The sequence below is a fragment of the Bos taurus genome, chromosome 10 (assembly GCF_002263795.3).
Source record: "Bos taurus isolate L1 Dominette 01449 registration number 42190680 breed Hereford chromosome 10, ARS-UCD2.0, whole genome shotgun sequence".
NCBI lineage: Eukaryota > Metazoa > Chordata > Mammalia > Artiodactyla > Bovidae > Bos > Bos taurus.
Window position 1 is genome coordinate 31429159 of NC_037337.1, and position 72089 is coordinate 31501247.

Consider the following 72089-nt stretch of genomic DNA (forward strand, 5'->3'; position numbering starts at 1 on the left):
ATTTTAAAAATGGATTCTAACAACTTAAAAATATACAATTTGTGTATGCAAAGAGTCGGACACGACTGAACGACTGAACTGAACTGAACTGAAGATATGGGTAGAAGGAAATGGCAACCCACTCCAGTGTTCTTGCCTAGAGAATCCCAGGGACAAAGGAGCCTGGTGGGCTGCCGTCTATGGGGTCGCACAGAGTCGGACACGACTGAAGCGACTTAGCAGCAACAGCAGCATGATATAGATAGTAACTCTACTATTTAGAGTAATTGAATAACTCAAATACCCTACCCCATCTCTAGTACAGAACAGGCCAAACTTAAATGAATCTGCATTTATTGGAGTTTTCTAAGGACTTATATCCAGAAATGCCAATTATCAGTCATTTATGAGCTGCTCAATATTATAATCTTCTGAAATTATCTATGAAATAGAATCTGGCCATTCAAACAATAACATCAAAAACAAAGACTGTGTAACTAACATTTCCAATAGTAAAAATTAACTTTATTATTTTATTTTTTAAAATAATTACTTTAAGATTTTTATTAAAAATATGTATATGGAAAAATTTATAAAGCAAATGTGTATCATTCAATGATTTACCATGAAGGAAACACCTGGGTAGCCACCTATAAAATGAAATATCAATTAGCACCTTAGGAACTTCTTTCCAATCACTGCCTTCCCTCTGCCTCCCATCATGGTACTCACCATCCTTACTTTTTTCCCTTTAGTTTTATCACCTAAAGTCAAAGTTTAGTTTTATCTGTTTTTACAACTTACATGGAGAAAATCATACAATGTAGATTCTATTGTGTCTGGCTTCCTTATGAAGTTTCATGTTGCTGTAAGTTTCATGTTGCTATAGTATTTTATTGAATGGATGGATATTGGGTACTTTCCAGTTTGGGATGATTTCAGACAATGCTGCCTTAAACCTTTTGAATGTTTCCTGGAACCCTTGTGCATGCACTCTTGTGGAGTAGGTGTCTATAAGAAGAATTGCTGAGAGATAAGGTATATGCATGCTCAATTTAAGAAGGTAATGTTGATCTGTTTTTCAAAGTGGCTGTACCAATCAATTTACACTTCTATTGGGAGTATTAGAGAGACTTGATTTTTCTACTTCGTTTTCATCATTAGTTATTTTTAAATTTTTAAAATAATAGTCATTCTTGTGATGTCTTATTGTAGTTTTAATTTCCTCTTCCCTTATTAGTAATGGAGTTGAACACTCTGTGTTTGTATTGGCTTACTCTTTGTAAATGGCAGCTTTTTCTTTATTGGTTTGTCACAGTTATCATTTTTTAAAGTTTTGTAAAGGAGTCTTTACTAGTTATGTGCTCTAGATATTCCACTGTATGGTTTGTCTTTTTACCCTTGAATTAGTGTATTTTAATGAACAGGTAATCTATTCAAATTTTTACAAATTTGGTCAATATTTTTAGAGTTAATTTTTCTAGATATTCTATTTAATCTAAATTTTCAAATTTATTTTCATGACATTGTTAATATCTGTAGCATCTATCAGATCGGATCAGATCAGATCAGTCGCTCAGTCGTGTCTGACTCTTTGCAACCCCATGAACTGCAGCACGCCAGGCCTCCCTGTCCATCACCGACTCCCGGAGTTCACTGAGACTCACGTCCATCGAGTCAGCGATGCCATCCAGCCATCTCATCTTCTGTCGTCCCCTTCTCCTCCTGCCCCCAATCCCTCCCAGCATCACAGTCTTTTCCAATGAGTCAACTCTTCGAATGAGGTGGCCAAAGTACAATTTAAAATATTGATATTGGTTATTTATGCCTACCATTCTTTTAATTTTAATCAGTTTTATCAGGGTTTATCAATTTTATTAGTCCTAAAAAACAAATTTGATTTTGTTGGTTTTCTCTATTATATATGTTTAATTTGCAGTTTCTCCTCTTTTCCTTACATACTTTCATCTATTCTCTTTGGCTGCAATTTCTGTTCTTTTTGTAATTTAAAAAGATCAAGTTTTACTTTCTCTTCTTTTCTAATATATGGATTTAAAGCTATAAATTCCATTTACAAATAACTTCAGCAACATTCCATAAGTTTTGAGAGGTCATAGTTTACTATCATTTAGTTTAAAATATTTTCTAATTTCCATTTTTATTTTACTTCATCCATGAGTTATTTAGAGTATATTACTTACTTTCAAACATAGGGATTTTCCAAATTGTTTCCACGTATTTCTACTTTATATGCATTGTTATCAGAGCGCATATTCTATATGTTCTTGTTCTTTTGAAATTTGTTAGAATTGCTTTATGACCCAAGAAATGGTAAGTTTGGGGACAATTTTGTATATGCTTGAAAAGAATATGTATTCTGAAATGATGGCCATGTTTGAAATATGTTTATTATCATATTGTTAAATACATCTATATGATTTCTAATTTTGTCTGTGTGTTTTATCAAGTTACTAAGAAAAATCTTTCATCATGATTGTCCATTTGTCTCTTTAGTTTTATTAGTTTTTACTTTATATACCTAAGGCTATGATAAGGGCATATATATTTAGAATTGCTATAAGTTTCTGCTGAATTATACTTCTGATCATTATAGTGTCCTTCTAGGTCCATCTGTGTTGCTGCAAAGGACAAGATTTCATTCTTTATGGCTGAGTAATATTCCAGTATATTTACCACATCTTCTTAAGCTTGTCATCTGTTGATGGGCCCTTGGGTCCATTGTACACAGGCCCTTGCCTGTTGTAAATAATGCAGCTATGAACATTAGGATCCATATATCTTTTCAAATTAGAGTTTTTGTTTTTTTCCAGATATATAACCAGAAGTAAGGCTGCTGGATAATATGGCAGTTCTATTTTGAATTTATTAAGGAAACTCCATACGGTTTTTCTTAGTGGCTGCACCAATTTACATTCCCATGAAAAGTATACAAAGATATCCTTTTTTCTACATCCTCTCCAGTATTGGTTACTTGTAGACTTTTTGATGATAGCCATTCTAACTGATGGGAATTGATACCTTATTGTGCTTTTGATTTGCATTTGTTTTAATAATTAGCCATATCAAGCATCTTTTCATGTGCCCATTGGCTGTCTGTACATCTTTTGTGGAAAAATGTCTTTTTAGGTCTTCTTCACATTTTTTGATTGGGTTGTTTGATTTTCAATATTGAGGTGTCTGAGCTGTTTGTGTATTTTGGGTATTAACCCCTTGTCAGTTATATTGTTTGCAAATATTTTCTCCCATTCTGTAGGTTATGTTTTTGTTTTGTTGATGGCTTCTTTTGCATTCTTTTTAATCATCTGACAATCTTTGTCTTAATTGAAGCATTTAGTCCACTTACATTTAATGTATTTATTGATATATTTGGCTTAAATATACTATTGTTTCATATGTTTTCTATTTGTGCATATGTGTTCCTTTTTCTCCTTTATATTTTCTTTTTGAGTAATTATTTTTCATAATTTCTCTTTGATTCTGTTGGCATAGAAGTCATAATTCATTTATTATCCTTTTGATGATTATACTAAAAATTACAGCATTTATCCCTGACTTACAAATGTCTAATATTAATTGATGTTCTTAGTCTCTTCTTAAATAATTTAATTTCACTTACTCTCTCCTTCTTTTGTATATAAATACAAGTGAAAAATGTAAATATTTTGTAGTAAATATTTATTAATATTTGCTTTTGTAAGTTTCCAATTTTCCCTTGTTTTCCACCTAAGGTTATTTTCCTTCATATGAAGAAAGCCGTAATGCATTATTTATTGTAGGTCTGCTGGTGACAAATTCTCTGAGTTTGTTTGAGCTGTATTTAGCTCTTCCCTGATAGCTAGTTGGTAAAGAATCCACCTGCAATGCAAGATACCCCAGTTCAATTCCTGGGTCAGGAAGATCTGCTGAAGAAGGGATAGGCCACCCACTCCATCTTGGGCTTCTCTTGTCACTCAGCTGGTAAAGAATCCACCTGCAATACAAGAGACCCCAGTTTGATTCCTGGATTGGGAAAATCCCCTGGAGAAGGGAAAAGCTACCCACTCCCAGTATTCTGGCCTGGAGAATTCCATGGACTGTATAGTCCATAGGATCACAAAGAGTCAGACATGACTGAGTGACTTTCACTTTCACTAGATGAATTATTTTTATTCTAGAAGAAAAATTATAGAAAACTAGGACTCTTAAGTTGACAGCAAATTCTTTCCAATACCTTAAATATATTTTTGCATTATCTTTTATCTTTCATTGTTTCTGTTGATAAATAGCCTATAATCTACACCTTTTCAGGATTTGCTAATATATCTTTTGTGATAGCTTTCTTTGTATTTATTTTTTGGGGTTCATAAGTTTTCTTGAATCTGTGGCTTGATATTTTTCTCTAATTTTAAAATATTCTCAACCATTATGTTTCAAATGTTGCCCTTGATTCATTCTCTTTTTTCTCTTTATCAGACTCTGAACTGTATGTTTGAAACTATAGGTCTTTTAACTGTGTCACCTGTGTCTAATCAGATCTATAGGATTTATACTGAACCCTTGTGAGCCTGTTTAATGTGGTTTTTACTGTCTTTAAGGTTATATTTTTGTGGCTCTGCATCCTTGGTTAGTTTTTTTTTTTATGTGAAAATTTGTTTACAAAAATAATATGAGAACTGGGATGATGTCTTCTTCTAGATAGTATTTGTTTCTTCCAGATGCCTGAGGAATATTCTGTAGAAACTCATTCAGGGAAGTTAATCTGGTGTCTGGCATTGGGATTCTTTAAAGCTGCATGATAGTCATTCTAGGGTCTTATCTGACTTTAGTTTGCCCTTGCTTTTCCAGCACAGTTTTTCTAGATCTTAACCCAAAGCAGTAGGAGTTCATAGCACTTCTTTCCTTGGAGACCCCTCGACTTGATACTGGTCCCTTATACTTAAGAGGCTCCCCCTTCTTAAATTAACAGATGCCCTCAGAGGAAAAGGAGCCCTCAAAATGCACTCATCTCCCTGGGTCTCTATTCTTCCCTAGACCTTCAACTGATAAGTCTTGGCTACTTAGTTAGTTCCTTTGTGCCTTTAAACATATGCTTTTGGATGTGTGTTTTGTTCAGCTCTGGACTTCCTCAGGAGGTGATTTAATCTGAATTACCTAGTCTGCTATTACTGAAAGTGGACTCTCCTTAAATTTGTCCTAATTCTTTCTCAGTCTTTTATGAATTTGAATAGTTTATTGGTTAGAGTTTAGATGAAATTTTAATTGGGAAATTATTGACTGTTTATACAAAGTAAGCTGGAGCATGTACATCTATACTTTTTACCTTGTTGATCTAAGTCTTAACCATGAAGTGTGTCTTGCCTCAAGCTCAGAAGGAGACACTCTGATCAAGACTCTTGTGCATGTATTTTATTGGGGAATATTCCTGGGAAAAACTGATAGGGACCTAGAAGGATCCAAGATCCGAGAATTGTAACTTTGGCTTAATCATACAGAGTGGCCCTGAAGACCATGGTGATCACACCTCAGAAGAATTCAACTTGGGGCCAAAAAAGTTAGAATATTTTGACTCCTGTATATCTCAGTCATTGTTGAAGGGATGTTCCCAAGGTAACAGAAATACCTATACTTCCTGCTTTCCAGTTACAGATGCAGAGCCTGTTTGCAATAAAAGCACACTGGAAGCTGGTATGCATGTAATTAGTAAAGGGATCCAAGAAGATACGGGCAGAGTGGACAGTGACTGTAATAACTTATAAAGCTCTGTCTTAATGTAGGTCCATGGAGTCCACAGACTTCACTGGGAAGAAAATGTGCTTTTATTTTTACTAGCTTCTACTAAAATTTAGCATTTTCTTTAATTATGAAAGTAGTAACATTATCAGTACCTGTAAAGCAGTACTTGTCCCTATAGCACAAGACCTAGCATTGAGTAAGTAAATTGCTCAATATATTTCATTTTTGAAATGTGTGAGATAAACAATACTGGAATTAGGTTAAAATTAGTCTCTGAATAAACCACATTTCTAAAATGAACCTTCTATAATATGATTAGAATACAAACATGTTGCTCTAAACTCTGATCATCCAGTATGGTATTAGGAGAATAATAACAATCTATTTTACTGGTCAAACATATGATTTTAAAAAGAGAGCATATGTCCAGAGATTTGGTTAGTGTTATATAAAATTGTTACTCGTGTGGGGGTATTTTTGTTATAATAATTATGTACAAAGAGTCCTCACATTATTCTTTTATAGTCCCGTTCTGGGATCACTGTATAAAACTGGATTAGAGGGTGGGATGACAGTGACTTTGTATGTGTATGTTGATCACTCAGTCATGTCTGACTCTCTGTGACCCCATGGACTGTAGCCTTCCAGGCTCCTCTGTCCATGGAATTCTTCAGGCAAGAATATTGGAGTGGGTAGCCATTGCATTCTGCAGGGGATCTTCCCAAACCAGGAATCGAATCCAGGTCTCCTGCTTTGCAGGCAGATTCTTTACCATCTGAGCCACCAGGGAAGCCCAAGATTCCTTAGATTTTATAGCAAAATCCATGGCTCCAAATATTTAAGAAGAGAAAGAAAGGAGAATCATTTTAAAAACTTACTTTGACATATAATCAAGGTTAACCTTCATACTGTAGTTTGAAAGAGAAAGCGAAGTTTAGCTAATGGATAGTGGACATTTTTCTAAAATTAATACCTATACAGAGAAAGGATGCCATCTACAGCACTGTAGGACAAAAATGTTGTCCAGAACCAGAAGTTAAAAAAAAAAAATCTAAAATTCCCTTGTCTCTGGTGAGACAGATATCAACCCCAAAGTCAGAGATGATGAATCCTTTTGAGTCTTTTTCCAACATTTCTGGTAGAAAATAGTTTTATATTAGAAAAGCTCCCTTGTACCCCACCTAATGCGATTTCAATACTGACAAGCCCACACATAGTATTGTAGGCCAGATAGGTAGCTGTGATGGTTTGGACCATGAGACAGCACCACAAATAGGCTATTAAGTATATTTGATTTATTATATTTCCTTTCTGATTTGAAATATACCTGTCCCTTTTATAGAAAGTCAATTTTTTTTTAAAGCGGTTTCTTCTAGTTTGATGCTTTTTTGAAAACTATGGAATGATTGTCAGAAACTTGGAAGTTCTGTGAAGACTCACCCCTACTGATTCATCTGTCACCTCAAGTTCATGTCTGCTTGGGGTTAATATGTACCTTCTTAGAAAGACTGTTCGGCTCCAGTCATTTCCTGAATTTAGTAACTAAATCTCAATTACATTCCAAGCAAACTCTCATTTCTTCGTGGGCTTTGTGTATTCTTTTCTGGGCCAAGAGCTTCCTTGTATATCAAAGGCAGTTTTTTGTAGAGAAGGGAGACGTGAAGGAGCAGAGGAGGCTGGAACCTGACCCTGTGTTACTGCTTCTGCTTGAGAAAGCTGAGAAGTTAAAAACACTCACTAAATAATTCCCTTTAAATCAGAAGAAAAATGATTTTTTACAGTTAACAGTTAGATGCATGATGATTAATGTTTTCAACCTTGAGGGCAACTCTGCCTGTTTAGTATGAATTTTTTATTTCTGTGTTTCAAGTGGAAAATATCCTGGGGTCCTTCTGAATTTCAAACAATTAGTCCAAATTCAAAATGTATTAGGTTAATTGTATATTTTTAATCTAATTTTAATATTCTTTGACTGTGAAATTGATATGCTAGCATTTATTTGCTCTTGAAACCTTTCAAAGTTTGTAACAATTTTTATCCCTTTTAAAATTATTTTAATGCTTAGTGATGAAAGCCTGGTCTAAGGAAGAGATAACATTTAAGAACTATACCAATGCATGGGGCCAGGGTATAAACTGTCTATCTAGTCTGCTTTCTGTCCATGAGTATGTAATACATATTATGGAATTTAGTGTGAGGCTTCCTCCTCTAGGGAACAAATGACTCAGAAGGGATAGAGTAGGCAGATGTGAGCGCCATCATTAGTCATAACACTAGATTTCACAGAAAGACAAAGGGACTAATTTAAATGGTGAAAAAGAGAATGAGAGGTAATTGCCTGTTTTTCCTGGTAAGAACATAGAAGACAGAGCTGAGTTAGTATCCCTGCTCATCTGTATTACTCTGAGCAAGTATACATTTCCTCAGCTGTTAAATGTAGAAAGTAAAATCTACCTTAATACATGTGCATTAAAAAAAATCTGGAAGGGTATAAATTAAAGGTTAATAGTAGTTTTATTACGGAGGTGAATTTATTTGTGTTTTACCTTAGATAGAATTAAACATTTTAAACCAGAAAAATACATAACAGTTTTGTAGGACTATTTAAAGGTTTGGTCGGTCACACACAAAAATTTTTTTTATCAATAGAGTCCCTCTTTGAAAAGGCATCTTAGATGAAACTTCATTATATAAATATATGTATGTAGAGCTGCTATGCTGACAAAGCCCCATGCCCTGGCTTTGTCTTCCTTCTTCTGGAAAGCCTTCTGGCATCTCTGTGAAGCTCTGAGCTCCAGGAATAGTGGTAGAAACCCACTTTGATAGGTTTATTGGAGACCATGAAGGTAAAGGATCTTGAATAATGCCAGCCATGTAATATTTACCTGGGTAATGCCATTAATGTTATTATTGTCACCAATTGTTTTGGAACTTCCTTCTAGGAGAAAGCAGTTTAATTTACAAACAGTAAAATGCTCTTTTCTAGAAGAGCATTTACCAATTCCCTGGTGAGTCCATGTTGCATGTCCAGACTTTCTGTGTTGAGCCAACCTGGGGGGTCAGCCAGTGTTGTTGGCTCAGGATTACATAATTGCACCTTTCCCAGTCTAAGCCATGCAGATAAAACAGTAGGGGGGTAGCTGGTGTGTAGCCAGCCAAGGAGTGTGGAGCTTGCTCATATCTCTTCTTTCTACTGGGACTTCCTGATTGCCTCCCTTTAAAGCTTAGCCTTGCTTTCTGTCTCAAGAGCATTCTCAGCCTTTAGCATAAGAATATAGAAGGTCCCATTCTTGCCTGGAGAATCCCATGGATTGAGGAGCCTGGCAGACTACAGTCCATAGTGTCTCAAAGAGTCGGACATGACTGAAGCAACTTAGTAGGCAGGCACACACAGAAGGTCTAGATGATAATCTGGTGATTCAGGATTAATATTCTGACTTATCACTGATATTCTGAAAATCAGACTTCCTACTGTGAGCTGGAGCTGACTTGTATTGGCTCATGGAAATCCATTGTTCATTTTTGAGAAATTATGCAGCTAGTGGATGTTACATAGGTAGCTTGAAATCAGCCATGTTGGGAGTATTTATACTACTGCAGTTTAGACATTGGCAAACTAAAAAAAAAACAGACCTTAACCCTGAGGAGTCAGTTTAACATCTACCAGAATATGACCTGTTTAGGAACTAGCCACCAAATCATTCCTAGTTCTCAAAATGGAATTTGTATTCTTTACTACCTGGAGAAGGAAATGGCAATCCACTCCAGTATTCTTGCCTGGAAAATCCCATGGACGGAGGAATATGGTAAGCTAGACCAATTCCTGCCTTCCTGTTCAGACTTCACTCCAATGGCAGGAGTTTGATCTTATATCCCAGCTCTAAGCTGGGACCCTGCTCCCCATTATCTTCCCACAGATCTCTCCCAAGGTCTGTCTAGCTAAGATTTATGAATATATCACCATTGCAGTCATTTCCCCTCATTTGCAGTTTTAGTTTCTGTGGTTTCAATTACCCACAGTCAACCACAGTCCAAAATTCCAGAAATAAACAATTCAGAAGTTTAAAATTACAGGCCATTCTGAATAGCATGATGAAATCTTGCACTGTCCTACCCTGTCTTGCTGGGAGGTCAATCATCCCTCTTACCCACCATTAGTCACTTAGCCATCTAAGTTATCAGATCAACTATTGCAGTATCCCATGCCTGTGTTCAAGTAACCCTTATTTTTACTTAATAATGGCCCCAGAATACAAGAGTAGTGATGCTGGCAATTCCACCATTCTCTTACTATGCCTTGGAGAAGGAAATGGCAAACCCACTCCAGTATTCTTGCCTAGAGAATCCCAGGGACAGAGGAACCTGGTGGGCTGCTGTGTATGGGGTCACACAGAGTCAGACACACTGAAGTGACTCAGCGGCGGCTGCAGCTTACTAGGCCTAATTTATAAACTAAACTTTATCATAGGTATGTATGCATACTATAAAACATAGCATGAAAGAGGATTTGATACTATCTGCATTTCTGGCAACAATAAGGGGTCTTGGAACATATCCCCATGGAGGGGGAGGAGCTACTCTATCTAGATTTTCTTATCTCATTGGTATGGGTGAGATAAGAATATCTTGAACCCCCACCACCATTCTGCATTCCCTAATATGTGGTAATAGATTCCTTAGTGCTTGTCCTAATGTCCATTTATTAACTTCCTCTTCAACTGATGTGTTTTATCCCATAGTCTGAAATTCCTTCCAATCTGTGGTTTCGGGTCTGCTTTGTCATAGTCTGTCTCAATTAACTGAAATAACTCAATAATCTTTCTGTAGGACTTTTTAAAACTTTTGAATATATTCCTCCTAGAAATCTTTTTCCATATTATTAGACTCTAAATTATTTAAATGTAATTTGTTAGCAGTTTTAATTTTAAAACCTAATTGAGCATTTTAATAAATAATAACATTTAATATCCATAATGAGGGTTCACCACATATAGTATTTAATTTCTTAACACAGCACCTATATTTTCTCATAAAATAGCCAACATTAATTGTTGCTGTCTGTGTCCCAGACACTGTTCTCAGTGCTTTGTATGTACTAACTCAATCCTACAGAATTTCTGTGAGACATGGTTCTGGTATCACCTTCATTTTACAAATGAGGAAATTGAGATAAAGAGAGGCTGTATGGATGATAATCGGCAGGTTGATGGTTTGAATCAGAACCATCTATTTCCAGAACCATGGTGTTAACCATTTTGCGATCCTACCTCTTCCTAAAGTGAAGCACAAAGCTATTGCTTTTGAGAAATTCCATATTCCTTTATTACTAATGTTATCAGCTCAACCCACAAAGAGGAGAAATGAGGAAAGGGTAACCCAAAAAAAGATCATCAAACTGAAAATTCCCTCTTATCTCTCACGAGAGTTGGGGACATTGAACTCTTAATGCATAGACTCAAAAGCTAAGAAATACACTACCTCACTCTCTTTTCCTTCATTTTAGTTTTTTCTCCAGTTATAACAATATTCAATAATGAGGCCAGCTATAGTACATGCAGAAACTTGGGTAAGGAGTGGTATTCTGACTTAAGCAAAACATCTGCCAAAGTTCAATGTAAAATGCATATACATAAATATGTTAAAATTATTTTTTATTTGAGCATAAAATTAAATATATAATATAAAAAATTCTGTGTTCATTATATTGTTCATTTTCCAGTAAAATTGAGTTTCTGGAGTATCATTAAAGCTGGGATAATTTTGAAAGATTTTCTGTAATGATACATTTACCTTTTACCCTCTGAAAAATAACACCAAATTTTATCTATGCAGGCCATGTCATTTAGCATATTGAGAAAGAAATAAGGAAACTGAATTGTAGCAAGACAAGGATGAATAGGCAATAATTTTTAATACTAGAGTACTTTCTGGAAAGTTCACAGCAGAAAGGAAAACCTAGTAGGCGGAGAGTCCTCAGGAATCATCATCACTAAAAAAAAATTCTCCAGTTAATTCTTATGAGTCTCGTAGTTTAAGAACTACTCTTCAGCAGGTCAGGGCTTCCTGGGTGATGCTAGTGGTGAAGAATCAACCTGTCATGCGGGAGAGAGTTCAATCCTTGAGTTGGGAAGATCCTCTGGAGTAGGAAATGGCACACCACTCCAGTATTCTTGCCTGGAGAATTCCATGGACAGAGAAGCCTGGCAGGCTACAGTCCACAGGGTCACAAACAGCTGGACATGACTAAGCAGCAGCAGCAGCTTAAGCAGGCCAAGTCAGTAGTCTAGCAAAGAACTGAGTAGTTCACTGAATATTCCTAATTGCAATTCTCTCGTTTGTTGTTTGTTTTTGGTCATGCTGCATGGCATGTGGAATCAGTTCCGAGACTGTGCCCCAACACTGAAAGCACAGAATCATAAACACCAAGGATGCCCCCTTAATTGCAATTCTTAGTCTCACTCACCTGGAATCTTAGTTCCGAGACCAGGGATGGAATCCGTGCCCCCAACACTGAAAGTGCAGAATCTTAACCACCCAGGAAGCCCCCTTAACTGCAATTCTTAGTCTCACTCACAGGGTGGGCCTCTTAGTGTAAAACCTAGAAAAGCAGAAAAGGGCGGATAGTAAAGGAACCTTTGTAAATGTCAGTCCATGTGTATGAGGTTGTATCCTTTTTTGGGTTCTCACCACAACTGCTTATCAATAGAGTTCATGGAGAAAAATATGTGAAGACCATAAAAACACATTAAATAGGCAACTGGAGTCCCAAAAATATGATTTCCACCTTGGAGTCTAAGCAAGAGACAGACCCAGCAATGAGCCTGGGCTCAGTTTACTATGTTAGCCCATTTTCTTATATCTTATTCCCAGAACAATAGTGGGAAAGAACTTGTTGTTTCTTTTCCTACATATTGTCAGTGGGAGAAATGGTTGATCCTCTTGGGGATATGCTTAGATTTACTCTATGTAGTCCAACAGATACTATTATCATCAATTTCCAGATGAAGAAACTGAGATTCAGATAAAGTAAATGCTATGAATATATAGCTAATATAGCTAATATATGGGCTTCCCTGGTGGCTCAATTGGTAATGAATCTGCCTGCAACGTGAGAGACCTGGGTTTGATCCCTGGGTTGGGAAGATCCCCTGGAGAAGGGTATGTAACCCACTCCAGTATTCTTGCCTGGAGAATCCCCATGGACAGAGGAGCCTGGCAGGCTACAGTCCATAGAGTCACAAAGAGTCGGACACAAGTGAAAGTGAAGTCGCTCAATAGTGTCTGATTCTTTGTGACCCTATGGACTAAGTAACTAAGCCAAGCACACACAGCAGCATGGCTAATATATGCTGGATTTGAACTACAGACCAGACACATAGTTCCTAGTGTTTGAATAGTGCCTTCAGCCCATGTTTGTCAAATTTTACTGAACATATTTTGTAGAAAATATGTCTCTGTGATGAAAGTGAAAGCATTAGTTGCTCAATCATGTCCGACTCTTTGCGACCCCATGAACTGTAGCCCACCAAGCTTTTCTGTCTATGGAATTCTCCAGGCAAGAATACTGGAGTGAGTTGCCATTCCCTTCTCCAGGAGATCTTCCCAACCCAGGGATCCAACCTGGATGTCCTGCGTTCTAGGCAGGTTCTTTACAGTCTGAGGCACAAGGGAAGCCCCATTTGTCTATGATACTCATGCTTAATTAACATCTGTGAATGAGAATGAGGGAAGGACACTGGCCAGCATTTGTAGCAGAGGCAAATGTTTTGTGCTTTTCCTTTCTTTCTTCAGTTGGCACATCCTCTCTTCATTGTTCTCTGATCTGGTACCTGGACCCACCACGCATCTCCTCGATGCACACTGTCTTCTGCTTTGGTTTTCTACCTGTTCCATTCAGTACCCACAACACCTTGTCCCCCATGCGTGCTTTGACTTTCTTCTTCACAAGATAATGTACTCTTCCTCTGTCCTGGACCCTCAAGATACACAATTCTACTGGGTAATGGTAAGGTAAACTGATCCTTGCTTCTCTCTATTTATTAGGTATCAAGTAATATCTAATACAAGTCAAATTAAGCATTTCCTTAAGGAAGTACTTCCAGGGCTAAAGAAAGACTTGATAGGAATTCCATTTTCAGTCAGGGATGGTTTTGGTATATTTAAACCCAACAGGCAGAGGTTTAATCCACTTATACATAAAGCCAGCCCTGAACATTGGCATTTATTTAAATGCCCTCCAGAGACACTCAAGTCTTCAATGCTGCACACAAAGAGATTCAAACCACTCACACACACTGACATTTTCACGCCCCTGCTTCCCTAGATGCCCGTAATATTTAAGGCTGAGCTAATGTTGGGAACCCCCATGAGAATGGAGCTGCTCCTCTGTGAGTTTGCCTAATGGAGCAACTGGCATTTCTTAGTCTGCCAGAGGAGTGCTGAATGCAATGACTTTGCAAAGTCTCCAGGGATTTCAGTTAGCTTGGAGCCCAGTAGAGCAGTTTGTTTGGACCATATCCAAACCACCTAAGAAATCAAGTATATGGGAGACCAGACTTTGTTCTTTCTTTCCTCATCTCTTACCTGCAAATTGCTATCTGCTTTGCAAGGGGCATTAAAAAATGAAGAATTACTGCTGCCACTAACATTTTAGTATCAACAAAACATTTCACATGCACATCCTCCTTTGATCCTCATAAGTATTCTTTTTTTTTAGATCTGAGATTACAGTGAGGTGATAGATTTGGGATTATTCTAGGACTTTTTCAAGGCCACCTAGCTGCAGGTGTGACAGAATTATTTATTAATATTTTAATTTGTGATTTGTTCTCATTTTTTCCAACCTCATCTTGAAATGGCCTTTTTTCCCTCAAGCCCTTTGTGATGGGTCAAAATCAAAGTAACCAGCTTTGTTTTCTAACCTGACCTCTTTGAGGCGGTTATTTCAGGGAAAGGGAAAGCAGTGAAACCCTTGGAGGGGAGGAGGTTATTTACTGTAGTGAGTGTGAAGGAAAAGGGAGATTCTCTTAAAGGAGAAGCCACTGTAACCTGAGATACCTTGAAATTGGTGCTTTCACTTCCTTACAGAGCCTTGGTGCAGAAGCAGGGTATCAAGAGGAAGTGACTGATTCATCTGGGGAAGCTAGACGGTAGGTAACAAGGTTCCTAAGCTCCACAAAGATACCCTGCCCAAGAAGGTGGACGCATGCCTGTCTCTTAGGGACCAACAGGGCTTGGACAAAGACTGTGTCAGGGGTGATCAGGGACCAGAGAGGCCACCATGAATATCCGCTTCACATAATATTCTGAAACACTGATGTCATCCTGGGCTGGAGAGAGGTACACTACAACAAGTGGGAGATTTGATGGGACAGGATTACTGACCTTTGATCAGGTTTAAAGACCTAAATTAAAATTTAAACCTATTAAGTTGGAGAGTTCAGAATAGCAAGTTTCATTGTCTCTGCAGGGGCACTTCTCACACTATTTACATTTAGATGGATCTCAATGGGGAACATTCAGGCATGTCCTTATGGCATTGTGCTTGTGGCAAAAGAGAAATCCAGCCCCTGTCCCTTATTTGATTTTTCAGTATGTAATTCTGTAGCCACGAGCCACATTTTGCTACTGGATAACTTGATCTATCAGTATCAAGGGTCTAGGATGCTCATTTGAGTAAGGCTTAAGAAACAAATGTGTCTCATGAAGTTGATTCCTTTCTTTAGTGGGAATAATGACTAAAGGAGACTAGAGATTGCTTAAAAATCAAATCACCTATTAGATTTTCTAGCTCCTTAAATAACTTCTAATGTTTTGTAGACAGCCATCTACATATACCCTCTGTCTTTTAGTGGTAAAATATAACAATTTTATTGTCATGTTGCTTCATAGCAGAAAAATTTTCATGATTCTCTGTTTCAGTAAAAATCTTTGATCTTCAACTTAAATTAAGCTGAAGCTAAGAACTAGCCTACATATTGTCACATGGTTTTTGGTCAATGGATTTCCATGGTAAAGAATCTTCCTGCAGTGCAGGAGACCCAGGTTCAATCTCTGGGTCAGAAAGACCCCCTGGAGAAGGGAATGGCTACCCACTCTGATATTCTTGCCTGGAGAATTCCACGGACAGAGGTGCTTGGCGAGCTGTAGTCCATACAGTCCAGTTGGTCATTACAGTAAAAAACAAAACAAAAACAAAAGGAGGGAGTTTACACAAAAAATGTCTCTTGTGCGAGTCTCTCATCTCCTCCTTCTCTTCCTCCTTGTCTTCTCTCTTCAATATACAGACCTCAGAGAAACACTGCAGAACCACAAATTACTGTGGGGTGCAACTCCTACTTAATAATGACATCCTGTAAGTTAACAAAAAATCTGCCAACATCTGCAAGCTCCTCTACAGAGTTGTGAGCCAAAGTTAAAAATCATGTGTGACAGTGCTGTGGAAAATACAATTGATTCCAGTCTGATTGTGTCAGTTCCAAACAGAGACAATATTGATGATGCTGAACAGTAATCTTATTGGGCTTGGACCCAACTGAACATTGGTCTTTGTCAACTCATTATTCCACTATCAGAGGGATCTCCGCAGATTGATCTTGCCAGCACTTCTTGATGTGTCTCACAAATCACTGTTCTCCTGTTGGCAGGCAGATTTGAGTATTGCACAGTAATTGCTGGGCTTTCCCCCCCTCTCTCCCCATCTCAATCCCGGCTAGGAGACAGCAACTACACATTGCAAGTAATTGTCATATGAAAGACCAAAAACTGCTAACAAGACAGAGTGGGTAGATGTGCAATCCTGGTGATGCCAAGACCTAATGACCACAGCAGTGATATTTTTTGATTGGCAAAATAAAGTGTTAAATCTTCTTTTTTCCCCTTTAGACAGTTAATTAGGGAGATCCCTGAACTTTTCAGAACACTGAAGCATTGCCTGTAGGAAAGTTCAGCTTTGCAGTCCAAGGGTCTAGTTTGGGTGATTAATGCTGTCGATGCATTTTTAGTGAGTTTGAGAAGTGTATTGTGTCATAAGTAGTGGTGAGTGGGAAGAATAAGGCAATGAGCATATTATTTTGAGCAAGTGATACAATTTGACACTCCTCCCTAGACATTAAAGGCATTCAAAAACCAAAGTTATTAATCTAGTTAATCAATAAAATATCAAAATATGAATGAATTTCTAGTGTTCCCAGGTGGATTGGTCGGGATAAAGTCCGGCCTTGGTAATGGCTGACAGTTTTCTTTTTGGCTCAGAGCTTCCAGCAGGCAACATATATCCATGTATTTGTTGGATTATCTAGCTAACTGGAGGAGAGCACCAACAAGGATGATCCAGGATCATGTGTGTATTTGACATCACATATGTCCTCAATCATAAGGATTTGTCTGGTGTTCTGGGAATTCATAACAGTTTGAATCTGAGTTCCAAACTTGTAAGCATTAAATTGCTCAAAGGGCTCATAACTCCATATCTTTCGTAGCTTAGACAGCAAGGACTGCTTATGTGGTATTTACACAAATGAAAGATTAACCCTGAGACTGCTGGCTGAGATTCTTCTTTTCTTCTGACTCCTTTTAGCTTTTACACTTTCTCCATTCAGACTTGTATCTTATAAACAGCTATCAAAAAGAGATCTTCTATGAGCTTACTGCAGGTTTAAACTGGTTGCACTAAAATTTTTGTATAGTGTATTTTGGAGGTTCCTGATAATGATGCCTATGGAATTAGAAGAATCCAAGACTTCTTCCTTGTTGTCTGTCATTTTTGGAGTCAGTAGTATTATTTTGGCAGGAGCATTCCTATACAACAAACTGTATCACAAACCCGTTTGGTGATGCACTGACTCTAGTTAAAGAAGCTGAAGGCTGTGCTTGAGCCCTAGTCCTTACATAGACTTGTTCTCTGCTTCCTACTTTATGAAAAACTATAGTCAACTGAGAATTTGTATGATGAATCAGCCTAATAAAACTTGAGTTTTCTTTATTGACTTGACTCTACTACTTTTAACACCTCTCCTGTGCTGGAGGAGGTAATTGAACGTTGGGGTTTGAAGTCCTCCTGCTGGGTGGTAAGCCCTGCAAAGGATGAGAAAAATAAGCAACAGATAGTTAATTGGGCTTCCCAGCCGGTGCTAGTGGTAAAGACCCTGTCTGCCAATGCAGGAGACTTATGAGATGCCAGTTCTAGCCCTGGGTTGGGAAGATCCCCTGGAGAAGGGCATGGCAACCCACTCCAGCATTCTTGCCTGGAGAATCCCATGGACAGTGGAACCTGGCAGGCTACAGTCCATAGGGTCACAAAGAGTTACACACGGCTGAAGTGACTTAGCACACATGCACGCATCAAGCTAATTATTCCAGCAGAACATGAAAGCAAGAACTACACCAAAGGATTGACAGTGCAGATAATGGTGTCAACAGAGCTGACCTGTTTAAAATCCATTTGACACTATAGTCGGAGAGTCACCAGAGGTGAGAGTGGGGACCAAGACACACTCTCCCTCCCCCTCTTTCAAGGACATTTTTACGTGAGTGAAAACAGCACAACTTGATCCCTGGTTAGCCTTGAGGATATGCTGAAATGACGGGAATATCTCAAGGGTTTCTCTTTATCTTGGTTTTAAGTGAGAATATTGGTGTTCCTGAGAACATTGATGGGCTTCCCTTATAGCTCAGTCTGTAAAGAATCTGCCTGTAATGCAGGAGACCCAGGTTTGATTTCTGGGTTGGGAAGATTCTCCTGGAGAAGGAAATGGCAATCCACTCCAGTATTCTTGCCTGGAAAATCCCATGGACAGAGGAGCCTGGCAGGCTATAATCCATGGTGTCACAAGAGTTGGACATGACTTAGTGACTAAATCACCACCACCACCATTGATGTTCCTGAGCTGATTGGATATATTAAGGGGCTTCTAATTGAGAAATTGTATCTTACTTTTTATTACTGATGCATCATAAAAGAACAAAATACCTTTTTCTCTCCATCTTCAAAAACTGGAACACTTCACCACATCAAGTAAGCTCAGTCACTGCAAACAACAGTCACTATATTTATTGGAATATACTGATAGTAATGTTTTAGTGGTTTGAACACTCAAGAAATTATCATGTATCATCACTAAAAGAAAATCATAAAGAAGATTTAACCAAATGACAACAACAAAAACTCCATACCTAAAATGCTTTTTTTCTTTTTGCCTATTTTGTCATTTTATTTACATATTTAAGTGAATAAATTTTATTGTTTGCTTCTGGTAATTTCTCATGCCTTCTTTAGGACATCTACCTTAAGTGGATAATAGGAATTTATACAGAATTCTTGACAATGAGAAAATTCAGGATCAGAAGAAATCAGGGGAAGGGTCAGGTCTTGGCATAATTCTATTAGGCACGGTACTGATGCTGTCATGACCACAGATGCACTTGAGGCTGTCAGATGACTTAGAAGTTGCCTGTAGCCTTCAAAGTTCTAAGAAATAAAATACACTAAGTCTCCTAATGCTTAGAAAATGCAGTGCTGGCTTTCATTTTATTCCAAGATGCCATTTTAAAGGGAACCTAAAGGACAGCACAAAGATCTTTAGTTCTCAAAAGACCCAATCTAGAAAGCCTTGCTAAATTGTTTTCTTTAAGCCCTCAAAGTGAGTGAGTCACTCAGTACCCTCCCTCTGGATCAGAGATGTTCTCTTAGCAGTTTGGCCTGAATACCAAAAAGGCATACAATTCTTAATTTGAGGCCTACACTTCTTTTTTAGTTTGGTATGGACCAGTGTTAACGTCTTTATTGAATTTGTTATAATATTCTTTCTGTTTTGTGTTTTTCGGTCACGGTGCATGTGAGATCTTAGCTCCCCAACCAGGGGTGGAACCTGCACTCTGTGCATTGGAAGGTGAAGTGTTAACCACTGACCACCAACGAAGTCCCCTCTATGTCTTATGTTAGGAATCAATATTAACTTCATGAGTATGTGGCCTCTGTATTCAGGCAGGGCTCCATGATTGCTTCATGCCCTGCTGCAACCATCATGAGATTCTTACTAGTATTTGAACAAAAAGCCTCACATTTTCCTTTTGTACTGGTCTCTACTCATTATGTAGTTGGTCTATCAGGAACCTCTGATTTGCTCTCATACTAACTTGCTTTGTTCTTTCTTCCGTCTTGTTTTGAGCAGAAGGAATGCAGAGATCTGTAAGCAGAGATAGGTAATGGAATTGTTAGGCCTTTAAGCATGTCTTCTGTCCAGCTCACCAGACTTTCACCATGAGAGACCCAGCACCATGTTCCAGGTCATACACAGAGCCATCACACAACTCATCAAAATCCCTTCCCAGTGCTCTTGGCAATACTCTTCCAATGGAACCAGTGGATCAACTTTTTATCCTTAACATAATAACAAGTGTATTTCATTTTAAATCAATTTCCCATAAACATTAAAGTGAATTACAAAAAAATAGTACTCCTTCCCATTTGAAAATATAAATCAAATAAATTGGAATGTTCATAATAATATCCCTTAGATAAAGATGAGAACATTGCCAGGGCAAATAGCCACCCTCTGCAAAAAATGCCCATTCTAATTTCTAAATCTTGTCTACCATTGTACCATTTGCAGATGTTTAAGGAAAATTACATCATACTATTTAGCATCATGACTGTCAAAACTTAATTCTTTAAAGAGTATATCTCAGATATTTATAGTAGCATCGTTAGCCCGTGAGATGGGACTTCAGTCCTAGTCATTCTTTGGAGTTCTCTCTAGTATTTCTATCTATGATGTTGTGCCCAGCGTGCTGTAGAGGCTCCCAACAATTACTGTTCCAACTTTGCAAATATTTGCATGAATAATTTTTTCTTATGTGTGTATTTCTAACCATGAGTACAAACAGCTTTTCATTTCAAACAAGTGAGGAGGCACCCTGAGGGGCAAGATCATACATTTTTATGAAGTTGCTGCTATGGAAATTTATAATTTGTGCAGAAATTTTCTCTTTTTTTTCTGTGGCAAAAATGAAAATTTAATACCTGTGAAAACTGCCTTTTTATTTTAATAAAAAAGTGACAGTAAGAATAAAACATACATAGATTCTTAAAATTTTAGGAGAGGATGGCAGTACTGTGCTCTCTTTGCATTTATATAGTATCTATCCCAACAGTAGTAGGTACTTAAAACTTTGAGGATTGTGTGTGCCACTATTCCCACAAGAAAGAACTCCTGGGAAGCTTCACAAGTTATGAGCATAATAAACCAAGGAAATAAAACCTAGGTTATTAAACACTTTGAGAAAAATGCTCTGATGTGAGGAATCAATGCCAGAAATTTCTGTGATTATGGGGAAATCACAGACATGACAAGACATGACAAGCTCTGGGGACAAGAAAAGTTTCCTTTTACAAAGTTCTAGTAAAACAAACGTGTCATTCACGTTGGTATTATACTTTGAGTGATCAAGACAATTTAAGAGTCTGTGACTTTTTAATCCAAGCGTCTTTGACCACTGAATTTATGTTAGGAGTTTTAACCTAGGTGACTAGTCTAAATGTTTATCTGAAGGCCAGGCATGTTTCTGAAGGTTAGTTCTCAGATAACCACCTTCGGGAGGTATAGGAGATGATTTTAGGTGCTACAAGGATGAGCAATTTTTTTTTAACTATGTAAATATTTTAATTAGTAATTGAATATGTATATATACAATTCAGTTCAGTTCAGTCGCTCAGTCGTGTCAGACTCTTTGCGACCCCATGAATCGCAGCACGCCAGGCCTCCCTGTCCATCACCAACTCCCGGAGTTCACTCAAACTCATGTCCATCTAGTCGGTGATGCCATCCAGCCATCTCATCCTCTGTCGTCCCCTTCTCCTCCTGCCCCCAATCCCTCCCAGCATCAGAGTCTTTTCCAAAGAGTCAACTCTTTGCATGAAGTGGCTAAAGTACTGGAATTTCAGCTTTAGCATCAGTCCTTCCAAAGAAATCCCAGGACTGGTCTTCTTTAGAATGGACTGGTCGGATCTCCTTGCAGTCCAAGGGACTCGCAAGTCTTCTCCAATACCACAGTTCAAAAGCATCAGTTCTTCGGCGCTCAGTTTTCTTCACAGTCCAACTCTCACATCCATACATGACCACTGGAAAAACCATAGCCTTGACTAGATGGACTTTGTTGGCAAAGTAATGTCTCTGCTTTTCAATATGCTATCTAGGTTGGTCATAACTTTCCTTCCAAGGAGTAAGCGTCTTTTAATTTCATGGCTGCAGTCACCATCTGCAGTGATTTTGGAGCCCCCCAAAATAAAGTCTGACACTGTTTCCACTGTTTCCCCATCTATTTCCCATGAAGTGATGGGACCGGATGCCATGATCTTCCTTTTCTGAATGTTGAGCTTTAAGCAAACTTTTTCACTCTCCTCTTTCACTTTCATCAAGAGGCTTTTTAGTTCCTCTTCACTTTCTGCCATAAAGGTGGTGTCATCTGCATATCTGAGGTTATTGATATTTCTCCCGGCAATCTTGATTCCAGCTTATGCTTCCTCCAGCCCAGTGTTTCTCATGATGTACTCTGCATATAAGTTGAATAAGCAGGGTGACAATATACAGCCTTGACATAACTCCTTTTCCTATTTGGAATTAGTCTGTTGTTCCATGTCCAGTTTTAATTGTTGCTTCCTGACCCACATACAGGTTTCTCAAGAGGTAGGTCAGGTGGTCTGGTATTCCCATCTCTTTCAGAATTTTCCACAGTTATTGTGACCCACACAGTCAAAGACTTTGGCATAGTCAACAAAGCAGAAATAGATGTTTTTCTTGAACTCTCTTCCTTTTTCCATGATCCAGCAGATGTTGGCAATTTGATCTCTGATTCCTCTGCCTTTTCTAAAACCAGCTTGAACATCTGGAAGTTCATGGTTCACGTGTTGCTGAAGCCTGGCTTGGAGAATTTTGAGCATTATGCTAGTAAAGTAATATGTACAGTATGTATGTATGAAGTTTTTAGCAGTACCTTAGAAATATCCAGTATGCCATCTCACTGTCTTCACACTATATTCATGACCCAGCCACCATGATGTCTCTGATAAATTAAGAGCATAGTCTACTAATTGACCTCTCTACTTCTACCTTGCCTCCCTGTGGTTGATCTCTCTCATGGGAATCAGATAGAAGCTTTAAAAACATAGGTTAGGAACTGATTTTGTCAGCTCAAAATCTTGCAGTGGTTTTTCCTCTCACTCATAATTAAAGCCAATATCCTTGCCATGGTCCACAAGCCAGGCCACATCTTTCCTTTGGCTACTTGATTGATTTTATCTCCTACACTCACCTGCAGCTTCCTTGCTGTTTCTCTGTCATGCTGAATGTAAGTTGGTTTCAGGCCTTTGGAATATTCTTTCCTCTATCTAGAATTCTCTTTTCCAAACTATCCAAATGGCTCTCTTCCTCACTTAATTCAAGACTTTGCTTAAATATCACCTGATTTGGCCCCTTCCCTATTGCCTTAACTCTCTAACTCACCCTGCTTTGGTTTTCTCCATAACTGTTATGCCCAGTTGTAGAACGGAAGAAATGGTCCCTATTTGTCATCCCATCACAATATGCCTTCTTTGACATGTGATTCTATTCTATCACTCTGACATTGGGCTTGGCTATGTAACTTGATTTGGCCAATTGTATGTTAGCAAATATGATGTAGGTTGAAGCTTGAAAGTGTGTGCTTGTTTCTGTTTGACTGTTACTCTCATGCACTTTCTATGAAAACCTTTGGGAGGATAAAGTTACTGGGGTAAGACTGAATAACCCTACTCATCCCAGCCATAGCAGTCTAGATCAGCTCACATCTGGCTGAGTTTTGGCTTTGTGAGCAGATTCTTTGGAGACTAGGAGAGCTGAGCACCCAAGTCCTAAATAAATGGTCCACAAACTCATGAAAGAAATAAATGCTTATTATTTTTAAGCCACTTAGTATTGGTGTGCTTTGTTATGCCACACTAGGCAAATTATAGCTAGTATATAACCCTAATGACATATTACATTTTTAAAATGTATCTACTCCAGAATATAAATTCATAAGAATAAATGTTATGTTAGTTATAGTTAGTTTCAGTAGATTTTTGGCTTAAATAAAATATATATTTAATAAAAGTTTATTGAACTCAGTACATTTTATGGATAATTATGCTTAGGTTAAGTTAAGGCAGGCAGTGCCATGACAATCCACTTAGTCCATTTGAATTGAGTATAAGATACTCTGGAATCTGGGGATTGAGCAATTATGATGTTGGTCCACTAATGATTAAAGTTTGGTAAATACCGTCTTCTGGTACTGGGATGGGTAAGGATTTGCAAATGCTTTCTGTGGAAACTCCAGAGACAATTTCTTCTAATCCAAAAATATATCAGATTAGCAAATAGGTCATGAGGTGCCTAATTAGTCCAGAAGGTGCTATGATGATATTTGCAGAAATGTGCAATCATGAACTCCTACCCCTGCTAATATTAAGGGATGGGTATTCTGAGGTTCCAAATCGGAAAAGGAGTTCATCAAGGCTGTATATTGTCACCCTGTTCATTTAACTTATATGCAGAGTACATCATGAGAAACGCTGGACTGGAAGAAACACAAGCTGGAATCAAGATTGCCGGGAGAAATATCAATAACCTCAGATATGCAGATGACACCACCCTTGTGGCAGAAAGTGAAGAGGAACTAAAAAGCCTCTTGATGAAAGTAAAAGAGGAGAGTGAAAAAGTTTGCTTAAAGCTCAACATTCAGAAAAGGAAGATCATGGCATATGGTCCCATTACTTCATGGGAAATAGATGGGGAAACAGTGGAAACAGTGTCAGACTTTATTTTTGGGGGCTCCAAAATCACTACAGATGGTGACTGCAGCCATGAAATTAAAAGACGCTTACTCCTTGAAAGGAAAGTTATGACCAACCTAGATAGCATATTCAAAAGCAGAGACATTACTTTGCCATCAAAGGTTCATCTAGTCAAGGCTATGGTTTTTCCTGTGGTCATGTATGAATGTGAGAGTTGGACTGTGAAGAAGGCTGAGCGCCGAAGAATTGATACTTTTGAACTGTGGTGTTGGAGAAGACTCTTGCGAGTCCCTTGGACTGCAAGGAGATCCAACCTGTCCATTCTGAAGATCAGCTCTGGGATTTCTTTGGAAGGAATGATGCTAAAGCTGAAACTCCAGTACTTTGGCCACTTCATGCAAAGAGTTGACTCATTGGAAAAGACTGTGATGCTGGGAGGGATTGGGGGCAGGAGGAGAAGGGGACGACAGAGGATGAGATGGCTGGATGGCATCACTGACTCAATGGACGTGAGTCTGAGTGAACTCCGGGAGTTGGTGCTGGACAGGGAGGCCTGGCGTGCTGCGATTCATGGGGTCGCAAAGAGTTGGACACGACTGAGCGACTGATCTGATCTGATCTGATCTGATTCTGAGGTAGCCCTTTGGTTAATTAATGTTCATTGTTAAATACAACAATTTATCAAACACCTAGTATACACATAACCTTGATCTGTACACTGGGGATACAAAATCAAAAAACATAGTTTGTTATATTAACATATCAAAAGAATCACACTATTTAAAAAATTGCTCAGAATAACTAAGGACATGTAGTAGGGTTGGCAATGAAAGCTACAAGAATAGAAATATATATGTCTCTCTAGTCAGGTGCAAATAGATGGGGAACAAATGGACACAGTGGCAGATTTTATTTTCTTGAGCTCCAAAGAAAATGAATGATGACTGCAGCCATGAAATTAAAAGACACTTACTCCTTGAAAGAAAAGCTATGACAAACCTAGACAGCATATTAAAAAGCAGAGACATCACCTTGCTGACAAAGGTCTATCTAGTCAAAGCTTTGGTTTTTCCAGTAGTCATGTATGGATGTGAGAATTACACCATAAAGAAGGCTGAGCACCAAAGAATTGATGCTTTCAAACTCTGGTCCTGGAGAAAACTCTTGAGAATCCCTTGGACAGTAAGGAGATAAAACCAGTCAATCCTGAAGGAAATCAAGCCTGATTATCCACTGGAAGGACTGATGCTGAAGCTGAAGCTCCAAAACTTTGGCCTACCTGATGCAAAGAGCCAACTCAGGAAAAGACCCTGATGCTAGGAAAAATTGAGGGCAGGAGGGGAAGGGAAAGAGAGAGAATGAGATGGTTGGATGACATCATCCACTCAGTGGATATAATTTGAACAAACCCCAGGAGATGGTGAAGGACAGGGAAGCCTGTGTGCTGCAGTCCATGGGGTTGCAAAGAGTTGGGTACAACTTAGCGACTGAACAACAATAGTTACTTCATATAGCCTAAAGCTGAGTCTCTTTCTGTCTCATTCATTGACATATTAAGCCCCATGACCCATAATCCTTTACCACTGGCACTTAAATAATTATTTGTAGTTTGCTTAAATGTTTAACTATAGTTTTCAACCACCATGCATCCAGTTTCCATAATAAAAAAGATAATTGAAAGTATCTAAGTAGTAAACTCAGTTACAACTGCTAAGTCACTTCAGTCGTGTCCGACTCTGCGCGACCCCATAGACGGCAGCCCACCAGGCTCCCCTGTCCCCGGGACTCTCCAGGCAAGAACACTGGAGTGGGCTGCCATTTCCTTCTCCAACGCATGCAAGTGAAAAGTGAAAGTGAAGTCGCTCAGTCGTGTCCGACTCTTAGCGACTGCGTGGACTGCAGCCCACCAGGCTCCTCCATCCATGGGATTTTCCAGGCAAGAGTACTGGAGTGGGGTGCCATTGCCTTCTCTGAGTTTAAATACAAGACTCCCCTTGTGTAATTTATAAAGCAGGAGAAGTGACATTTTTGATGTTTTATTACTGTGATCAGAACTATTCTGTACCTGTTTTGCCGAAAATCATTATTTAAGTTGATATGACTTTGAGTATGGCCCCAAACACTTGTGCTACCTGGTGAATTCGATATTTTTGTTGCATGCATGCTTAATCACTCAGTCGTGTCCAACTCTTGGCGATCCCATGGGCCATAATCCGCCAAGCTCCTCTGGCCATGGGATTCTCCAGGCAAGAATACTGGAGTGGGTTGCCATTTCTGTCATTGTTCAAATTAGCCAGTGTGCCCGGATTGATTGACTATTGCATACTTCAGTTCAGTTCAGTCGCTCAGTCATGTGTGACTCTTTGCGACCCCATGGGCTGCAGAGTGAGTGAGTGAAGTGGCTCAGTCGTGTCAGCTTCTTTGCAACCCCATGGACTGTGGCCTACCAGGCTCCTCCCTCCATGGGATTCTCTAGGCAAGAGTACTGGAGTGGGTTGCCATTTCCTTCTCCAGGGGATCTTCCCGACCCAGGGATCGAACCCGGGTCTCCGGCATTGCAGGCAGACGTTTTAACCTCTGAGCCACCAGGGAAGCCCAATGGGCTGCAGAATGCCAGGCTTTCCTGCCCATCACCAACTCCTGGAGCTTGCTCAAACTCATGTCCTTCGGGTCAGTAATGCCATCCAACCATCTCATCCTCTGCCGTCCCCTTCTCCTCCTGCCTTTAATCTAGCCCAGCATCAGAATCTTTTCCATTGAATCAGTATTTTGCATTAGGTGTCCAAAGTATTGGAGTTTCAGCTTCAGCATCAGTCCTTCCTATGAATATTCAGGACTGATTTCCTTTAGGATTGACTGGTTGGATCTCCTTGCAGTCCAAGGGACTCTTAAGAGTCTTCTCCAAGATCACAGTTCAAAAGCATCAATTCTTCACCTCTCAGCTTTCTTTATAGTCCAACTCTCACATCCATATATGACTACTGAAAAAACCATAGCTTTGATAATATGGACCTTTGACAGCAAGGTGATGTCTGCTTTTTAATATGCTGTCTTGGTGTGTCATCATTTTTCTTCCAAGGAGCAAGCGTCTTTTAATTTCACGGGTGCAGTCATCATCTGCAGTGATTTTGGAGCCCAAGAAAATAAAGATGCCTGTTAGATGCCTGTTGCATACTTGGTCTCTCCCAAATATATATGTAGTGTACATATATATACATGTCTAGTATATGAGAGCTCTCCTATGATATTTTCTTTACTATATTAATTTTTTTAATTTATAGATTTATTTTAAGTGTCAGGTAAAATGTTTTAAGCCAAAAAAATAACTGATCTAGACTCTTGAGCTGCATGATTTATGTGTTCCTTGAATACTATAGAGTGACCAAATTACCCATAAAATATGCACCAAATAATCGTATGTAAACCAGATTGATGCTTTATGAAACTTTTTACTTCTCTATTTTATTTCTAACAAGGTAGTATGTATATTTTAAATTTAAGGTGTTTTAGCTGCATCACAACTTTTCCCACTTTTGAATTAGAAAAATCACAATTTAAACTCTTAGCAATGTTAACATGCATGATGGATATCTTGGATGAAGAAAGTATGAATATGTATGTTTCCACAATATATTTCAGTTCAGAATCTGTCTCCCCACCCCTAGTGGTACACCTGAGTGAATTAATACTTTATAGAATATGCTTTGGGATATTTTATGTAATATATACATATTTGAATCATAGCTTTATACCTGAGCAATAATAATATTTCACCATTTAGTTAACTAATTAACAAATTCAACATGTATTAAGCACCTACCATATTCCTAAGTCTTCTGGATTTAAGAGGAAAATACAAAGATGGTTTTGATATTCTTTATAATTTATTCTGTTATATCTTTTTAGTATATAGTCTAGTTCTTGGTAGTACTGACCAGAAAGAATAATAAAACAAAGATGCACATTTCAATTTATAAACCAAATAGTGAAGTCAACAAAACTTGTAATTTGGTTATGAACACTGCATTTGGTTACGTACTTTGGTTATGTAACACACTGAAGGCAGGGATTGCATGTGTTCCTCCACTTCTCTTTTTTCCATGTATTTCTCCTTCTACCATTATTTTCCCCCTTTATTCATGACTCTTCTTCTGCCTCGATTTATTGTCAAAATGCATACATGTATGTCTTTTAGTATCTCTTAAATCAGTATTTTCTTAAATATTGTACTAAGATAACTGATCATATTTATGTGGCATTTTGCCAGCTCAGCTCTGAGCTCATTGAAGGTGGGGATTGCAATCTTCAGAGTACATTATCTTGCACAAACTATTTAATAGTTGCCCAACAATTATTTGGTAATGATTTAATTGAGTCATCACTTCTGTATACCAGCAGTGCTCATGACATCGAGTATTACTTCCTTCAGAGCCCTCAGGGAAAAGGGAGGTAAATGTTATATTAACACTAACAGGAAAGGGTGGGATACAGTTCCCACTATGGGAGAATATTTTAAATAGATTTTGAAACTGGTGACCTGGCTGGAGAGAAGGCATTTTTTGAGCTTAGGCTGAGATAATATATTCGAACATATATGCTCCTCTCTATTTCTCAAGCATTTGTATCAAAGATTTTACCATGATTTAAATCTGATTCAGGTGGCAAAACATCTGGAAATCATGATGGCATTTACTGAACGCCATAAAATGTTGACATATAAAGCTAAAATTGTGTAATGTACCATTTTGTGCTAAATCACATACCATCTTATGCTAGCTTCTCCTATAGATGAAGAGTGACAGGTGCCAAACACATAAGAAAACTATGAGGGAAATACTTTAAGAAATTTGATTTTTCAAATTAATGAATTGGGAGAAAGTCTGCATTGTTCAGTTTAGGTTGTGAAACCTCCAAATACAGCTACCAGAACCGTTGTTTAAATAGGCTAAATGTGTACCCAACAGAAATGTGACTTTTTAGTTAAGAGCAACTCTACAATATTATATTACATAGACTGAAAGATGCGAGTACTAGTCAGGATAAAATTATTCCTCATTTTTAAACCAAAAGAAAAAAAAGCAAAATTGGTTACAGCCCTGTTTCTGCAGTTAGAGAATTAGAAGAATTTGGGTTAGTTTAACTCTTTCATTTTGCACATTTCTAATCCATCTTGGTATTTTGAAGAAGAAAAAAACGTTATAGGGAGAACATCTGTTGCTATTCATGTCATTTTTCATCTACATCAGGTTCCATAGTAGTTTAAGAGAGCCTCTCTCCCTCTCTTTTTAGTCCCTAACACCTCTCTGGATCCTATCCTTCATGCACGCTAAGTCGCTTCAGTTGTGTCCGACTCTTTGCTCTCCCATGGACTGTAGCCCACCAGGTTTCTCTGTTCATGGGATTCTCCAGGCAAGAATACTGGAGTGGGTTGCCATTCCCTTCTCCAGGGAATCTTCCTGACCCAGGTATTGAACCCTTATCTCTTGAGTCTCCTGCATTGGCAGGCAGATTCTTTACCACTAGCGCCACCTGGGAAGCATACCCTCCATGCCCCAACCCAATCTTAAATTTCCTACTTTTTGTTCCTCTGCTTTCAAACTTGGTAACTTTGGAATTAAATAAATAGTAAATAGGCTTTACCTCTTTTATTCACAAGCATCTACTGAGCACCTATAAATGCAAGGTGGTATTCTACATATTAAGGATAGAGTGGGGAAATAAGACTGATGAGGTTTCTTGCTGAATGGAGCATATATTCTAGCATAGGGGGTAGGGGAGGAAAGACAATTTGAAAAATCACGTAAATTTCAGTGTTATATAGGGTTGTCAGATTTAACAAATAAAAATAACAGCTGTTGAGATAAATTTGAATATCAGACAAAATAACAATTTTTAACATAAGTATATCTTATAGAATATTGAGATAAAATTAAAATGTAATAGAGATTGACTGAGACAATTCCAGGCAATTTTGCACCTGTCCTTTTCCCAATGACATACATGTACAATTTTCACCCGTGTGCCCATATTCATATCATTCTCTTGTGTACAATCTCTCACTCCTGCACTCCAAATTCAGCTGATCTAGATTTTTGCTCATTCTCAGGTTCTACCTTATTTAAACATTTTCTTGCAATGATGCAAACTCTCATCACTTTCTTCTTTTATAAATCACTTTTACAGTTACTATCCTTATTATGTTATTAACATGGATATAGATGCTTTTAGTCAAATGTTTGTATCTTAGACTCTATCTGCGCTGCTCTGCTACCATAATCATGAACGCTCCTATATGCGTATTTCTTGTATCTTCAAGTTGTAAGGGTAAGAATTGAGAGCAAAGATTCTGGAGTCGAATAGCTCAGGGTTCAAATCCTGGTTCTGCTACTTACTAGAACCTCACACAGGTTATTGGCTGTGCCTCAGTTTCTTCATTTGTGAAAAGGGGAAAATAATAGTCTCTCTCTCATAGAGTTCTTATAAAAATTAAATAGAGCTATGTATGTTGCCACTGTTGCTGCCAACCAGTCCATCCCAAAGGAAATCAGTCCTGAATATTGATTGGAAGGACTGATGCTGAAGCTGAAACTCCAATACTTTGGCCACCTGATGTGAAGAACTGACTCATTTGAAAAGACCCTGATGCTGGGAAAGATTGAAGGTGGGAGGAGACAGGGATGACGGAGGATGAGATGGTTAGATGGCATCATCAACTCAATGGATTTGAGTTTAAGTAAGCTCTGAGAGTTGGTGATGGACAGGGAAGCCTGGAGTGTGGCAGTCCATGGGGTTGCAAAGAGTTGGACACGACTGAGTGATTGAACTGACTGATGTATGTTGAATACCTGTCCCATACATATTAGATTTCTTCTTCCTTCTCTTCCTCATCTTCATTGTTATGATTATTACCATATACATACAATTTCTAGCATAGTGCAGATTTGGGTAAGATTGTTAACCAATACAGAGCTTCAATATTAAGTGATCATTGAAATTAACAATGGCTCTATAGTTTTGCTAGTTTTTATACTTGGCCCTCTTTTCTGGTCACAATGCAAGTCAGAAATAATCTGCTTTGTATTGTTTTAGCAGAAAAATAATTTATAGAGTGCTTTAACTGGGGAATGAAGAAACGGGAACATATTTAAAAGCACTACCATGCAAAAAAAAAAAAAAAAACAACCCTAAAACTGTAATATGTGAATTAAATGCTATCCATGCCTATTGTCTCTCATCTCCTTTGAAAAGTAAATTTCCAGAGTGGAGAATCAATTTCTTTTGTAAGAAGCCATTCTCTTAAATGCAGAAGCTTTGGGTCACTGCTAAAAGTATTTAGTGACAATTGTGGTGACAGCCCCCTGATGATCTGTCCAAAAAATTGGCTTCTACAGCAAATTTCTATATTTACCATTCAGCAGGAAATTACTCATTTTATATTATGCTTTTGTAACTGATGTTTTTGGAATTATTTGTTGTAGTTATGACTGTAGCCAAGTTTACAAATTGAATTCTATAACATACTTTCTAATGTTATGAGAAATAAAATCTTTTGGGTTGAAATAGTGTATATTTGGTCTAGCCAAAGAAATATGAGGGAAGCCTAGAATAAAATAATATGTCCCATCTGCATGAGAGATTAGTGGGCTGAAAATATCATTATTACTATAAGTCCACAGTATACTTACACTAAAAGTCTGTAATACACTTTTAAAATAGGGGAATTATAAAAGAAATACCTCCAAAATAGACCCCTAAACTGCAGTGTAGCTGAAGATGAAAACTCCATTAGAATAAATGGATAAATGATCATAAAAGTATGACTTTTTAACAACAAAAATAGAATAAAATTTGAATTACCATTATTCCCATAATCACTTTAGATATTTAATTTCTACATGTGATTGAAGCTAAATTTTGATTTTTATAAACTCAATTATACTTTCCTATTGCCTTTCATATTCAAGATGTCTTATTACTGATTTTAAACCCAAATCATAATGAGATTTAGGGACAAGGTAATTTTGTCAGCAGTGTTTTATACAATGTGATATTTGAGCCTATTCAATTTTTAGATAATTTCCCCAATTCTATTTTTGAGTGATAAGGATGAATGTTGAATGATATGAAGAGAAGGGAAAGGCCTAACCTTCTCCAGATAGTTCTCATTTAGGATGTGGCATCATTTGCACTTCCTTTCCTAGGTGAAATTCTGACATTCGAATAATTGGAGGGATAAACAAAGTCTTCAGGTCCAATTCCATTCCCTCCAGAAGCTGATATGCATGACATTCGGGTAGTTTGTGTGTGTGGCAGGGGTTGGGGAGGGGCGGGGGCGGGGGCGGTTGGAGATTGGAGGAGAAGTTTCCTGAAAATCCCCCTTGATCCCCCTAATGAAAGGTTACTTTTCTTTGGACCAAATAATAGTTGACCAGTAAAGCAAATCTGATCTAATGGATTCAGGACTTAGGAAACTATAAAATGAGGGAAGCACAGAATGAGTGGCAGAACACTGGATAAGAAAAACAGAGCAGGTGCAAATGATGAAGGAGGTAAGGACAAGTTCTAGTCTCATACTTCCAGTGTGTGAAAAGCAGGAAACTGGGGCTCAGGGAAGCTAAATAAGTTGGCAAAGGTGCTGCAAACTGGGTAGACTGATAATTTGAACCTGGAAATGGCAACCCACTCCAGTATTCTTGCCTAGAAAATCCCAGGGACAGAGGAGCCTGGTGGGTTTCCGTCTATGGGGTCACACAGAGTCGGACACGACTGATGCGCCTTAGCAGCAGCAGCAGTAAGCAACACCAGGATAGCATTTAATAATAATATTCCTAGCCAGACCAAAGATAATCTCCATAATATCTGCTACTAGAAAAAGTGTACACTTAGGAGTTAATTTTTAATTTATTTTAAATTCCTCATCTCCAGCTGCCTTGGGACAGAAAGCTTCATTTCCTTTGCCCCAGAGCCCCCTCAGTGAGTGCTAGCTAGTCTTTTCCTTAAGCCTTGAGCAGCCTGCAGTGACCTGCCCTTGAAGTGCGGGTTTAACAACCTTTGCCCAAGCACTCTCTGGCTCTTTGTACATCTTTAATAGTTTCCTTGACGGACTATGAAGAACTGCCAGATGACAGTTCTATTTCATTTTTGTCACTGCCTAGTGCTCCTTTTTTCTCTGGCTTTTTCTCAAGGGCATGATTCTATAAGTCAATGTGGCAATGTTCACGATGGGTATTGCTCTTTCAACCACTGTATATTGATGCAGTGCGAGCAAGTCACGGACATGTCAAGATTTCAGGCCTTCAAAAAAGTAATCAAGGAGTATTTTATAAACTCTAATGTCCTTTCCATTGAAAGCAAATTGAAACTGGGCATTGGGATCTCATATTAAGGGTTTACTTTAAAACACTGCCGCCAGAGGCATAAAAAAAAAAGCCCCTTTGATTAATATACCATAGGATTGTGTTCGCTTGGAAAAAGCACAAGTGACGTGCTTTTATTCGCCAAGTTGTAAATAAAACATTTGTCTTTCTTTCACCCTGTTTATTACTAATTGCATAATTATTTTATTATATGGCTCCAGGAAAATATGACTGAAGCTCTTTCTGCATTTTCTATTTTTTAACTAAATAATCACTGTAGTGAAAATTATTTATTAAGTTACATGATATTTTCTAAACACAATGGAGATGTCAAGGCTTTTTTTATTAGTGTGGCATAATGAAATAATTGAGAAATTAGTAATAAATTTTTTCTCTTGTAACAGAATAAAGAAAAAACAATAACTAAGGCTTACTTAAAATATGAGATTCTTAAAATTATCTCACATAAAATTATGCTGATGAATATCATGTTTCTTCAGCAAAAACAAAATGAAAAACAAAAGCAAAATGGCTTATCCTTGTCATTTCTTCTGGATCAGTATAACTGGTATATACTGCATGGATGTGCAGATTTCTTTATATATTATTTCTTTTGATTATCTCAGTATGAAGAGGGCAGATTAGCTTCAAATATTAGTACCTTGATATTTTCAAAAACACTTTTATAATGATCTATGTTAGCTTTCATATGTTACCAAGTTTCAAGTTTTATACAAAGAGTAGGAAATATCTTTAAAAGTTAAGTGACATCTTTTTCTGACATTACCATCAATGCATGCTTACTGTAACACCGACTGTAAGGTGTCCTGTCAGACACAGTGAGGGACGTGAAGGCAAGACAGATAAGGACCTGCTTTCAAGGAACTCACCATCTAGCTAGGGGAGGAATGAAAGTATGTTAGAATGCCAACTAAAAAGTAGACATGTGCAGAGTGATATGGATTTGGGGGAGAAGGAAAGAATCCTTATGGCTTGGGAGAAAGAGAGATGCAGGGCATGAAAGGGAAACTATCAAGAGATTGATATTCGAGCTTCAAGGGTGGGTATTAATAGAAACAGCTAACATTTGCTGAATTCTTATGTTACCAGATACCCTTTGACGTTAAAGTCCTTTCCCTTAACCAGTAAGTCATAGGATGTGAGTATGGAGAGACACATATTCTTAACAAAGGCAGCAGTATGAGCAAAGGCATGAAGGGGACAGAGTTCTCTCTTTGGAATCATTTGTAGCTAGTAACCTAGGTCCTGGTGTATATAGAAGATGGAGCCACAGTTTTTGGTTCCCTCCAGTAAACACCAGTTAGTGCACTTTCAACCTGTAATGAATGCCTGCAGCACTATGAGCCCCCAAAATAATTAGACACAGCTATCTTCACTATATAATGTTTTGACCATGCAGTGGTATATTTTATTAACCAAATGTCCTCTATTCTTCCAGCTGTGAAATTCTAGAATTAAGCACCAAATATATTATAGAATTAGAATCATAAGGAGGATATTCAGGGCCCTTCTGAGCCTGAACTTAATTTACTTCTCCGATCTTATTTTCCTCTTCACGCACCTTATGCCCTAAACTGTTAAGTTACTATTTCCCACACGTGCCTAGTCCTATCACACAACTCACTGCTTTTGTGTGTCCTTGGGCATCTAGGACTAGCTCGACCCAGAAAGGCTTTTCTGCAGCGACTAGAGCTCTTGGAACCACATTAGATTCAGAGAGTGTTGAATGCTATGCATCTTGATCTGGAGGATAAATGCTCAGGTCTTTTGTGGGTGCTTACATTTCTGCTACATTTATGAGATTGCTTACTGTCCCATATTTGGAAAGATTGTGGACCTAAAAGTTATCTAAGTCAGCTCTTCCTCCCAGTCCCTTTCAAGTGTCATATCCCTGTATATGAGAGAATAGAACCTTTTATTTTACCTACTTCCAGAGCTGTTCCCTTTCTATGTGTGGTGCTTAGTTGCTCAGTTGTGTCTGACTCTTTGTGACCCCGTGGACTGCTGCCCACCAAGCTCCTCTGTCCATGGGGATTCTCCAGGCAAGAATACTGGAGTTGGTAGCCTATCCCTTCTCCAGGGAATTTTCCCAACCCAGGAATAGAACTGGGGTCTCCTGCATTGCAGGCGGGTTCTTTACCAGCTGAGCTGCCAGGGAACTGGAGTGTTCCCTTACTAGCATTCCTCATCAATTCTTTGACCATTCCTGTTGCTGAAGGTAACACCATTCAGTTTCCTGCTTCCATTGTTTAGCTCTCCTCTTTTCTAACACTCGAAAATTCTGGGGACGTATCCTTCTTCTTAGCACTACCATGTAGTTCATTGCTGCTGCTGTTTAGTTGCTAACTCAAGTCTGATTCTTTGCGAACCTGTAGACTGTAGCCTGCCAGCCTCCTCTATCCATGGGATTTCCCAGGCAAGAATACTGGAGTGAGTTGCCATTGCCTTCTCTAGAGGGTCTTCCCTACCCAGAGTTTGAATCTGCATGTCCTGTTTGGCTGGTGGATTCTTTACCACTGAGCCACCTGGGAAGCCTGATGTAGTTCATTACCCACTACTTAGAAAGTCCTCTGGGTTTCCCTGGTGACTCAGTGGTAAATAATCCTCCTGCCAATGCAGGAAACAAGGGCTTAGTCCCTGGTCTAGGAAGATCCCACATGCCACAGAGCGACTAAGCCCCTGTGCCACAACTGTTGAGCCTGTGCTTCAGAGTCCAGGAACTGTAACTACTGAGCCCAAGAGCCAGAACTAGAGAGCAGCCTGTGCTTGCCACACTAGAGAAAGGCCTGTGCAATAACAAAGGCCTAGGACAGCCAAAAATATGAATAAAAATATTTATTTATATACTAAATAAAATTAAGTAATATATAAATTTTATAAAATAAAATTATTGCTTATATAATAAATAAATTTAAATGATATATAAATATATATTATTTTTTTAAAAAAGAAAGTCCTCTGGATTATTCCATTCCTATGAATTTACCCAAGAGAAATGAAAACATATATCTATACAAATCTCTGTAGCAGATGTTCATGATGATATTAAGAAACTGCTGTTTTCCAAAGTAGTTAATCATTTTGCATTTCTACCAGCCACATATGTGACTTTGTTGCCAAATTTAACAGTGAGTGTTAGTATCTGAAATTTTAGCTTCTCTACTAGTTGTGTATTGGTATCTGATTATGGCTTTAGTTTGCATTTCCCTAAGGACTAATGATGTTGAGTATGTTTCCATGTGCTTATTTGGCATCCATACATATATTTGGGTAAATTTGGTTCTTTTTTTGACTATTAATATTTTGAAATTAAATTGTTTATTACTGAGTTGGTTACTTTCAGCATTTGGCAATTCTAAGCAAAGCTGCTGCATGCTTCTGTGTGAATATAATTGTCAATTCATGTGTAAGTACCTAGGAGTGTAATTGCTGGGTCATAGAGTAAGTCTACATTTAACTTTATAAGAAACTGCCAAATTGTCTTTCAATGTGCCTGTACCATTTTACATTTCTACTCGTAATTTATGAGAGTTCTTACTGGAATTTTAATTGAACTACACTGAATATATACCTCAGTTTGGGGAGAATTAACATACTAACATGTTATATATCTGACTCTTATAATCTTAAGAATGAGTTATCTTCACACTTACTAATTGTTGACTTTTTTCAGCAATATCTTGTAGTTTTCACCATACAGTTCTATATACCTTTTATAAAATTTATCCCTAAGTATTTTACATTTTTCTAATATTGTAAATATTTTAATTTGAAATTTCCAATTGTTTTATTTCTAGTATACATAAATAAAATTTATATTGACTAAAATATTTTATATAGATGGTTATATTTTCCACAAAGAAAGTTTTATTTCTAAACTATCTTTTCTTTTTTTCTTCTTTTCTTATCAGTAAGGACCTTAGTATAGTATGAATAGAATCAGTGAGGGAAGAAATCCTTTCCTTGTTCTTGATTTTACAAGATCTTTCACCAACAGGTATGATGCTAGATGTGAGCTTTTTCAAGCCTTTTAACAAATTGAAGAAATTCTTTTCTATTTTTAATTTGCTGAACATTTTTTGTTTATCAAAAATGGGTATGTGGGACTTCCCTGGTGGCCCAGTGACTAAGACTCCCTGCTCCCAATGCATGAGACCTGTGTTCAATCCCTGTTAGGGAACTAGATCCCACATGCCCCAACTAAGACCTGGTGCGGCCAAAGAAAGAAATATTGTTTTTAACAAAGAGAATGAGTGTGGCTTGACAAAAGGATTCAATACATCAATAAAACATGGCAATCCCAACTGTATTTGCCCTAATTTCTACTCTGAAATCTACTTTTCTGCTATTGATACAGCACTCCAACTTTTTAAAATTGAATTTAGCATGATAAAACTTTTCCACTCTTTTACTTTTAACCTCTCTGTAGTTTATATTCAAAGTGTGATTCTTCTACGCAGTTGCATCTTGGTATTTTATTGATCTGACAATCTGCTCTTTAATTGAAGCATTTAGATTATCTATAATTAATGTAATTATCTTTCCATATTGTTTGAGTTTTAAAAAAATTTTTGGAGTATAGTTGATTTGCAATGTTGTGTTAGTTTCAGATGTACATCTAAGTGAATCAGCTCTACATATACATACATCCACTCTGTGGTTGAGTGTAAATGTACTATCTCACTACTGGTTTTCTCTTTGTTCCATCTTTTTTGTTCCATTTTCCTTTTATTTGGCTTTATTTAATAATACTTTTATTTTTTCATTTCCATTCCATTATTGGTTTATTACATATATTTCTCTTCTGGGTTGGTTGTTCCTCCTTTCACAGATTAAATTGAGCCATATAATGATTAAACACTTGTCCAACATCACATAGTAGTTAAGCCAAAGCCCTTATGAAAACTTACAATGCCTTACATGTTTTCACCTTCAATATTTCTTGGACAACATCATTTTGTTCCCTCTCAGTCACACTGGCCTCTCTACTGTTCTTCAGACATGGCCCTGACTAAGGGGTCACTGTCACCAAATGGGGGCCATTGGTCCCAACTAAGGAGTCCTTGGTGCCAACTATTTACTCTGTCTGGAGTTGTCTTCCCTAAGTATCCACATGTCTAACTCACCTCCCGCAAGTGTTCTCTAATGTCACTTTTAAAGGATGACTCCCTAGATATATTATTTTAAATTTTATCCTCCTCTCAATTGTCAACAGGGTTTCCCTCATAGCTCAGTCGGTAAAGAATCTGCCTGCAATGCAGGAAACCTGGATTCGATTTCTCGGTTGGGAAGACCCCCTGGAGAAGGAAGTGGCAATCCACTCCAGTATTCTTGCCTGGAAAATCCCGTGAAGAGAGGAGCCTGGCGGGCTATAGTCCACAGGGTCTCAAGAGTCGGACATGACTTAGCGACTAAACCATCACCATCTCAATTGCCACTGAAAACCCTTCTTACTAGGCTTTATAATTTTTAAATACGTATATACATATATATACAATTTATTAGCTTTAAGTTTATTGCTTTTATTTTTCTCTCCCCCAATAGAATGCAAGCTCCATGGAATTAGGAATTTTGTTTGTTTTATTCAGTGATGTATTCCAATATCTAGAATAATGCCTGACCAACAGTAGACATTCAATATTTATTGAGTGAGTGAATACATTGGCAAGAGTAAAACACAGAAGTAAATTTACCAATTACCATGTAAAAACACTTTCACAGACTATGCCTAACGTGGGATTATATATGAGCTTTATTCTGAAATTGTCATTCAATATTGTTAAAACTCTGTAAAATAAATATAGTGTAAAGTCAAGTATTTCATGTTTCGTGTAGCAGGAGGACATGTAAAGAGAGAAATAATTGGGAGAAGTAGAATAGAAAGCTGCCTGTCTGCTGTGATTCAAAGGGTTTTAAACAAAACTCTTTCTCAGTATTTTTCCTTTTCTCAACAGAAAATTGAATTAAAGATTTACTGAGCATGGCCCCACCCATCAGAACAAGACCCAGTTTCCCCCTCAGTCAGTCTCTCCCATCAGGAAGCTTCCATAAGCCTCTTATCCTTCTCCATCAGAGGGCAGACAGACTGAAAACAATAATCACAGAAAACTAAACAATCTGATCACATGGACCACAGCCTTGTCTAATTCACTGAAACTACGAGCCAGGCCGTGTAAGGCCACCCAAGACAGACGGGTCATGCTGGAGAGTTCTGACAAAACGTGGTCCACTGGAGAAGGGAGTGGCAAACCACTTCAGTATTCTTGCCTTGAGAACCCCATGAACAGTATGAAAGGCAAAAAGATAGGACGCTGAAGATGAACTCCCCAGGTTGGTAGGTGCCCAATGTACTACTGGAGATCAGTGGAGAAATAACTCCAGAAAGAATGAAGACATGGAGCCAAAGCAAAAACAACACCCAGTTGTGGATGTGACTGGTGATGGAAGTAAAGTCCAATGTTGCAAAGAGCAATATTGCATAGGAACCAGGAATGTTAAGTCGATGAATCAAGGCAAATTGGAAGTGGTCAAATAGGAGATGGCAAGAGTGGACATCAACATTTTAGGAATCAGCGAACTAAAATGGACTGGAATGGGTGAATTTAAGATGACCATTATATCTACTACTGTGGGCAAGAATCCCTTAGAAGAAATAGAGTAGCCCTAACAGTCAACAAGAGTCCAAAATGCAGTACTTGGACACCATCTCAAAAACAACAGAATGATCTCTGTTCGTTTCCAAGGCAAACCATTCAGTATCACAATAATCCAAGTCTATGCCCCAACCAATAATGCTGAAGAAGCTGAATGATTCTATGAAGACCTACAAGACCTTCTAGAACTAACACCCAAAAAAGATGTCCTTTTCATTATAGGGGACAGAAATGCAAAAGTAGGAAGTCAGAAGTACCTGGAGGGCAAATTTGGCCTTGGAGTACAGAATGAAACAGGGAAAAGGCTAATAGAGTTTTGCCAAGAAAATGCACTGGTCATAGCAAACACCCTCTTCCAACAACACAAGACTCTACACATGGACATCACCAGATGCTCAACACCAAAATCAGATTGATTATATTCTTTGCAGCCAAAGATGGAGAAGCTCTATACAGTTAGCAAAAATAAGACCAGGAGCTGACTGTGGCTCAGATCATGAACTCCTTATTGCCAAATTCAGACTTAAATTGAAGAAAGTAGGGAAAACCACTAGTCCATTCAGGTATGACCTAAATCAAATCCCTTATGATTATACAGTGGAAGTGAGAAATAGACTCAAGGGATTAGTCTGATAGGTAGTGTGCCTGAAGAACTAGGAATGGACATTCATGATATTGTACAGGAGGCAGTGATCAAGACCATCCCAAAGAAAAAGAAATGTAAAATGGAAAAATGGTTGTCTGAGGAAGCCTTACAGCTATGAAACAGCTATGAAAAAGCTATGAAAAGAAGAGAAGTGAAAAGCGAAGGAGAAAAGGAAAGCTATACCCATTTGAACGCAGAGTTCCAAAGAATAGCAAAGAGAGATAAGAAAGCCTTCCTCAGCGATCAGTGCAAAGAAATAGAGGAAAACAATAGAATGGGAAAGACTAGTGATCTCTTCAAGAAAGTTAGAGATACCAAGGGAAATTTTCATGCAAAGATGGGCACCATAAAGGACAGAGATTGTATGGACCTAACAGAAGCAGAAGATATTAAGAAGAGGTGGCAAGAATACACAGAAAGGCTATACAAAAAAGATCTTCATGGCCTAGATAGTCACGATGGTATGCTCACTCATCTAGAATCAGACATCCTGGAATGAGAAGTCAAGCGGGCCTTAGGAAACATCACTACGAACAAAGCTAGTGGAGGTGATGGAATTCCAGTTGAGCTATTTCAAATCCTGAAAGATGATGCTGTAAAAGTGCTGCACTCATTATGTCAGCAAATTTGGAAAACTCAGCAGTGGCCACAGGACTGAAAAATGTCCCAAAGAAAGGCAATGCCAAAGAATGTTCAAACTACTGCACAATTTCACTCATTTCACACAGTAGTAAAATAATGCTCAAAATTTTCCGAGGCAGGTTTCAGCAATACGTGAACTATTTTTAGATGTTCAAGTTGGTTTTAGAAAAGGCAGAGGAACCAGAGATCAAATTGCCAACATTCTCTGGATCATAGAAAAAGCAAGAGAGTTCCTGAAAAACATCTATTTCTGCTGTATTGACTATGCCAAAGCCTTTGACTGTGTGGATCACAATCAACTGTGGAAAATTCTGAAAGAGATGGGAATATAAGACCACCTGACATGCCTCTTGAAATACCTCTATGCAGGTCAGGAAGCAACAGTGAGAACTGGACATGGAAGAACAGACTGGTTCCATATTGGAAAAGGAGTATGTCAAGGCTGTATATTGTCACCCTGCTTATTTAACTTTTATGCAGAGCATATCATGAGAAATGCTGGGCTGGAGGAAGCACAAGCTGGAATCAAGATTGCCTGGAGAAATATCAATAACCTCAGATATGCAGATGATATCACCCTTATGGCAGAAAGTGAAAAAACTAAAGAGCCTCTTAATGAAGTGAAAGAGGAGAGTGAAAATGTTAGCTTAAAGCTCAACATTCAGAAAACTAAGATCATAGCATCTGGTCCCATCACTTCATGTCAAATAGATGGAGAAATAGTGGAAACATTGACAGACTTTATTTTGGGGGGCTCCAAAATCACTGCTGTTGGTGACTGCAGCTATGAAATTAAAAAAATGTTTGCTCCTTGGAAGAAAAGTTATGAGCAACCTAGACAGCTTATTAAAAAGCAGAGACATTACTTTGTCAACAAAGGTCCATCTAGTCAAAGCTATCATTTTTCCAGTAGTCATGTATGGATGTGAAAGTTGGACTATAAAGATAGCTGAGCACAGAAGAATTGATGCTTTTGAACTGTGGTGTTGGAGAAGACTCTTGAGAGCTGGAGCAAGGAGATCCAACCAGTCCATCCTAAAGGAAATCAGTCCTGAATATTCATTGGAAGGACTGATGCTAAAGCTGAAACCCCAATACTTTGGCCACCTGATGCAAAGAACTGACTCATGTGAAAACACCCTGATGCTGGGAAAGATTGAAGGCGGGAGGAGGGGGATGACAGAGGAGGATGAGATATTTGGATGGCATCACCAACTCAATGCACATGAGTTTGAGTAGGCTCCGGGAGTTGGTGATGGACAGGGAGGCCTGGCATGCTGCAGTCCCTGGGGTTGCAAAGAGTCAGACATGACTAAGCGACTGAACTGAACTGAACTATCTCCATCACTTGACATAATCTAAAATTCTACTATTAGAGTGATTAGAGCTGTGTATCTTTCAATTTTATGAATGATTTTCTTAATTTTTAGACAGTGCTATCAAAATGCAAATCTCCCTGAAAGGAGTGGTAATATGTTTTAATCTAGTATAAATTTATACTTTGGAGACCATTTGTCGAGATCATGTTTAAAACAAATGCTTTTAAGAATGGGACCTGTGTGCTGACAGATATAGCCTTCCCATGACTAACTTGACCAGCTTCATAATTCAGGCTGGTTTGGGCATTTTATCGGCTAGTGTAGCCATTGTATACACACATACTCTGTGTGTACATCTTGATGAGAGGGAGATTCAGAGGGACTTATTTGTTGACACATTCCTTTCTGGAATATTAGAACCAAATCCTTGTATACTCTAAGCTTCATCTTTGATATGTGAGTTTAGTAATTACTTTTAAAAAATAGACAGTTGTTTTGGTTAGTACACAAAATTTTAAAACAAGATGGACCTTGTCAGGCAATGAAACCATTAAATCCAAAGGTCCTTGTGATTTTGTTAGCTTCTTGTTTATCCAAACAGATACCAGGGTTAATGGATTCACACGTCAGCAATTGTAGTGTGTCTAGAAGAGAACATACTTGAAGGTAGGGTGAAGTTTAGTGAATTCAGATATGAGGTTATGTCTGTGTGGTTCACTCAGAGTTATGGGAGTTTGAATGATTCTCTTATCATTTGTAAAGTGAATTGGAAAGAAAACTTGGGCACTTTCCCTTCCTGTTGTTTGGCCCTGTTATAAATGAATATTCAACTGAAAGTTTCTTCAACAACCAAGAATTTCTCAAAACTATCTGTTTAAAGATGAGAAAAGAGATGAATGTCATGGCATATGATTAAAATTTCTCAAAGCAGATGATTCAATTACTCTTGCAATGAAATATCCTATCATTTTTATTTACGTTACTCACCCCTTCTCATATTTTTCCAGAGCCTCTCCGAACCTCAGTAGTATTGAATGTTTGCTATATCTTAAGGGTCTTTAGAGCTTGAGGAGTTCACTATTGTGATATAAGTGGAATAGAGGATTTTGCACAAGGCTTCAAAAGGGGTTTGGATGACATCACCCTGAAAGGCAATGCAGGGTTTTTAATATAGGAGGCAATATTGTTCACTTTTCCTTTGTGTGGTAAAAGGAAAACCACGTATGGTTTGCTTTTTTCCACCTCAGATTTTGACTCTTTATAATTGACTCACAAGCAAAATGGGAGACTGGTAATCTGGTTAATCCATGGGTCAGCAATTCCTTTTAGTTTCTGAATTATTCAGGTTAATTACAGTCAATATTCTATTCAATATATAGTAACTATCTGACTTCTCTTTGACCACAGAGATTCCTGAAAACTTAGTATTTATCATGTGGTTGATAATGGTTGACCTTTATAAAGCACTTCTTATGAAGAAAGATCCATGCCACATCCTTTTTAAAAAAAAAAAAAACTTCTAGTTTTAGAATAATTTTAGGTTTACAGAAAGATTAAGAAGATAGTACGGAGAGTTCCCATATACCCTGTACCCAATTCCATCTATTAATAATTAATTATGGATACATTGTAATGGTACATTTAATACATGTACATTAATATGGTACATTTATCACATTTAATGAGCCAATATTGATACATTATTAACTAAATTTCATTATATATTCAGATTTCCTTATGTTTTATCTAATATCCTTTTTCTATTCCAGAATCCTATCCCAAATAACACATTATATTTAGTTACCACGTCTCCTTAGGCTCCTCTTGTTCTGACAGTTTCTTAGACTTCTGGTTTTTAATAACCTTGACAGTTTTAAGGAGTATGGTCAGCTACAGATGTAGAATGCACAAGCTCAGTAGTTGTGGCACGTGGGCATAGTTGCTCTGTGGCATGTGGGATTTTCCCGAAACAGGGATTGAATCTGTTTTTCCTGCATTGGCAGGTGGATTCTTTACCACTGAGCCACCTGGGAAGCCCTGTTTGTTTATTTTTTAAAGCAGAGGTTTATTATAACACTAGGTTATTTTCTGCCTGGGATAAAACTCATATATTTTGAGTTTGGGATATGAATTAAAACTCATTATAGCTTCATTTTCATGCTATAATTTCTACTCATGCCTCAAGATTGAGTTATTGGAAAGACTATATTGTGATGAGGTTCTTCTAGTAATTCCAAATAATGAAATACTTTGGAATGGATTCAGCAAGTAGCAAAATGCCAAATTCTGTAGCTTATTGCATTTTAATAAATTTCAGAATCTTTCTTAAAGTATGACAATAGCATTTTTTCTATATTTGAATATGTATTTTTCACTCTATTAGAGGAAACACAGAAGTACATATATGTAGAATAACATCAAGAAATTTACATTTCTTCTCATTCTTATCTGTATGTATACAGTGGTTGAAAGATGGATTGAAGAGGTTAAGTGATGTTCTCTGAGATTCACTATGATGCGCAAGATAAAAGAGAACCATTAAATTGTGTATCTTATTTATGGGCAAAAAGAGTGGGCCCTATGGATTGTCAAATATTGTGTGAAATATACTGAGACTAGTAATGCATTTTTGCTAATAATTCTATTGTTTGTCTGAACCTCAGCAGTAAGATAGTTTGCTCAGTAGTTGTTCAGTGGTTTGTTTTCATGGCATTTGGGGGACTGTTTTCATAATTAATGTTTAAATTATGCTAACGAGTGGTTTGTGCATTCTTTTTAAAGAAGGGCCTTCAGTCACATGAGACCCTGGCAGCAGGCCAAGCCTGGGAAAATTCACATAATGTCAGAAGCAATGAAGAACGTGGAAGGCAACAGAAAAATACAGATGTGCTGCTGTGCTCAGGTGATGAGAGTGTTGCTGTTTCGTGGACCATCCTCTCAAGTAATCTGTCAGGCAGCAGACAGCGGATCTCTGAACGGGCAGGCGTGTGGCCTTTGGATTAAAGAGCCTATTTCCACAGTGGCATTGTACTCATTAAGTAGTTTCTGAGATACGAATTCAGGGAAAACTATACCTTGTGAACATAGATACCAAATGTAGTCACCAGGAAGGGGTCTTTGCGGCTAATATCTGCAAGCAGACTGCCTCTCTCTAGAAGCATCTTAATCCAAAGAAATAGTAAGCACAATTACATAAAGGATATGTAGCCTCTGTATCTTAGAAACAAGTAACACATTCAGAAGAGCAAACAGAGGGACTAGAGCAAATAGTATAGATTACAATCCTAAAGTAAAGAAACGCTTAATATCTTTTATTGCAGGGATTCTCAATCTGAGATTCATGTGGTCCTAGGCAGGAATGGGGAAGTTTTCACAAATTTCTTGAAGTTATTGACAAAATTAGCCATGACATCCATTCGATGGGGAGAGAGGCAAGTGCTTTCATCGGATTCTCCAAGGTAAGTATTCATTAACCAAGGTATAAGAAAATTTAATAAGTAGTGAATTAGTTACATCTTTGAGTAGATACCAACAAATGTGTTTATATTGCTTAAACTGCAAGATAGCTGAAATATCACTTTAGGGTTAGGTAGATTTGAGCTAGAGCTCTATCATTTAAAATGATTTTGGATAAATTAGAGTTCTCATTTGTAAAACGGGCATACAATGATACTTACCTCATTGAGATAATATAATTTTCTAGATGAGAAGTATAAATGCAACTTTAAAACACCTAGCAAACTTCCTGGCATGTAGTGAGTACTCAACAAAAGTTATGTCAAAGACAGGATTCAAGAGTTGTTACGATATCTATAATTTACTATAAAATGCTTCTGAAATAAAAAGCAACATGTGTGATGCATATCAGTCCTGTTTAGTTCCAGTCATATGCTATGCACTGTCTTAATCAGAAATTCAATTTTCAGGGGTGATCAGATGAGATCATGAGGTCCACACTCTAGAATGTTTATAAGGTTCTTTGGTTTTATTTATATTTGATTAGCACCAGATGCTAGAATGAAACATAGAGATGACTTTTCATTGGTTAAATTTGTGGTTCATTAATTAGTATAATAGACTGCAGAAGTAGGTTTCATTGGTGAAAGTAGTAGCATCTTGGTATGTGGAAAGGGTGGAATATTTTAGAGATACTCCTGATACTGCCATAAAATAGGAATTAAGAACCTACCTGGCCCTTTGTATCCTGTATGCTCGAGGATGGTCCTGCAGCTATATCCTTTATCTAGCTATTGGTACTAATGTAGGTTATTAGGGCCATGAAATCTTGCCCTTAGAATACTGACCCATCTACCTCCAGCAAATCTCTCACACAAGGTGTGGCAAACACACTTAAAACATGGAGAATTAAGGTTTCATTGAATTTATGGAATAGACTATTCAAAGTGTTCTGTGCCTGCTTGCTAGTAACTGTTTAACAAATGTCAACACATTTGGGAGACTTAGGTCAGAAACGTGCTGTTAATGAAGAGGCTATGGCTATAATTAAATATAGTGGCTATAATTATGTTCCAAAAATGTCAAAAGAGATGTGACCAAATTAGCTTAGGTTAGTGTGCAAACTTCACTTTCACTTTTCCCTTTCATGCATTGGAGAAGGAAATGGCAACCCACTCCAGTGTTCTTGCCTGGAGAATCCCAGAGACAGGGGAGCCTGGTGGGCCGCTGTCTATGGGGTCGCACAGAGTCAGACACAACTGAAGCGACTTAGCAGCAGCAGCAGCAATGTGCAAAAAGAGTTAAAGAGTAAAGCCACCAGGCTGAGCAAAATACATTCATGCATAAGGAGCCCAAGTCCCAGCATCAATGAAAAAGGAAGGTAAAGCAGGCCCACTGGGCAGGTGACAACCAGGAGGGCACAACTAACTAAGATCAAAGGAGGTAAAAGGCCTCAAATGAAGGCAAAAAGCTTAGGAGGACTGAGGAATCTGAAAAGGCAGGAGAAAGGAAGCAGGTAGATAGGCTACAAAACAACTTTCATAATTGAAGGTAGACCTTTGTCTCATCCAGGGAGACGGATATAGCTGTTCCTAGAAGAATACCTTTTTCTGAGCATCTTCAGGTAGAAATGACTGAGGTAGACGAGAGAGAAGGACAGTCATTGGGAGGCGTCTTCCAACACAGGGAGCTCCTGACAAGGGTTTTATATTGTACCAATCCCTCTCTCTCCATCTGTTATTCTTTTTGTCCTCTTCTAAACGTCACTGGTCTTGATGATGTGGAGCAACTAGAACTCTCATACATTGCTGGGCATAATGTACAATGGTTAAAAAAAAAACAAACCTTGGAAAACAGTTTGGCCATTTCCTATAAGATTAAAGATGCATTTACCATATGATCCAGCAATCTCACTTCTGGATACTTATCCAAGAGGAATGAAAGTATACTTTTATACAAAGTCTTGCATATGGATTGTTCAGAGCAGTTTTATTCATAATAGCCTCAAGTGGAAAAAATTCAAATACTCATCAACTGGTAAAATGAATGAACAAATTGTGGACCATATACACAATGGAATACTACTCAGTGACAAAAATAATAAACTATTGATAATCTAATATTATTCACCCCAGTATAATGTATTTTGTTGTTCAGTTGTTCAGTCCTGTCTGACTCTTTGTGACCCCATGGAATGCAGCATGCCAGGCTTTCCAGTCCTTCCCCATCTCCTGGAGTTTGCTCAAATTCATGTCCATTGAGTGGTTGATGCCATCCAACCATCCTCTCTCATCCCCTTCTCCTCTTGCTTTCAATCCTTCCCAGCGTTAGGGTCTTTTCTAATGAGTCAGCTCTTCGCATCACGTGGCCAAAGTATTGGAGATTCAGCTTCATCATCAGTCCTTCTAATGAACACCCAGGACTGATCTCCTTTAGGATGGACTGGTTGGATCTCTTTGCAGTCCAAGGAACTCTCAAGAGTCTTCTCCAAAACCACAGTTCAAAAGCATCAATTCTTCGGCGCTCAGCTTTCTTTATAGTCCAAGTCTCATATCCATAAACGACCACTGGAAAAACCACAGCCTTGACTAGATGGACCTTTGTTGGCAAAGTAATGTCTCTGCTTTTTAATATGCTATCCAGGTTGGTCATCACTTTCCTTCCAAGGAGTAAGTGTCTTTTAATTTCATGGCTGCAATTACCATCTGCAGTGATTTTGGAGCCCAGAAAAATAAAGTCAGCCACTGTTTCCACTGTTTCCCCATCTATTTCCCATGAAGTGATGGGACCAGAGGCCATGATCTTAGTTTTCTGAATGTTGAGCTTTAAGCTAACATTTTTACTCTCCTCTTTCACTTTCATCAAGAGGCCCTTTAGTTCTTCACTTTCTGCCATAAAGGTGGTGTCATCAGCATATCTGAGGTTATTGATATTTCTCCCGACAATCTTGATTCCAGCTTGTGCTTCTTCCAGCCCAGCATTTCTCATGATGTACTCTGCATATAAGTTAAATAAGCAGGGTGACAATATACAGCCCTGACGTACTCCTTTTCCTATTGGGAACCAGTCTGTTGTTCCATGTCCAATTCTAACTGTGGCTTCCTGACCTTCATATAGGTTTCTCAAGAGGCAGGTCAGGAGGTCTGGTATTCCCATCTCTTTCAGAACTTTCCACAGTTTGTTGTGAAGCACACAGTCAAAGGCTTTGGCATAGTCAATAAAGCAAAAATAGATGTTTTTCTGGAACTCTCGTGCTTTTTTGATGATCCAGCAGATATTGGCAATTTGATCTCTGGTTCCTCTGCCTTTTCTAAAACCAGCTTGAACATCTGGAAGTTCACAGTTCAGATATTGCTGAAGCTTGGCTTGGAGAATTTTAAGCACCACTTTGCTAGCGTGTGAGATGAGTGCAATTGTGTGATAGTTTGAGCATTCTTTGGCCTTGCCTTTCTCTGGGATTAGAATGAAAACTGACCTTTTCCAGTCCTGTGGCCACTGCTGAGTTTTCCAAATTTGCTGGCATATTGAGTGCAGCACATTCACAGCATCATCTTTCAGGATTTGAAATAGCTCAACTGGAATTCTATCACCTCCACTAGCTTTGTTCGTAGTGATGCTTCCTAAGTCCCACTTGACTTCTCATTCCAGGATGTCTGGCTCTAGGTGAGTGATCACACCATCATGATTACCTGGGTCGTGAAGATCTTTTTTGTACAGTCTTTCTGTGTATTCTTGCCACCTCTTCTTAATATCTTCTGCTTCTGTTAGGTGCCTACCATTTCTGTCCTTTATTGTGCCCATCTTTGCATGAAATTTTCCCTTGATATCTCTAATTTTCTTGAAGAGATCTCCTATTATTTTCCTATTATTTTATCTCCTATTATTTTCCTCTATTTCTTTGCACTGATGGTTGAGGAAGGCTTTCTTATCTCTCCTTGGTATTCTTTGAAACTCTGCATTCAAATTGGTATATCTTTCCTTTTCTCCTTTGCTTTTCACTTCCTTTCTTTTTACAACTATTTGTAAGGCCTCCTCAGATAGCCATTTTGTTCTTTTGCATTTCTTTTTCTTGGTGATGGTCTTGATCCCTGTCTCCTGCACAGTGTCCCAAACCTCCATTCATAGTTCATCAGGCACTCTGTCTATCAGATCTAGTCCCTTAAATCTATTTCTCACTTCCACTGTATAGTCATAAGGGATTTGATTTAGGTCATACCTGAATGGTATAGTGGTTTTCTCCACTTTCTTCAATTTCAGTCTGAATTTGGCAATAAGGATTCATGATCTGAGCCACAATCAGCTCCCAGTCTTGTTTCTGCTGATTGTATAGAGCTTCTCCATCTTTGGCTACATAAAATATAATCAATCTGATTTCAGTGTCGACCAATGGTGATTCCATGTGTTGAGTCTTCTCTTTTGTTGTTGGAAGAGGGTTTTTGCTATGACCAATGCGTTCTTTTGGCAGAACTTTATTAGCCTTTGGTCTGCTTCTTTCTGTACTCCAAGGCCAAATTTGCCTGTTACTCCAGGTGTTTCTTGACTTCCTACTTTTGCATTCCTTTCCCTTATAATGAAAAGGATATCTTTTTTGGGTGTTAATTCTAGAAGGTCTTATAGGCCTTCATAGAACTGTTCAACTTCAGCTGCTTCAGAATTACTGGTTTGGGTATAGACTTGGTTTACTGTGATATTGAATGGTTTGCCTTGGAAACGAACAGAGAACATTCTGTCGTTTTTGAGATTACATCCAAGTATTGCAATTTGGACTCTTTTGTTGACTATGATGGCTACTCCATTTCTTCTAAGGGATTCCTGCCCACAGTAGTAGATATAATGTTCATCTGAGTTAAATTCACCCATTCCAGTCAAGACTTTAAAAGAAAGCAATTTGTTTCTGTAGGTATAGGCCTTTATTTCAATAAATGATTATTATATATCTCAATAATCCTTAGTTGAAATAAGCAGAAGAGTTTTCTTTAGTAATATCTATAGAAGTTTCTCCATGAACTTATGTTCTCCTAGTGAAAATTAACCTTAAAGGCATTGTCTCTCTGAATTTCCCCCCTTTCTAAAGGGGGAAGGGGTGGCATAGGATTGCCAAAGGGAAGTATCTCTAGCAATGGAAACAGAAGGTTTTAATATAGTGCAAAAGAGAAAAAATTAATTAATTGTACCTTGCTTTAGGTACAAGTCCCTGCCCCATCTCATCTGAAATAGATTGTACAGTGGTTGCATTGCCAGGGCTTCAGGAGAAGGGTGGCGGATGAATAGGTGAAGCACAGAGCATTCTTCGGATGGCAAGCAGTGCCACAGTGAAAATTTATGTCCATTTGTCACTCTTGCCATATGAAAGAGCTTCTCTAGGGCACACACCCAGATACAGACTTGTTGGATCATAAGCTACTTATGATCAGGTTCAATTTCATTTGGCAGAACAAAAACTACTAGTTGCCAACTTTAAAACTTATTCTTCCTTAATTTTCAGTTGGACATATGGATGTCTGGAGGAAACATTTCCTACTCTCCCTTGCTGCTAAGTATGACAATTTAAATTTTGGCCAATGAAAAGTAAGTAAAAATATATGACAGTTTTCAGTATATTACTTAAAGAGATAGCTGCTATATATCCATTGACTTTTCCTTGGTTCTGTTCGTTTGCTTGTTTCTGGTATCAGAATTACAGATATGTTGATAAAAGGTCTAGGGGTCATTTTGGATTAAGAGCATAAGGGCTCTGCTGTAGGGAAGTTAGAACCAGGAGGAACCTGCACAACTTCCTGGAGCTGCCGTCCTAGTAAGAGGCTTTATTCCTTGAGACTTAATTGGAGAAATATGAACTTTTTTCTTGTATAAGCCTCTGTCATTTTAGACTTTCTGTCACAGTCAGTCAGATATAATTCCAACAAGTGCAGTAATACTCCAAGTTGTTAATAGCTTTCAGTGGTTATACCTTTTAATACAAGCTTACCAGGTGGCTCAGTGGTAAAGAACCCACCTACCAATGCAGGAGATATAAGAGACATTGGTTCGATCCCTGGGTGGGGAAGATCCTCTGGAGGAGGACATGGCAACCCACTCTAGAATTCTTGCCTGGGGAATACCACAGACAGAGGACCCTGGTGGGCTACAGCCCATGAGGTCACAAAGAGTCAAACACAACTGAGCAACTAACACACACACCTTTTAATACCCCCATGAGCAACGCATGAGCTTGTAATTATCATTTTTTTTAATAATTGTTCAAAGTATTTTATGACTATGTCTCGTTTTTATCTGTACATATCATGTGAGAAAGAAGAACAAGCACACTAAGGTGTCCACTCCATAGTTCACAAGGATGAAACCCAGGGAAGTTCAGTGACTTGACCAAGGTCTCATAATTTAGTATCTGGTGATAGGATATCAAGGTGATAAGGTATCAAGGATACATATGGTGTCTCACAGAAAAATGCTGTGCTCCCGTGGGGCTTTGAAAAACCTTACCTGTTCTACTCCTGATAATCCATAGAACACTGTGATAAAACTGTATCATGAGCTGCCCTTTTGCTAAGCAGGACCATGTTGAATTGCACGATAGAAGGCCCACTTTGGGCCTCAACTTGGACTGGGAGAGTCATGCCAATTCAAGGCGCTAACTGGGTTACAGAGAAGGGGAGGGAGAATACACATTCATCGAGAGCACACGTGTGTCAAGGGGGCAGTTGCCTGGTCTCTTGGCCCTGCTTGTCAGCCAACTTGCAGACTGATCATTGGCAATGAATCTGAAAAAGTCACTGATCTCCATGCACAGCTAGATGGCACTAAGATAAAGGAGCAGACGTTTTGAAAGGGATAAAGAAAATGAGCCCTAATCCCATTTTAAATGTAATTTTCTTTTTCCTTTCTCTCTTTCTTTTTCTTTCCTCTTTTGTGTGTGTGTGTGTGTGTGTGTGTGTGTTAATGTGAGGGTGACTTAGAAAATGGAGTGATGTCAGAACTGTCCAGGCTGCTAGGTAGAGTGGGAGAGGCTGTGCTGAAGGAGTTCTCAAGGACAGAAATACATTTCTTAGGAAATGTCCAGAAACGGCTGTTGACTGGAAATTGAAATGGCCTGAAGATGTGCTTCTGGCTACTGTGGTCCTAAAAGGACTTTGTAAGCCCATCAGAGGACATGCATGTGTCAGGGGGCGCACTTTGGGGTTTGGTTGACATCTGTCTGAAGGACCGTGACTTTCCATCTCCTGCCTAGAAGATGTTTGCCAACATCACTTTCTTTGTCACGTCTGGTGTCAGGGTGAAAAAGGCCCTTGAGTAGAGAAGCATGTTTGATATAGATATGTGAAAACAAGAGATGGTGGGGAAAGAAGAGAGACAGACATTCTGTACAGTTTGGCCACTTATGAACTAAACCCTAGATCAGGTAGCTTACCTTTGAATATATTTTCTTTAAAACTTTCCCCTCTACCAAATGCATTTTCCGCTATTAAGGAAAGTAAACTGCCCACTTTTAAATCTATTTTCAATGCCAGTAAAAATTATAAATAGAGAAGAATAACCTAAAAATCAAGCTCACGGTGCTATTTAATACAAGATACAACCCAGTTCATATATGCCCAGTAAATGCCAGCAAATTTTCCAAACCAGAATTTAACTATCTGTGGTTGATGTGTGAGGGCAACATACATACTTAATAAAAATTTAAAATCCAGGCCTCAGGGCTCAACAAATTTAGTTCCTGCCTACTGAATTTCTCATTGAAAATAACATACTGCATTGAAAATGTAAGGTCTAAGGAAATGGAATTTCTATTGAATAGATAGATGGCTGTAATCCATTTAATCAGCTGACATGAGATAGTTGGCTCTAGTTGAACTGTGAAGGCTCTGTTTTTCTCAGATTCTGCAGCCTTCTACTGATGGGGAGGCCACATATAATGCCATGTGGGCTGTGTTGTGAGAGGATCATTGCGTAGTGGGAAAAATATGCTGGATAGGGATTCTGGGCACCTAATCACCAGTTCTGGTATTTCTGCTAAATAGTTCTGAAATTATGAATTATCTTTAAGCCTCATCTTCCTTTATTAAAAATTGGTGGAATGGAAGATACTCCCTAACATCTAGTTTAGTGGTCTTCTATTATCTCAGAGTTTACTCCACAGATTGAGATTGCTTCTGATGAGTATAATACAACAATGTGGTAGAAATTTTTAGCAATTAACCATATCTGTTTCACCTCTCCTTCCTGGATCCATTGCAGTTAGGTAGGGACCTGTTGCTCTTTCTGATCAATGAACTCTAGATAGAATGTCTCTCTAGACTAAAGATTAGAGGAGCAAGGTGGGTTCTTCATTGTCTCTACTCCCCTGACATGGCAACCATGCAGGCTAAATGCCTAGATAGCAGAGCCACAAGATGGAAATGATCAGATCACTGGTACTTGAGAGAGAGCGGCTCTGGAGAAACACTGAAATTACAAAGAACTTGGGACAGTAAGAAATGCATTTGAGTCAGTGAGATTTTGAGGTCTCTAACAGCAGTGTTATCTGGTCTGTAGACAAGAACATATCATTGCCTCAAACTTAGGTGTCTCACCCAGGAGACTCATTTATACTTATACAGCAAATGAATAGTTGTTCACTGGCAAAGTCATGCAATGCATAATGAAGAGAGGACAGATTCTTGTCTATACCTTTTAGATACCAAATCATCACAGTAAGAATCATGATTTGGGTTAAAACTGGAAACCTTCCCTGACCACCAGAAAGAAGGCACCAAATGAAATACAGAACTAGAGATACTTAACAGAGCATATAACAATCACTCGAAAAATGCTTGTTTAATAAAAGGCTAATATGAAGTTCCCCTTCCTGTGCATTTGGTGGGGAAAGGAGATGTAGAGAAGGATGAACTCATCGATAACATCTCTGTATCCTGAGCAATATAGCACATGGTAGTGCTCGAGAAGTGTTGTTGAGTTCAGATGAATGGGTGAACACTTAGTATGGTGGAGCATATGGCTGACTTTAAAACTGACAATATGGAAATGGATATTGGTCCCCTTCCTTACTCAGAGCCCGTGCTTTAAAAATAGAGAATATCTAAAATACATGTATATGATTGTCATTCACACATTCATTTATTGAGTAAATATTTATCGAATGCCTGAATTACTCAAAGCACTATGTGAAATATTGGTGAGTAGGAGTGGAAGGGTCCCCATGGAGTTTATATTCTGGGGCATCGGGCCTCAGTGATATCAGAGACAAAGGAGTGATAGACACTAAATATTATTTAAATAAAATTTTGATAAGTCTTATCATGGAGAATTAGAGAATCCCAGGAGAGTATATGACTAGGGGATCCAGCCTAGGTTGGTGGTCAGGGAAGGCTTCCAGTTTTAACCCAACTTCATGATTCTTGCTGTGATAATTCAGTATCTAAAAGACTTGACTGACTTTTTCAGCCTACACGTGGAATCTTGCAACTGTGGCTTTGCTTATAGCCACAGTGGTTGCCGAGTGAAACCACGGCAGCTGTTTTTTCCAGTATTTGCTGTGCTTTCACTTGGCTTGAATTTCAGTGAAACAACATTAGTCCAGTGTACTATTGCAGGACTCTGGCCTTGGGAAGTGGAGAAAAGTGAGGAAGGGGTTCTATCCTTTATCTGTGCCAAGATTTACCTGTGGTTGGTTTTGTAGTCTGTAACCCAGAGTCCCTCCTTGTGAAAGAGAAAGTATTATTTTACAGGTGAGGAAGCTGAGCATGGAGGGGTAAGCAACTTGCCCAAAGTCACCCAGTTAATAAATGCTAGAGCAAGAATTTGAACTCACTCAATCTGGCTGCAAAATAAAGACATTTAACCCCTGCTTTACACTGTATGGTCTCTGTCAATGCTGGGCTTAATAAGAGCAGGGAATGGCAACCTACTCCAGTATTGTTGCCTGGAGAATTCCATGGACAAAGGAGCCTGGCAGGTTACAGTCCATGGGAACGCAAAGACAGACATAACTGGGCTGCTAACACTTTCATCTTACTCAGGGACACTGTTATCAAAATAATCCTGAAAAATCTTAAGAAGGTCTCTTGATAAATCCAACGTGGCATTCTTTTTTGAAAGCTTGGAACAGATTGCTGCTTGTTTGGTTGAGTACCTGATAAAATAACTGATACATGTTTTGGGACATTGCTTTTTTAAATGTCCACATCTACAGACATTAAAATCACTTGCAGTTGGTGCAATGGTCACATTGAGAGGCACAGTGGTGCCAAGCCTGGCCGATGACACACGTACTTTTCTAGAGAGGGAAGGCAGAATTGCTTACACTGTTTATAGTTTTGCTATCTATCCCTTTTGTTACTTTTCCTAAGTCTACAAAATTGAATCCTAGCAGGCTCAGTAAAGTTTGGATATAACATATGTTGATTTGATACATTTCCTAAGTAATTGAATCCTTTCATAGGCAATACTTATTTCTCCTTTCCTCCAAATTTTCCCAATTTCCCAATAGAAACTGTAGATTAGTATTTCTGAAAGGACAGTTGGGGCACTGCATTTTTTAAGCAAGCTTCCAAAGTGACTCTTACACAGCCTAAAGTTTGAAAGTCATCTATGATTCTATCCGATCTCAGTGAGAGGATCACAGTAGGTCATTCTATCCACTGGATTAACAGTGGAATCTGCCTTTCATTTTAGTAGCTCCTGCTGTGTTATGTCTGTGACCCTTAACGCTTGTTTCCTGATTGTCAGATCTAATGGCTCTAGTGCCAGAGAGAATTTCCTTAGGTTGAGTTCATGCTATACTTAAAACAAGAAACTTGAGTTCCCCAATATCACTCCAAGCAAGATTTATGTCTGTTATTTATATCTGTATTAGTCAGGGTTCATATCCATAAGCATCAGAACTGACTGTTTATATTGAGCCCAAAGGGAAATTTCTGATTATCTAGAAAGCTCTGGGGGCCACCAAATCAGTAGGGACCTGGAGGATCATGTGGAAAAGCAGAAAAGAAGAGAGGGAGTACTGGAGGGCTGGGAACTGAGAACTGAGGCAGATTCTGAAGCGGGAATGGGCTGGCATTTCTCAATGTATTCCTTTAAATTTACCTCCCAGAAAAGGATATCAGATCTGCTGAGCCTGAATCAGGTATGTCTCCTTGACTGTGCTGTGGCAGGAATGGGATGGTCTGGATGCCTTGGCTCTTGTAGAAAGCAGTGGACACTAACTCCCAGCACAACTGCACACAAGGAAAGGGCTGTTCTGTCAAAGGGAGGCTCAAATGGGGTCGGAGGCAGAGCAGAAATAAATGACAAAATAATATACTCCCATGCCTGCCTGGAAGGCAGCCTCCTCCTTGCAGGTGACCACACATCTTATTCTGATTCTGGCACCACAATCTATATCTTTCTCCTCTGTGTTTAAAAATGGGTGGCTATAGGAAAATATTTTTATGATGAATATATGGCCTATTAACACAAAGAAAAATATATCCACAAAGTTTCTCACTCTCTTACTGAATAGTAGCCAGGTGCTTTTATATGCTGTGGGAAATAATAAAGAAACTAAGGAAGTTGAAACTGTCAGAAGTATGGAATGGTGTAAGGAAAGCACATTTGTTTGTTTGTTTTCTCTACTAACTGACTTCTAGACACCTGGGGTCACATCATTCATTCATTCACTTGGTATATCTTAGGAGTATATTGTTGAAGATTGTCCTGCAGACTGGAAGCAGCAGTTACTATATGCAGTTTTTTACTTATCACTCCTTTCCTGGAAGGCTATTCCTGAGCTCTAGATTTTGCTTGAGTTTGACCTACCTCTATCAGCTTGTAAAAGTCTTACTTAATAATTCATTTGTAACTTTGGAAAAACTATCTTAATCATTCTACTGGGATTCATTCAACCTGATAGTGTCCTTTGGTAGAGAAGGGTATTTACATTGCTGTTGTTAGTTTCCTCTAATGGTAGGAATCAACTTGACGTGACCAGTGGGGCTGGTTGACAGGTGGGAAGGAAATATGTCCTCATATGTAGGTAAATACATCAAGAGAGAAAATGATCAGAAATACGCATATATTTATGAAGATGACACAGTAAAATGTTCCTATAATTTTGACTCGGATCCATTCTGGAAATAATAGGGATGTGCATTATAAATATTTTGGAGTAAAAATTAATAATCAACTTAAAGTATTTGGAAAGAATATTGTTACAGCAAAAGAAACTAAGGCAGCAGAAAAATTTTTGATGTGGAGCTGATGGCATAGTAGGTAGCAGCTCTACTAGACCAGAGATAGCCTCAGTTAAATCCATGCAGAACTCTAATGGTAGACTCTTAAGTGCACACTTGCATAAATCATTGGATATGAGGTGCAGCAGGCCACCTTTTGAACTTCATTACCTCTTACTCTCCTAAATTGAAGGGATATTTGCAATGCTAAGCAACCTACCCTGTATATCAAGGAATGCTGTCTTGCTCAAACTATAGGTGCCAAAAATATTGACACATGACTCGATCAATGTAAACAACCTGTTACTTTCTGATTGACATGTAACTCTTTTGCTTCGTTAAAAATTTCCCTCCAAATCATTCTAACAATTATTCTCCTGACTCCTCCTGTATGAGAGGGAGGGTAGTCAAAATCGCATTTTTACTTTTCCAAGTCAAATTCTTAGCAAATTTACACTAGATTTTTTTTTTACTTGCTGTTTTCTTTATATCTCTTCTCACAGGGGAGAAAAACCTTCAAGGGCTGCCATGCCTTCCTCTCATGGTGTAGCTGGGAAGTGTCCAACTCAGCTGTTAATGCATGGAATAAATGGACAGTCTTGCTAATTCCTATTATCATCATTGTGTCTAGAGTCTATGTCAGTTAGAATCTAAAATGTCCTCCTTTGCATCGACGGCACTTTAAATATCCCAACAGTATCTGCATTTATATAATGCCCATCTGTACAATATCAAATCATCTTGACAAATGTTCTGTATTTCTATCTTTGTGTGGGTATGGCTAAGAAAACTGCGAGATTAAACAAGAACTTTGGGGGGTTATATACATGTCTAAAATTTGCAGTCTCACTGAGAGTAAAAGGGTCGGGTAACTTAGACAAAAAAATGGGCAAAAATGAATTCAATTAGATCAGAAATGATTAATCAGCTCCATTTTATTTTCTTCCACACTATTTTATATCACTTATTTTAAATCAAGAGACTAGAAAAAATTGACTTCTATTTAATGAGATTTGATTCATTCAACCTTATGTTATTAACTGAAAATAGGATACCTTGTTAGTTGGAAAATATACTTAGTGCATTGTTTTGAATAAATTATCAGTGGATGAATATAGAATTATAATATTAATGTTACTTTACACTTGCACAGAATGTTGGCAGTTTACACAGTACATTCATATGCATCCCTTTCCTTGATCCTCATAAATCCCCAGGTATTATTCTTCATATTTTATAGATAGGATCTGAAAACTCAGGGAAGTCTAAGTGACAACTAATAAGTGAAAAGCAAGGATTCAGTCTCTGGTTTTCTGCTTCCAAACCCTTTTCAGTAGTCACTTTTACCAAAAATAACCAAACAGAAGGATGGACCTTATTATCTCCTCCCTGCACTATTTCAATGGCCTCTTATCCACTGTCCCTAGAAGTATCCTCATACTATTCTTGATCTTCCCAGAAGCAATCTAAATCAGTGTTCTTTCCTAACAGATTGGAGCTCCTTTGCCTAGAAGATAAATTCTGAGCTCTTACTTTCTCATCTAGTGTCCTTCACAATTAGACTTAAATTTGGCCTCAACTTAGTTCTTCAGTCCCTTTCCCCAACTTAGTTCTTCAACCACATGGCCTGTTCCGGTCATAGCAACTTGAAGATTTCCTTGACACAGTGTGCTGTTCCACAGCTTGTATTTTTGCACCTGTTGCTTCTTTTCCCTAGAATGCCTTTTCTTTATCCTCTGCATAGTAAATTTTTACTTTTGACCTAAGAATCAACCCAAAGATTACCTCTTAGATGAAGCCTTTCCTCCCTTTTTAGGGTTCATATACCTTTTACTACTGTTAATACAACAGGAGTTGATATCATGTGAATGAGCTTCTGAAGGGTACAGACCATGTCCTGTGATCTTTGTATGCCTTCCCCACCAACCAGGACCTAGCACAGTATCTGGTATTCAATAACTATTTATGGAATTCATCTCTTCCGGGTATATATCTAAAAGAACAGAAAGCTGAGTCTTAAAGAGATGTGTGCATACCTATGTTCTTAGCAGTGTTATTCACAAAAGGTGGAAGTAACCAAAAGTATATCAACAGATAAAGTGGGTTAAGAAAATGTGGTATATACCCACATTGGAACATTATTCGGCCTTAAAAATGGAAGCTTTTCACATATGGTACAGCATGAATGAAACTTGAGGATGTCATACTAAGTGAAATAACCCAGTCACAAAAAGACAAATACTGTATAATCCCACTTATATGAGGTACCTAGAGTAGTCCAACTCATGGAAACAGAAAATAGAATGATGATAGCCAAGAACTGTGAGAAGAGAGAAATAAAGGAGTTGTTATGGGTATAAGGCAAAAAAGATCTGAATATTAGTTGTACAACAAGGTGAATGTATTGAATGCTCTGAACTTCACACTTAAAAATGGTTAAATTTTGTTTCACGTATTTACTGCAGTTTTAAAAAATTAAGTAAAAATCATTTTTAAATAATATTTCCTTCTTCATTAAAGAAATGAATGAAATAAAGAAATTGTTTTTAATATTTCCATATATCTATGTGGTATAGAGAAGAAAATAAGATGGAGCAAAATCCATAGATATATAAGAAGAGCTAGCTTTCTAATTGGAGAGATAGAAATCAGACAGATAATGTGCTGATATCATGTCAAAATAATAAATTCCCCAAAATTCCCCAGTAGTAAAATCACTATTGGAGTCCTGAGGTAAGGTTGAGTAGCAGAGATTGGAGTAGATTCATGGCAGAGCTCTTCAAGGAGGAAGTGAATGTGTAGCCTGGTTTTGAAGATTTAATTGAGCAAGTATTAACAAAACAGCAAGCAAGGGGCTCTGGAGAGATATAGAAGAGGGACATGGATGAGCTATTTATCTAAGGATATACTTGCTTTACAGGAAGTACTTTACTAAAGTCTACAACAAGTAAGAACTACTTGTAATCTCTTTTATTTGAGTAAACTGAGGCACAGATAGGTTAGGTAACTTATCCAAAGACAATGCATAATACACAGTAGAAGAAGGTTTTAAACCCACATCACCTGGCGGCAACACCTTTGTAATTACTCTTCCTTCGTGGCTCAGATGGTAAAGAATCTGCCTGCAGGACACCTGGGAAGGGGATCAAGAAGATCCCCTGGAGAAGCGAATGGCTACCCACTCCAGCATTCTTGCCTGGAGAATTCCATGGACAGAGGAATGGAAGAGGAACCCAGTTCATGGGGCTGCAAAGAGTCAGACACAACTGACTAACATTTTTTTTTTCACATGCTGTTCTCTCTAGTCAGTTCTGTTATGAAGTGATCTTCAATATCTCATGTCTCTATCCTCTTCCAAAGGTCCTATGGTTTATTGATGAGTTTAAAAAATGAAACACATTTTTATAGGAGACCTTGGAATCCAGCTGATTGAATGTTTATAGATGGCTTGATACCATAAAATAATTTAATAGCTAAATGAGATATTCAGCTTAGAGGAAAAAAAATATTTTGACTCTATTTGTCCATCCATTTGACATAAAGATTGAGGTTAGGGAATCCACTTTTCTGGAAATTAGTCTCTAGCATCATGCTATAGTACTCCACCTCTATAGTTCCATTACTGTTCTTCATATAGTACTCTTTTGTGGTTTATTATTTCATGAAATTTCCTTTGCCTATTTCAAGTGTATCAGGCTACAGACTGTCATCAACATGTCTGACTTTCCCAGAATTTACATTTCTTTTTTTTTTTTCCATGATTCTAGCAGATGTGTTACATTATTTTCAAATGAAAATCAAATATGCTTAATAGGGGTTGGGGGTATATGATTGTGATGGTAAGAGTGGTCAGAAAAAGTCAATTCTTCCATATGAAATAATATATATTAATATGAAATGTAGGAAAAGAAACATCATGGTTTGAATGCTGCCTGCAGAAAAGACTGTATTGATCTACATTAAATTATCTAGAATCAAATAGTGAAAAGAACAAAGTGGTGCTCATTTAATCTTCATTCTGACACAAACCGGCAAGCTGAAAAGTACTTTACCATATTCAGAATTCTTTATTTTTGTTTGTTTTAACATAAAAAAGGGAAAAGAAAACATATAACTCAGTAAGGTTTTGTTAGATATTTTAAAACTATATTTAAAGGTCATAGAACTGCAATAAAAAGAGAGAGAAAAGTGCCTTTTACCAGATTTCAAACTTAAAGGAATATTTCACTAAGTAAGCATCACTAGTTAGAAAATTTCTATTGGAATTAGATCAGAGGAGACGTGAAAACAAGGAGAAAACTGGGGGAAAATATCCAAAATCCTTTTGGACAGCGGATCACTGACAAAATATCTCACTTCATTAAACATAAATTAATTAGAGATATGTGGGTTGTGTTTTCCCCAGAATGGACAGGGGCTTAAAATGTAAGGGAAAATAACTTTTGCAAAATCCTATTTAGTATTTTGCTGAACCTGAACCATATTTGCCAAAAGTTTACTTTTGTGGTTAGTTTGGAAAAGAATACTGAGGTACAAAAAGAAAGCACTGACTTGCATACATGTATGTGTTTTCAGCTTAAAATATTATAAAATCAATGACAATTTTAGATTCTTCTACGAATAGACAGATTCATGCCAAAAGTAATGAATAGCTTTATTGTCTTCTGGTTCCATGTCTGGGTGTGGCAGAAAATTTCAAATTTTGCCTTATAAAATGTAAAGCCCTGACGTAAACCTGAGAAATATGTTTCAGGAAACACTCTGTCTAACAAAATCTAAATTTCAGGTCTCTGCCTTCAATTCTGACTTGTCTACCAGTTGTGGCACATGCGTGTCAGCTCCACAGGGTCAGCAAGAGCAAGTAGGCTGATGGGTTGTATGTGTGTAATTGGTGGGCTGTAAACTGCTCTATTAAGATTATTGCAGCTGCCCTGACTCAGATTCCCATGGTCTGTAAGTTTTTATTAGGGCACTATTGTTATTTTGACAATTTGTTAATTTAATTTATTTTAAACAGCAGTCGAACTTTGTCCCTTTTTTTTTTTTTGGTCTTTATTTAGGCTATTGGAGAAGGCAATGGCAACCCACTCCAGTATTCTTGCCTGGAAAATCCCTTGGACGGGGGAGCCTGGTGGGCTGCAGTCCATGGGGTCGCCAAGAGTCGGACACGCCTGAGGGACTTCCCTTTCCCTTTTCACTTTCATGCATTGGAGTAGGAAATGGCAACCCACTCCAGTGTTCTTGCCTGGAGAATCTCAGGGACCGGGGAGCCTGGTGGGCTGCCGTCTACAGGGTCACACAGAGTTGGACACGACTGAAGCGACTTAGCAGCAGCAGCAGCAGCAGAGATAACTGAATTTTAAACAAACAGTGGCAAACCAATGGGAAATCTTTGGTCATCTTGAGCTATGTCTATAAACACAATGGCAACTGGTTAAGTTGGGCTGTGGGAAGTGGACAGGGAGGAACAAGCATACTGGTTATTTGGTATCAGGTATGTTTCCTTAATCAGTGGGCCCTCTTCTCATATATCACCTACTTCTCCCTCTTGCATATATACATATATCAGGAAAACAAACTTCAAAACATTTCATCTTTTAATAACATTGTCATCATGGATACCACATCAGGTAAGATATCTTAGAAGAGTAAATAAAATTTCTTCACATCTACAATATTTTACCAATAAATCATTCTATTCATTGTGCCACCATCAATGTAATTATTATTCCTCAAGAATGGTAAAGCAATTTTCTAATGTTTCCTTGGAATTCCAAGATTGAAAGGTCTAGAGATGTATCTTACAATTTCACCTTTGAAACTTAAGACAAAAAGAGTAATAAAACAAGTTACAAAATCAATAACAAAACCAAAGAGCATTTGTCAAAGTTTAAAGTTGCATTGTCAACTCATAATTTTCAGTCATACCTCAGGATGAACGGAAATTCTGCAAGAGAATGCTTCAGCTACGGACGAGTGAGTTAGGCTACTTATGTTAATGAGCCCAGAAAAATATAGAAGGATTCTAAAAGTCCTTTCCTTTTCATCTTTCTTCTCATTTCCTTATGTACTTTCTGTTAGTCACTCAGTTGTGTCTGACTCTTTGTGACCCCATGGACTGTAGCTTGCCAAGCTCCTCTGTCCATGGAGTTCTCTAGGCAAGAATACTGGAGTGGGTTGCCATTCTCTTCTCCAGTGAATTTTCCCAACCCAGTGATCAAACCCAGGTCTCCTGCATTGCAGGCAGATTCTTTACCATCTGAGCCACCAGGAAAGCCCTTATGTGCTTTAAGAAGTAACAAAGATATGCCTAGCATTTTGGCTGTGTAAATAAATAAATAAGAACTTCTGTATCTGCTAAATGCAACCAGTCCCTGCTTCACCTACATCCAACTCACTTGACTGACCTTACATGCTTGTCCCAGGCCCCAGCTAATGATTGTTCTAACTTTAGCCACTTGATAACTTATCAAAGTGTCCATGAGGGGCGCGCTCCTCTGCTGGTTACCCTGGTAACTGATGAGGCAGCCTGCCATCAATTCTTTCTTTAACTGGTAACTTCCCTCTGCCCCTGGAGGGAAGCCTCCTGCCATGTCCTGCCCTGCCATCAGCTGCGCACAGTGGGGTCTTGCTTCTGACATGTAAGAGCCCCCATCCTTAAACCATTGAAGTCTCTGTTGCTGGGAAAAAAAGAACTTCTGAGTCTGAAATCTAGCAGTTCTAGTATATTTTAACAATCCATTTTTCACTATTTCAGGTATTGTTCAGTTGCTCAGTGGTGTCTAACTCTTTGCAACCCCATGGACTGCAGCACACCAGGTCTCCCTATCCTTCTCTGTTTCCCAAAGTTTGCTCAAATTCATGTCCATTGAGTCGGTGATGCCATCCAACCATCTCATCCTCTGCACCCTCTCCTCCTCCTGCCTTCAGTCTTTCCCAGGATCAGGGTCTTTCCCAATGAGTCAGCTCTTCGCATCAGGTGGTGACAGTATTTACTGGAGCTTCAGCTTCAGCATCAGTTCTTCCACTGAACATTCAGGGTTGATTTCCTTTAAGATTGACTGGTTTGATCTCTTTACTGTCCAAGGGACTCTTGAGAGTCTTCTCCAGCACCACATTTCAAAAGCATCAATTATTGGTTTGTCATATTTATTCATAGGTCAAAATGAAGCAACTAATCAATCATCAGTTCAATTCAGTTGTTCAGTCGTGTCCGACTCTGTGCGATCCCATAAACCATAGCACACCAGGCCTCCCTGTCCATCACCAACCCCTGGAGTTCACCCAAACCCATGTCCATTGAGTTGGTGATGCCATCCAACCATCTCATCCTCTGTTGTCCCCTTCTCCTCCTGCCCTCAATCTTTCCCAGCAACAGGGTCTTTTCAGATGAGTCAGTTCTTTGCATCAGGTGGCCAAAGTATTGGAGTTTCAGCTTCAGCATTAGTCTTTCCGATGAACACCCAGGACTGATTTCCTTTAGGATAGACTGGTTGGATCTCCTTGCAGTCCAAGGGACTCTCAAGAGTCTTCTCCAACAGCACAGTTCAAAAGCATCAATTCTTTGGCACTCAGCTTTCTTCACAGTCCAACTCTCACATCCATGCATGACCACTGGAAAAACCATAGCCTTGACTAGATGGACCTTTGTTGGCACAGTAATGTCTCCGCTTTTTAATATGCTGTCGAAGTTAGGGTTAGAAGACCAGAAATTATTTCCTGGAGTTTAGGTTAGAGTGAAAAACATAAAAAAGAAAAAACCAACTTAAAAGTTTGTCTGTTATCGAAGATCACTAGGTAATGCCTTCCTAGGACTATAGAGACAAAGGAATAATCTAACAATCAATACCATCAATAACTTTCTCCTCAGTATTGAATGTCAACTATTTATTCCAAGAAAAGCCAACCCTGCTCCAAATGTGTTCTTTTAATTTATGAGCAGTTCATTCATCACATCATTCCCTCTGATCCATAGCAGGCAAGTGACCATTAAGTTCACTTATTTACTAATCATTAAAAATGAGAAGGCGTCTCATAGATCATGCAACTCTGAAGTGTTGTTACTGATACAAAGATATAAGGCCTAGGTGCTATGCCAGGGCTACAGAACTAACAAAGTGCATAGCCAGGAGAAATTTCATCTAGGACGCTTTCTTGTCACTCCATTATATAATCAGATCACACCAAAATCACCATAACTTTGTTCATTGTCTGTGCAACTTTACACAATGCCTAAAATACTATACCCCAACCCAGATTATTCCTGTGTTAGTGGCTTTTCTTTAATCTGCCTTAATTCCAGATTGCAGGAGCCTTTTGGAGGATGTGGTAGATTATATTTTCCAAAGATAGTCACAGAATATTTTCCATTTCATATATTCTTCTATATTATGACCTTTCCATTTTCCCATTAAGAGTTTACATCTCCAACTTCTCTGAATCTGAATGAACCCTGTGATGTTTCTCTTCAATAGGGCACAGAAGAAGTGGTAGTATGCCAGTTTTGAGCATAACTCTTAAGTAGCCTGGGAGCTTATGCTTCCTGCTTTTTGGAGAGTTTGCTGTTGAGACATTTTCTCTCAGAACTAATTCTCTACACTGTGAGAAGCTAGAGCCACATGACAAAAGCATGTCTAGATGCTCCAGGCCACCAAAAATTCAGGCTGATGGCCGGTATTAATAGGTAGCCAATGAGTGTGCCATCTTGAACATCTGGCCCAGTTGAGTTTCAAATGACCCTGCACCAAGCTGACAGCTGCTCTTAAGTGCATGAGAGACCCCAAGTGACAACTGCCCAGATGTGCCCCCAGTTCATTCACAGACTTTAATATACAATAATTTTTACTTTAATTCTACTAAGTTTAAAAGTGATTTGTTAAATAGCAAAAGCAGCTGGAATAGTTGGCACAGAAATCACAGTGCTGGCTTCCCACAGATTCATAACATCAAACCTCAGATGCACACTCACCTCTTCCAGGCAAGTCCCTCATCAAGCCTCACCAACTGACTCCTGCGCACACCACTCACCTTGACAGATCCAGCTCTCCCACTCTATCTGTTAGTGAAAGCTGTCAGGTTTGAAACTGATGGCTGGGTATGTGAATTTTCGATAGAAATTCTAGGAAACTTCAAAATTTCTCAACATAGAAAAAGAATACTCTACTTCACCATATGGGTATATCTCCCTTAGATAACAAGGGTCAACAGAGGTCATAGACCCGTGAGCAAGTTGGATATAACACTGACCTTCCCAGAAGGCACAGAACTAAATTTAATACTCAACATAGTAGCTATTTTAACCTGAAGGGACAGTATATTTGCTTTCTCTTTTGGTAAGTTTCTGATATCTATATTTTTTTTATCTTAATATTCTTTTTGCTTTCATGTCTTAAGTCACCTTTAAATCCTTCTGAAAGCATGCAGGATTTAAATTGCAAACACATAATATTAAGTTTCTTCCCCTGGTCCATGCTGATTGGGTCCCTCAAAATCTGTGAAAACATTTCTCTCTTCATGTTTAGCGTAGAGTTCCCAAAACACAGGACTTGTACTAAAGGCAAAATATGAGAAATTTTAAGGTAGACAAGAGATTTCTAAATTTTTAATTTTAATAGCTATGTTTTAAATTTAATATATATTAGAAAAGACAAAGCTAATATATCACACATATTATTACACAGAGCAAGACAAAGTTTTATCTAAGTTGATTTACAAAACGACACAGGTCAAAAGCTAACAGAGTGTTGCCAAGAGAACACATGGGTCATAGCAAACGCCCTCTTCCAACAACACAAGAAAAGACTCTACACATGGACATCACCAGATGGTCAATACTGAAATCAGATTGATTATATTCTTTGCAGCCAAAGATGGAAAAGCTCTATACAGTCAGCAGAAACAAGACAGGGAGCAGACTGTGGCTCAGGTCATGAAATCCTTATTGCCAAATTCAGACTTAAATTGAAGAAAGTAGGGAAAACCACTAAACCATTCAGGTATGACCTAAATCAAATCCCTTACAATTATACAGTGGAAGTGAAAAATAGATTCAAGGGATTAGATCTGACAGACAGAGTACCTGAAGAACTATGGATAGAGGTTTGTGACATTATACAGAAGGCAATGATCAAGACCATCCCCAGGAAAAAGAAATGCAAAAAGGCAAAATGGTTGTCTGACTAGGCCTTACAATTAGCTGAGAAAGAAGAGAAGCGAAAAGCAAAGGAGAAAAGGAAAGATATACCTATTTGAATGCAGAGTTCCAAAGAATAGCAAGGAGAGAAGAAAGCCTTCCTCAATGATCAGTGCAAAGAAATAGAAAAAACAATACAATGGGAAAGACTAGAAATCTCTTCAAGAAAATTAGAGATACCAACGGAACATTTCATGCAAAGATGGGCACAATAAAGGACAGAAATAGTATGGACCTAAAAGAAGCAGAAGATATTAAGAAGAGGTGGCAAGAATACACAGAACTATACAAAAAGACCTTCATGACCCAGATAATCATGATGGTGTGATCACTCACCTAGAGCCAGACATCCTGGAATGAGAAGTCAAGTGGGCCTTAGGAAACATCACTATGAACAAAGCTAGTGGAGGTGATGGAATTCCAGTTGAGCTTTTTCAAATCCTGAAAAATGATGCTGTGAAAGTACCAGACTCAATATGCCAGTAAATTTGGAAAATTCAGCAGTGGCCACAGGACTGGTAAAGGTCAGTTTTCATTCCAATCCCAGAGAAAGGCAATGCCAAAGAATGCTCAAACTACCACACAATTGCACTCATCTCACATGCTAACAAAGTAATGCTCAAAATTCTCCAATCCATGCTTCAACAATATATGAACCATGAACTTCTAGATGTTCAAGCTGGATTTAGAAAAGGCAGAGGAGCCACAGATCACATTGCCAACATCTGCTGGATCATTGAAAAAGCAAGAGAGTTCCAGAAAACCATCTACTTTTGCCTTATTCACTACACCAAAGCCTTTGTGTGCTTCACAACAAACTGGAAAATTCTTAAAGAAATGGGAATACCAGGCCACCTGAACTGCCTCCTGAGAAATCTGTATGCAGGTCAAAAAGCAACAGTTAGAACTGTACGTGGAACAACAGACTGGTTCCAAATAGGAAAAGGAGTATGTCAAAGCTGTGTACTGTCACCCTGCTTATTTAACTTATAAACAGAGTACATCATGTGAAATGCTCAGCTGGATGAAGCACAAGCTGGAATCAAGATTGCTGGGAGAAATATCAACAACCTCAGATATGTGTATGACTCCACCATTATGGCAGAAAGTGAGAACTAAACAGCCTCTTGATGAAAGTGAAATGGGAGAGTGAAAAAGTTGACTTAAAACTCAACATTTAGAAAACTAAGATCATGGCATCTGGTCCCATCACTTCATGACAAACAGATGAGGAAATAATGGAAACAGTGACAGACTTTATTTTTCTGGGTTCCAAAATCACTGCAGATGGTGACTGCAGCCATGAAATTAAAAGACATTTGTTCCTTGGAAGAAAAGCTATGGCCAACCTAGGCAGCATATTAAAAAGCAGAGACATTACTTTGCCATCAAAGGTCCATCTAGTCAAAGCTATGGTTTTTCCAGTAGTCATGTATGGATGTGAGAGCTGGACTGTAAAGAAAGCTGAGCGCTAAAGAATTTATGCTTTTGAACTGTGGTGTTGAAGAAGACTCTTTAGAGTTCCCTGGACTGCAAGGAGACCCAGCTTTAGGATGGGCTGCAGTCCATCCTAAAGGAAATCAGTCCTGAATATTCACTGGAAGGATGATGCTGAAGCTGAAACTCCAATACTTTGGCCACCTGATGCAAAGAGCCGAATCATTGGAAAAGACCTTGCTGCTGGGCAAGATTGAAGACGAGAGGAGAAGGGGACAACAGAGGATGAGATGGTTGGATGATATCACTGATACAATGGCCATGAGTTTGAGAAGGCCCCAGGAGCTGGTGATGGACAGGGAAGCCTGGCATGCTGCAGTCCCGGTTATCACAAAGAGTCAGACATGTCTGAGAGACTGAAGTGAACTGAAGTTGATTCATTAAAAAATACTTATGGATATACCTAAACCATGAAAGATGTATATTAATCACTGAGAAACACTGACTCAGAATTTCTGGGAAATTGTCAGGTTCTGGGTTTTCCCTTCTTTACTAATGAGTTGTTGCTCGATAGTAATACTTTCCAGGCTCATTGATTTCCTGCCTTTTTTTTTTTTTTTTTTCTTGAGTCAGCAAGCTATTACATGCCGTAGTTGGAACTCACATAACCAGTTCAGTTCAGTTCAATTCAGCTCAGCCGTGTCGACTCTTTGTGGCCCCACAGACTGCAGTATGCCAGGCCTCCCTATCCATCACCAACTCCTGGAGTTTACTCAAACTCATGTTCACTGAATCGGTGATGCCATCCAACCATCTCATCCTTTGTCGTCCCATTCTCTTCCCACCTTCAGTCTTGCCCAGCATCAGGGTCTTTTCAAATGAGTTAGTTCTTTGCATCAGATGGCCAAAGTATTGGAGTTTCAGCTTCAAAACATCAATCCTTCCGATGAATATTCAAGACTGATTTCCTTTAGGATGTACTGGTTGGCTCTCCTTGCTGTCCAAGGGACTCTCAAGAGTCTTCTCCAACACCACAGTTCAAAAGCATCAATTCTTCAGCACTCAGCTTTCTTTACAGTTCAACTCTCACATCCATACATGACTACGGGAAAAACCATAGCCTTGACTAGATGGACCTTTGTTGGCAAAGTAATGTCTCTGCATTTTAGTATGCTGTCTACGTTGGTCATAAGTTTTCTAAGTTTTCTTCCAAGGAACAAGTGTCTTTTAATTTCATGGCTGCAGTCACCATCTGTAGTGATTTTGGAGCCCAAACAATAAACTCTATCACTGTTTCCACTGTTTCCCCATCTATTTGCCATGAAATGATGGGACCAAATGCCATGATCTTAGTTTTCTGAATGTTGAGTTTTAAGCAAGTTTTTTCACTCTCCTCTTTCACTTTCATCAAGAGGCTTTTTAGTTCTTCTTAGCTTTCTGCCATAAGGGTGGTGTCATCTGCATATCTGCATATCACATACCAATTTTCCCCTATATCTCATTTCAGCAGCAAGCCTAATTCATGATTTTTTTATATTTAATATGCGCTTACCAAGCCAGCTTAGCAACATCTCCATGGACTAAAGACCTAATTTCTAGAGATGCTCTTGCTTTTCAGAGTTTCCCAGAGCAGGTAGC